The sequence below is a fragment of the Prunus avium genome, chromosome 6 (genome assembly GCF_965620075.1).
Source record: "Prunus avium chromosome 6, drPruAviu1.hap1.1, whole genome shotgun sequence".
Lineage (NCBI taxonomy): Eukaryota > Viridiplantae > Streptophyta > Magnoliopsida > Rosales > Rosaceae > Prunus > Prunus avium.
Window position 1 is genome coordinate 30,872,607 of NC_142289.1, and position 68,704 is coordinate 30,941,310.

Sequence of the window (68,704 nt, forward strand, 5' to 3'; positions counted from 1 at the left end):
GATTGTTGAGTGCATGAAAATTGACACCATTCTACCAGTTTTTTATGATGTAGATCCCTCTGATGTACGAAAGCAAATGGGAACTTTTGCCGAAGCCTTCAACAAACATGAAAAGAACTTTAAAAAAGAAAAGGTTCAACGATGGAGAGATGCTCTTACAAAAGTTGGTAATATCGCTGGGTGGACTTCAAAAGATAGGTATGCATGCACAAATGCACATTTATTATTCGTTTTTTCAAATTATGCTTCATATATGTAATCTCACCGGACGGTTTTTTGTTGGTTGTAGAGATGAGAGCGACCTTATCAAAGAAATTGTGGAAGAAGTGTGTAACAAAGTGCATCCTACAATATTCACATTGCCAGGTTCCACAACAGAGTTTGTGGGAATTGATTTTAGACTGAAGAAAATAGAATTGCTATTAGATCGTGAGGCAAAAGATGTTCGCTTTATAGGGATATGGGGGGATGGTGGCACAGGTAAGACAACTACTGCAAGACTTGTTTATGATAGAATTTCCCATCACTTTGATGTTAGCTGCTTTCTTGCTAGTGTGAGAGAGGTTTGTGCAACACATGGGCTTGTTCATTTACAAAAACAACTTCTTTCCCCAATCTTGAAGCAAAAGGTGAATGATGTTTGGAATGTTCATAGTGGATCCGATATGATCAAGTATTGTTTGAGTGATAAAAAGGTGCTTCTGGTTATTGATGATGTGGATCAATTAAACCAGCTGCAAATATTGGCTGGGAAGAAAGACTGGTTTGGTTTGGGGAGCAGAATCATTATTACAACCAGAAAGGAACCTCTGTTGATCCAACACCACATAGAGGAACGATATGAGCTCTTGGGATTACAAGACAATGAAGATTTTCATCTCCGCAGAAGAGATGAGTCTGAAGGAGATGTTAACTTGCGATGTGGTGTTTGTGAAATTTTAATCCCATCAAATTCAGATGGTACTGTTGTGTCTAAGGTACATCCTATCTCGCTACAAGTATCCTGTCCCTCTCATGAGGACGACGGAACTCCTAGGTGTTGTAGCTGTGGAGGAATAAAGCCAAGGAACACCAAATATCATTTACTTAATGATGGTCTGCATCAATGTCCGGAGTGCCGGGATTCGGCGATTACGGAAGCTGACGAATGCGAAGCCCTTTTCCTTGAAATACAAAAAGTGTTTGATTGGAAATTTCAAGAGAAAAATATTCTAATACACTTCGTCGAGGAAACAGAATTCTTAAAAGTGAGTAAGGCCGCTGTGGGAGAAAAGTATCTAGCATCCAGTTTTACTACCAACACCAAGAGGTCTATTTTTTTCAGCTTGAAGCGCCCTGAAGTAACAGCAATTACGATACTGAGTGGTCTTCCTAGGCCAACGACAGGGGTCATTATGGCTCGGACTATGATGCGAGCATGGCTAGAGGTTAAATGTTATCGAATTCGAAATATGAACCCACAGGTTAAAATTGATATGGGCCACGTGTTGGCCCATATGTGGCTGGAATTTGTGATGAATTCTGGGTCAGACTTTGATATTAACAAATCCTATTAATGTCAATCAACATTTATGCAGAACTAAAGTTGTTTGTATCTTGAAATGCATGTTATTGATGAGACGCCCATTTCCAAAAGGTTTGAACTAATATATTTTTCTTTAGGGTAATGTCTTGGGGTGGTACCATAGCAGACAATTTCAATGTACCCCAGTGTAATCTGTACGAGTCCTGTAGTGGGTTTGTGTATGGGTTATGTTTGTAGGGCCTTTGGGCTCTTGTATTCTATTCTATCAATGAATTTCCATCTTTTGACCCCAAAAAAAGAGAGTATATATATCTATATATATAAAGCAAAAGGTAGAGAATGGTGAAACATTCAAAATACCAGAAAATGTGCCCTTGGTTAATGCAAACATTAAGAATTGAAATTATTAATTAAATGAGGATAATATGGTAAATTCACACTTTTCATATTTAAAAAAATTAAAATTAAAAGAAAAATCGGATAATGGATCCTATTTTTATGGAAAACAACTACTCATTATCTTTTTTAATTCTAAAAGAAATTTTAAATTTTAAAAAAAAAAAAAAAGCCTGAGGCTAGTATATATATATATATATATATTTTTTTTAATACAAGCGATATTAGAGGCTTCGAATACATACAAGACCTCAGGTGCATGGATAACTACTCTTAACCACTTAAGCTACAAATACCTTGCAACTAACATGTATTTCTAACACACATATATTTGCTCCTAATTTGAAACACATGGCCAAAAAAAAACAAACACATGCTTAAACAATCAAACATGGTTTTCAAAATTAGACACGTGAAGCTTTTATTCTCATGAAACACCAATATACTATGTGCACCATGTGAATTGTAAGCACATAAATTTAGTCCTCCTTATGCTTCTAAATTAGGCATCTAGATTCTTTACTTTGATTTTCTCTACTAGGATCTATCTGACTTTTTCCATTCGCACTCCACCTCATTTAAATTTAATCTAACGGATTTAAAGTTGACACACCAACCTAAAATAAAAACTCAATTTCAAAAGAATTAAAAAAGATAAAAAAAATATTCCTTAATTAAACAAATGCCAAATTTAACTCTGAAGCTCTTCTTTTCATATTCATCAAGCTATGTATTTCCCAATCAAAAAGTATTTCTTCTCTTACCATATGATTAACAGTTTTTGACAATCCCTAATGTTCAATCCCGCAAGTATGGACTGACAATATAGAACAACCATAGACACCTAGGTTATTCCCACACGTACCTATTATTGTAACAAGTTATTTTAATTTTGCATCATTCACTCCTATAATCAAACTCAAATTAAACGAACCCAACCCTTACAAAAAAATCTACAGTTAAATCAACTCCTCTGTATGAATGAATGAGAAAGAGGGAATTTTTGGACTGAAGAGACGAGAAGAATTTGGGAGAACAAGGGAGACACGCGCTTGTAGAGAAAAAGAAAGAAGAACAAGAGGAAGAAAGGCATTAGATTTGAGGTTTCTTTAGGAAATATATATTTTTATTTTTAATTTACATCTAATGGTGTTGATCCGCAAAACGGCATCACGAATTGGCGTCCTGTTGTGTTGGGCCAAAAGTGTGATGTGTCGTGATCGTGTTGTGGGAAGGCACACTTTTTAGTGATAAAATATAAATTGCTCACAGAAAATTGATGAACCACACACCTAGTTCTCTCAGTCTTACAGAAAAAAAAAACAAAAAAAATTCCCTGGCCTCCAATAGTTTTTCCATCGATTAGTCCAAGTATCTATTTATCCCTTTTTTTTTAGTTCTCTCTCTCTCTCTCACTCTCATTTCCGTTCCTTGAATTTAACCGGCCTCTCTTAAGGTACGACTTCCATTTTCAGTATGGTATTGTACATGTTTCACATCCAATGCCAAGATCTTTTTTTTTTTTTTTTTTTTTTTTACAGGGGTAGAGTCAGAATTTGACGCAGTACAAGCAAAAAGGTTACAAGCGTAACTTAGAAAAGAACATAAGCTTCGAATCCACTAGAAAGTTAGAGAGAAAATTTTCACTATTTGTATTATTTGATAAAAGATGAGTTGAGTCCAACCATACACGATGACTGTCAAAATACACCATTCTCGCCCAATGGACTGCCCTGGGGAGTTATTGAAAGTTTAACAGAAAAGAAACGAAAAGTATGTAAATTGATTACAATCTTTAAATGCCCTCGTGCTATCGTTTCCTTTTAGGAAAGGTATTATGCGACCCAATCAGAGCTCAGACACCAAATCTATAAATTCATGTTGTGTCCTTTTTTCCTTCTTCTCTCCAATTCTTCTTCAAACCATTTAGCCATTTGTTCTACATCAGGATTTTAGTTCACAATGACAATGGGCACCCTCAAGTCGTTCATATAATACAAATTTCAAGCTTGCATACCATATTCTTTTTGTTTATATTTAAATTAAAGGGCAGAGAATTTTTTTTGAAGAAAATGTTCATTCATAATATCAAGAACGTACATATAACGACACGAAAAAGTGGCCAAAGGCCAAAAACTTTATTAATCAATAGAATACAAAGAACACAAATCATCCTAAAGAAAGCAAATTTGACTAATTGATGAGCCATAAAATATTAGTTATTGTTAATATATTAGTTTTTTTTTTTTTTTTTTCCAAATTATGCTTCATATATATAATCTCACCAGATGTTTTTTTCTTGGTTGTAGAGATGAGAGCGACTTTATCAAAGAAATTGTTGAAGAAGTGTGTAATCAAGTTTATTCTACAATATTCACATTGCCAGGTTCCACAACAAAGTTGGTCGGAATTGATTTTAGACCGAAGAAAATAGAATTGCTATTAGATCGTGATGCAAAAGATGTTCGCTATATAGGGATATAGGGGGCTGGTGGCACAGGGAAGACAATTACCGCAATACTTGTTTATGATAGAATTTCCCATCACTTCGATGTTAGCTACTTTCTTCCTAATGTCAGAGAAGTTTATGCAACCCATGGTCTTATTCATTTACAAAAACGACTTCTTTCCCCATTCTTGAAGGAAAAAGTTAATGAAGTTTGGGATGTTGATAGGGGAACCAATCTGACCGAGCACTGTTATGGAATAAAAAAGTGCTTCTCGTTATTGATGATGTGGATCGAACATTATTACAACCAGAAGGAACCTCTGTTGATCGAACACAACATAAAGGAACGATATCAGCTCCTGGGATTACAAGACAAAGATGATTTTCATCATTTCTTCCCACATTTCCTGCAACATGGAGCATCGTCGTTCACAATGTGCTGTTTGTTGAAATTTAATCCGATCATATTCAGATGGTGGTTTTAATAATAAGTTTCTGGTACATCCTTTCTTGCCACAAAGTTCCTGTCCTTCTCATGAGGACGACGGAACTCCCAAGTGTTGCAGCTGTGAAAGATTACAGCAAAGGAACACCATATATTATTTTCTTACTGATGGCCGGTCACTATGTCTGGAGTGCCGTGATTAAGCGATTACAGAAGCTCACGAATGCGAAGCCCTTTTCCTTCAAGTAAAAGATATTTTTTATTTGAAAATTCAGGAGAAAAATATTCGAATATGAAGAGCATCCTACCCATCAGCCAATGAATATGCAAGGCACTCCCCACAAGTCACGGCAGTCTGTAGCCATTCAAGTGTGATTGCTTCATTATCTCAATCAATCCCTATAATCTTGGAACTGCCTATTTTATGTTTTACCGTTTGTATAATTTACTCTGTTTATACTCATGTACAAAGTCAACTGTATAGCATATAAAAGAAATCCAATACAACCAGAATACTCATCGTGGGGTGTTCTTTCTATTCTACTTCTTATTCTTCTCTAAACCCTAGTTATTTCTCTACATGGTATCAGAGCCTCGCAGAGGCTAGCAACCCCTTTTCGATCCTAATGACAAACTCTTCCTCTCCTATAAACTCTTCTTCTGTCTCTCAGACTACTTTTCAAAATACCATGACCACCACACCATCTTCTATTCCAACTTCTTTCAATATCGCTCACTTATTTACAACACCAATGGATCGTAATAATTTTCTCTGTTGGAAATCTCAGTTTGAAGATGTACTAGAATTACATGATCTGGAAGATGTGATTAAGACAGAAACCCATCCTCAGAAGAAACTTCCCGATGGTTCTCTCAATCCAGCCTATTCAAAAGACAAACTAGTCTTAAGTTGGATCAAGGCCACGGCTTCATCTTCTATTAAGACCCTTCTGATTCCATGTTCTACAGCATATGAGGCATGGACGCTGCTTGAGAAACGACTGTCACCCCTGTCCAAAACTTATATTCGTACCCTGCGAGATCAGATACGCACCCTCAAAAAGGATCCAGAAAAGTCAGTTGCTGATTATTTGATCCACGCCAAGTCTCTCTTTGATTCTGTCACTGCGGCTGGCACCTTAATTTCTGATGGCGAACTTATTGATTATATACTCGATGGCCTAGGCCATGAATACAAAGAATTTACTACCTCCCTTCATCTTCGACCCTCTCTAACCTTTGATGAATTTTATGATTTGTTAATACAGGAAGAACAGTTGCTGAAGAGGATGTCTTCCCTCTCCTTATCACAAAGTGTAGCACTCACCTCTGATCGCAGTACCAATGATCAGGCCACTCAGAACCGAGCCCAAGGCACCACTCACCACACCCATTCTCAAACCCGGTCTCAAAACTTTGGAAGAGGACGAGGTCGAGGTCGCGGTTGGCATAATGGAAGAAATTCAGGTCGTTCTCCTAACTGGAATTCCAACTACCATAATGGCGGGACCTTCACTCGCGACAACGGCTGGCAAAATAGTCGTGATCACCGTCGTCCTCAATTTCTAACAGATACTAGATCATCAATGCCTTCACATGATGGACGTCCACCACTGCTCCCAACACCACCATATCAACCTCCTTTTCAGTTTCAAGAAACCTGTCCGATGTGCAACCGGCAAGGCCACACTTCACGTGTATGTCCTGATCGTGGTAATTACGCCTACATGGCAGAGTCCAACACCTCCAATATCCCTTCACCATCTGTTCCTACTAACACAAGTTGGTGTGTTGACTCCGGGGCAACCCATCATATGGTGTCCAGTCCTTCTCAACTCCCCTTTGTGAAGCCATATACAGGTAATGATTCCATTATTGTAGGTAATGGCACTCGTCTCTCAATAAGTCATATTGGTCAAACTAATATTGGTCCTTTGAAACTTACTAATGTTCTATGTGTTCCCGCTATCCGAAAGAATCTATTGTCTATACACCGTTTTTCTAAGGATAATAATTGCTATTTTGAGATGCATGCTAATGGTTTTCATGTAAAGGACAATATGACGGGGAGGACATTACTCACTGGCAGTAGCTCTGGCGACTTGTACCATATTCAAGCAGATCCTACAATCTCAGGGAAGCTAGTCTTTTATGGTGAAAGGACTACCCAAGATATTTGGCATACAAGACTTGGCCATCCGTCTCATGATGTTTTTCGTATTTTACTTAATAAATTTCACTTGCCTGTTAGTGGTAAGGTTGATTCTCATAAGGCTTGTCATATTTGCCCTTTGGGAAAATCATGTAGACTTCCCTTTTCCAATCGTACTTTTTATGCTCATGAACCCCTTGCAGTACTTCATCTAGATTTATGGGGACCAGCCCCAGTCTCCTCAAATTTTGGTTATCGTTATTATTTATCTATTGTTGATGAATACACTCGATTTGTGTGGTTTTATCCTTTAGCAAAGAAATCCGATGTGCTTACAACGTTTGTCTTCTTTAAAAGATTGGTGGAAAAACAACACAACCATTCTATTAAAACCATACAAATTGATGGTGGTGGGGAATTCACTAATCGTTTATTCCTTAATTTTCTTCATGAACACGGCATCACACATCACATTTCATGCCCTTACACACCAGAACAAAATGGAATTGTTGAGCGTAAGCATAGACATATTGTTGAAATGGGACTTTGCCTGTTGTCCCAATCACACTTACCTTCGAGTTTTTGGCTCGAAGCTTTTTCCACTGCTGTCTTTCTTATCAACAGGTTACCAACTACACAACTTGGTCAAGTTTCACCCTATGAGAAGTTGTTCCAACGCCCACCTGACTACCGGTTTCTCAAGTCTTTTGGTTGTACATGTTTTCCACACTTAGTGCCATACAACAAGCATAAACTTTCCTCCAAGTCTATTAAGTGTATTTTTCTCGGGTATGACAATCACTACAAGGGGTACAAGTGCTTTGAACCAATCTCTAGGCGAGTGTATATTTCAAGGAATGTTACTTTTGATGAATCTGATTTTTCTTACACTAATATTCTATCCAAGTCCTCTCATGATTCCAGGTCAATACCTCTTGCACCCACGTTATTGGAGCCTCCTCATGTTCCTTTATCTCCAGCTCCCCCAACTACTCCACCTCCTTCTAACCTTGCTACGGACAACCAGCTCTCACCACCAGCAACACCTCTTCCGCTCTCTACTCTGTCTTCATCTCCATCCGACCATCCTCTTCATCAATCTGCAAGCACTTCCCCTCCTTCAATAGAAATCGAGTCATCTCCGACAACTCCAGCCACTACACCACCACCACGTGGGTTCCGCAGCCTTCATAATCTTGTCTACAACTCCACACGCCATCCTCTTCCCCATGCCTTAACTGCAACTCTTACGAATCCTCTCTCAATTGAGCCTACAAGTTATACTCAAGCCTCTAAATTCCCTCACTGGCAGGCAGCGATGCACGAAGAATATACAGCCATTATGAAGAACCAAACTTGGTCCCTCGTTCCTCCTACACCAACCATGAACGTCGTGGGCTGTAAATGGGTTTTCAAAGTCAAGCGAAAAGCCGATGGCACTATTGAAAGACACAAGGCACGCTTAGTTGCCAAGGGCTTTAATCAAATGGAGGGCCTTGACTATGATGAAACATTTAGTCTTGTTGTCAAGCCAGCTACTATTCGCACTATCTTAACTATTGCTCTTTCCAGGAATTGGCCCTTGCAACAACTTGATGTTCGTAATGCCTTTCTGAATGGCATCTTACAGGAGGAGGTTTATATGAAGCAGCCCCCAGGTTTTGATGACCCTCTTCGCTCCAAATATGTCTGCAAACTCCACAAGGCACTCTATGGCCTTAAACAGGCCCCCCGTGCATGGTTTCATCGACTTCATTCTTTTTTAATTCATCAAGGATTCTTCCATAGTCAATCTGATGCTTCACTTTTTATTCGTCATACAACCTCTCATACTCTTTATGTCCTTGTGTATGTTGATGACTTAATTGTAACAGGTAGTACTCTTCCTGCAGTTAACAAATTCATTGATGATTTATGTTCAACCTTTGATAGTCGCAGGCTGGGCGAGCTCAATTTTTTTCTTGGCATGGAAGTTTGTCGCACCAATGGCTCTCTATCAATCTCTCAAGCTCGCTATGCATCTGACCTTCTCACCAAATTTAATATGGCAGCATGTAAACCAAGTCCCACACCACTGCTCTCCTCCACCAGACTCTCTGCAAATGATGGTGATCCGATCTCTGACCCCACACTGTATCGTAGCATGGTTGGGGGCCTCCAGTACCTCACTCTATCTCGTCCCGATATCGCTTTTGCCGTGAATCAAGTGTGCCAATTCATGCATCATCCATGTTCCACTCACCTCCAAGCTGTTAAAAGGATCTATCGCTACATTAAGGGCACTCTTGAGCATGGCCTTCTCTTTCGTGCTTCTGCTGACCTCACTTTGCGAGCCTTCTCCGACTCTGATTGGGCCGGCTCCATTGATGACCGCCGCTCTACTACAGGGGCATGTGTTTTCCTTGGTCCTAATCTCCTCACTTGGACCGCTAAGAAACAATCTACCGTATCCCGCTCAAGCTCTGAAGCCGAGTATCGCGCACTTGCTACCACTGCAGCTGAGCTTCGTTGGTTTGGCTACTTGTTTCATGAGTTGGGTATTCCTCTACGTTCGCCTCCATGTATCTTCGTCGACAACATATCTGCTCTCCACATGGCAGCGAATCCTGTCTTCCATGCTCGTACCCGCCATATTGAAATCGACTATCATTTTGTTCGCGAGTTAATTTCCCAAGGTGTTCTTCAGACGCACTATGTTCCCTCTGCTTCTCAACTTGCCGATCTCTTCACCAAAAGCTTGTCTCGCGAACGTTTTACTCAACTTGCTACCAAGCTCAACCTCCACTTTGTTCCCTTTCGCTTGAGGGAGCGTGAAGAGCATCCTACCCATCAGCCAATGAATATGCAAGGCACTCCCCACAAGTCACGGCAGTCTGTAGCCATTCAAGTGTGATTGCTTCATTATCTCAATCAATCCCTATAATCTTGGAACTGCCTATTTTATGTTTTACCGTTTGTATAATTTACTCTGTTTATACTCATGTACAAAGTCAACTGTATAGCATATAAAAGAAATCCAATACAACCAGAATACTCATCGTGGGGTGTTCTTTCTATTCTACTTCTTATTCTTCTCTAAACCCTAGTTATTTCTCTACAGAATATACTTGGTGGACAAAGAAGAACTCTTCAAAACCGTGAATAAGGGAGAAAAGAATGGCCGCGTGAGTCGTCATTTCCTAGCAGGTGGGGCTACCAAGGGCTGTATCGTATGGAAGAAAAAAAAAAGGAAGTTGAAGCCTTTCCTTGAAGTATCATCAATTCGGATACTAACTGGTCTTCCTAGGCTGTTGGCAGGGTCGATTATGGCTCGCAGTATAATGGACGCATGGCTACAGCTTAGCTTTTTTGGAAAAGTACATGAGAGCTCACCGATTATAGAGGCTATGAGCCAAGTGTTAGCCCATATGTGGCTGGACTTAAAGATGAAATCTGGGTCTGACTTTGAGAAGAAGCTTGGTGAATTTTTTCAACACCAAATTGAGGAGTCATGTTATGGACTAGAGGACGGAACTGAGAATCCGGTGCTCAAGGTCTACGACGTTCAGAAGCTACATTATGAAGGACGGTTCAAGTTAAGTAGAAATGCAGTTCTCAAACATGGTCTAAGAAAGACTCTTGACCATATTCGAACGACAGGAAACTTTCCACCTGTAGACTGAAACAAAACAAATCTTACTTGATAAATCCACTTGCAGAATGATATTAATGAGGCTGTTAATTTTGTTTTTCCTATCTTAACTAGTAATGGCCTTACTTTTTAACAGATTTTTGTCTGAATCTGTAGATTGAGGTCGAGTTTGTGTTTGTGTATTTTTGTTTTTAATTATTACTTAAATCATCTTACACACTTTTGAAAAATATAGAAATACAAACTGAGGTTGACAGAAGCGGCTTGAGTAGTGAAACTGCAGAGCTATGTAGCTTGAGTGAAATTGCAGAGCTGTGTAGTGATCTTGTGCTTAAAAACTCAAATTCGCACGGCATGATATGAAGAAAGGAGAGCAGACTGTGAGATGAGAGAGAGAGACTGCAGTGCAAACAAGAAACATACACTCTCATCTTCCTTTCATTAAAGAAACATACATGGGGTGACTGTTGGGTTCAATTTTACACATGATTTATCATGTTATTCACCCATTATTTTGAGTTAGTTCTTGATATTTTCTAGCTTTTTACTTCTTTTTTGTGTTTTCATAGATTTTACATTGATTAAAATGAAAATGAACTAAAAGTGCATTATTGGTTATAGATTCTGTTTTTGTTCATTTTCGTAGGTCAACTTCTTGGTCTTAGATTAGCATGCTCCGGTGCTCGAATGAGGTGAAGATCTTCATGAAACTTGTTCCAATGGATGTTGACTACAACATATCCAAATTTGAGCTCCATTGGACAAGTATAGCCTATCCAACTGATCCAGCATGTTACCACAGCTCTGAAAATCTGCTTTGGGCCAGTTTTACCTCCACTCATCTTATTTCTACTTGTTACCATGCCATTAGGTAACAATACATTACTTTAGTTAAGTGGGATTTTCTGAGACAAAGAGCATATTTGTGAAAACAAAAACACATCATGGCAAGGGGACAAGGAAGAGACAAAGGTTAAAGTGTCATGGTGGAAAGGAAGAGAGAGAGGGATGAAGAATGATGAGAGGCATCTTGCATCAGCCTTGGAACGTGGGAATTGAATTGGCAGAGCACTTGCAGAGTAAGAGAGCAGGTTTTTGGAGCTAGAAGAGGAAGAAGGGAGGAGACTTCCACCATTGAAGACTTCAAGCTTTCATCACTTCCAAAATCTGTAAACTCTTTCTAGTTTTGTTTTGAATTTGTAGTTGAATTAAGTATGAGCAACTAAACTCCATAGCTAGAGCTTAGGTTGAAGCCCTAAACATGATTACTCTATTGTTTTGATGCTTGAGTGTATGAATCTCTAGATTTTGTTGATGAATTCCATTTCACTTTTATAATCTATATCCTTGATGTATGTTATTCTTTGATTGATCACCTTTGAAAGCATGCTTCTTGAGGTTGTTGGGATTGTGTGAATTCTTCATATTTTCCTAAGTAACAAATGGATGAAGTAAGAACCATCCATGTGAATTGGTTTCTTGAATGCCTAATGTAAACACCATGCTATTAGGATTCTTGTGATGTTCATATTCTCTTTGAACTTAATGGGTTTTCCTTGTAATTGAATCGAAGTACTAAGCACACCTAGGTTCGGTTATGGGGAGGGCACGAGTATTGTAGCACTAACCCTGTACTCTACTTATTTTAGAGAGAATCATGCATCTTGAGCCACTAAACCCGGTCTTGATTGCGAACATCTTCATCAACACGTTTAGAGTTCATCACTTAAGTATTCACAAACTTGAGTATGATTGTTTAGGGTGGATTCCGAAACCCTAGTGTTTGTTACTTTGTACTTTCACACTTTGATAACTCATCTTTGCCATTCTCATTTAAATTTAAAGTTCATTTACTTTCATGCATTAGAAATAGGTCACTCAAATCAACTCAAAACCCCCCCAATTTGTGTGTGTTTGTGTTGTTGGAAATGTTGTGTGTTTTCTTCATTGAATTCTGTTTATTTCTGTAACTGTTTTTGAAAAGTTATAGGTCAAAAACTGGATAGAGGTCGAAACTGAAAAACAGAGAAAACGAATCTGTCCAAATGGTGATAAACAGGTGATAAATAGGTTATAAACAGGTGATACAGTAGTGATAAGAGGGTGATAGAAATTGCTGTTTGTGTTTTTCTTTGGCTTCTTGTTTTGTTTCTTTTCATTTACCTTTCCTTACTCATTTTTAGTTTCCAATTTGTTTTTTGCATGTGTGGTGTGTTAAATAAGTGTTCTTTACGTACTCAAATTAGAACTTGTAGGAAGCGGACAGTTCTTCATGGGATCGACCCCGTACTTACATAATTTATACCTCAATAAATTCGTGCACTTGCGGGTATTTTTAATTGGTTGTTTGCATATTAATTTATGTCAGTTACTAATACAACAGTGACATTTCTTTCACATCCAATGCAGAGATCAATTTTTGTAGGGGATTCTTTAACTCCAGTGCAATATTAGTATCTAGCATAATCTCAACACTCAATAAATAATAGATTATACTCTTCCCTGAATAGAAAAATGTTGGCAGCATCACATTAAGTTTGTTCAAAGTATGTAAAATTTGGAAGTTACTCACAGCATCACATTAAGTTTTCCATTTTTTTTTTCGCAAAATTGGGTGCTATATCGATCGTTTGGCCACAGAACCATAGAAAATAGAAGAAAAACTCCTCTTCATCAATTTTATTAAAATGCCATATAGAAAGTCAGACAACATCTCTACGTCTCTTCTTTGGTTTCACCAACACACAAGGTATATGCCCGTTTTGTGTTGTAACTTCTGGTTATAAACTGATAAAAACAAAATTTATGATTATACATACATATAATACGTTCTACAATTATATATATGTATAGGGCTTGGTGCCCTTTTTGCTTTATGGATTACACTAGTTGTTTGGCCTTGCTGAATATTCCAGGACCTTATTAATTAAAGCCTTTGCTTTGTCTTTTGTAATTTAGAACCACCAAAAGAAAATGATCTTGCATTTAACTCATCATTAACAGAAACATATTTTCTATCAAATTCATAACATAAAAGAACATGGAATGATTCCTTTCACATCCAATGCAAATATCAATTTTGGGTAGGGGGGTTTTAGGTCATCTATCAGTAATCTCACCTTGAAAAGTAATTAGGGCAACAGCATTATGAGAAGTTTTTTTTTTCTTTGCAAAGCTAGGCTCTAACTAGTGTCGGAGCCAAGATTTCATGTGTGAGGGCCTCTCTCTCACAAAGTATGAACAATAAAAAATTCGAACTCGCAGTATATACCAAAACATCATATATATCACATACATAAAAGATCATATTGCCTATTCATTACAGTTATAATTGTCCTTAAAGAGTTTTCATATTTTGAAATCGTTGTATAATAGCCTCGTCATCTATACTATTTCTCAATAAATACAGCAAAACAATCATTCATCCACTAACTCAAGCTTTGATTTTCTTTTGAAGAATCTTTACATAACTGAAAAACATATATATGGACTAAATTTAAATTGAAACAAGTACACGAACATCTTCTCAAACTTATAACCAATAGAGAATCATATATATATATATACCAAAAATGGGTATTAGAGTTTATGGCGCGTGTATCTAGCATGCCATTACTAACAAAAAAACATAGCGTGCACTCAAAGCTTGCCGTAAAAAAACAAAGGAACAAAGTCATTTAGGGTGAGCACAATACGCATGTCGTAAATGGCGCGCCGTAAATACTTGGTTTTCTTATGTAGTGTAATGAAATGAAATAAAAAATTCACCAACAGAAGTTCACAATTGCAACAAAATGATAGACAAATACATACTAAGCAAGAAAAATTGCAAGGATAGTGACGCAGTGTGACAAAATAATGAGGCAATCAAATGATTATCTAAGAGAACCAAGCTTGGAATCCACTAGAGATGAGAATACCTCAATTTTAACTACGGGCTAAAGTTGGTTTAAATACTCCTAAAAACCCTAGGAAACAATAAGGAATTAAAAAGGAAAATTAACAAAAGTTTCTAAAAATTTGCAAGGTATTACAAGGCCCGTTTGGGCTGCTAAATGAGAGCTCATACATCATAGCAAAGCAATGAGTTTTACTCGTGGCGCCGTTCCCTTCGAAACGGCAGGTCATGGGCACAAAATCGGAGCTTGGGCCCAAACTTGTAACTTACCGGTCTTGGCTTTGCACGCGCAACGCTCCAACTCCTCTTCTATCGCTTCAACCATTTGTTCTACATTAGAGAGACAAATAAATGCTATGTTGTCATAGAATATATTAAAATGCATAACATCATAGTACTTTTTTATATAAATAAAAACTGAGTGGATAGACAAATTAATACATACTATGTTCCACTCCCTCACGAAGTCAAACAACATCTATCTCTTCCCATGTCTCTTCTTTGGTTTCACCAAACACACCCCTAGGCCTGCCCTCTAATAATTAAATATTTCTCTCTGTTCTTCGACTGTTTCACCTTTCACACTGGGGCGTACTCTCTTTCTCTCTCTGATTTCCGTTCCTTGAAACAATCCCTCTCTGGTATGATTTTAAGTTTCATTTTCGTCAACTTTGTAATATTTTGTACCGAAAGTTATTCTATCTTTTGTGTTTCTAGCAGATTACTTGGAATCCACTGCCGAATGGCTTTCAGCAGGCAAAGAGCCTCCACGTCTGCTCCTTCAGCTTCTACATGGAAACACCACGTGTTCTTGAGCTTTAGGGGCATAGACACTCGCAAGGGTTTTACCGATCATCTATATGACAGATTGTGGTGGCGGTCAATTACAACTTTCAGGGACAACAATGAACTTGAAAGAGGTAGAACTATTTCTCCAAATCTACTGAGAGCAATCGAAGAATCATGGTTTGTCATCGTTATCCTCTCACCAAACTATGCTTCTTCCACCTGGTGCTTAGATGAGGTTTCAAATATTGTTGACTGCAAGGAGGTCGACAAAATTCTACCAATTTTTTATGATGTAGATCCTTCTGATGTCCGAAAACAAATGGGAGCTTTTGCAGAAGCCTTCAACAAGCACAAAAAAAACTTTAAACAAGACAAAGCAAAGGTACTACGCTGGAGAGCTGCTCTTACAAAAGTTGGTAATATCTCCGGCTGGATTTCGAAAGATAGGTATGCATGTGTCACACCCCAATATTTTTTTTCCTTCTTATGGAAGTGTGAGGTAAAAGAAAAACTAAAACTTAAAATTTAAATAACAAGAAACATGAAAACTGAACATAAACTTTGTTTTAAATGAAAGTAATTTATATTGTGATTTTACAAGCAAAATAACAAGAAAGAAACACTCTCTTATTTATTTTTATTTTTTTTACAAACAAAACGTCCAAAACTATCTACAACTCGTTCTTCTTGTTACCAGGTCACAAACTAAACCTCAAATTCAAAACTTGCAACAAATTTAATAAGGGGTGAGCATTACAAGCTCGGTAGGGGTCCTATGTCTTATGTGATTAGTGAGATTTATAAAATTATGCAATGCATGAATGAACTTCAATTCTACCCAACCCATTAATCTATATAATAGGGAAAGCAAATCTGCATGTCCTATACCATGCATTTTACCACTGTGATTTCGAATGCCCTATTACATAAATTAACACCCGTGACATTCCCAATTTCATATTCCCCTTTTGCTAGTCGTCTTGTCTAAACAATTGATCTCCAAACTCAAATCACCCAATCGACAATTATACCGCTGATATCCTATTCTATTGTGCACACGGGCTCGCCTGAACTTGATCCCTACAATGATTGAACTCAACTATACAAAAGCTATTTTCCTTTCTCATACCCCAAGTGTAATGAACTCTTTTACTCCAACAACCAATGATAAGCAAGTCATGATAATGGAAAGCATTATGTAATAGCAATATTCATAACCCAATTTCATAAATAAAAACAAATGTAAAAGAATTAACAAAGCTTCAACAATAAGAATATAGACAAGAATATTCAATTTAAATATAATTCTATGTAACTAATCCCCAAAATTCCCCTACCTTACTTCCAAGCTAGCTAACTCTTTCCTTAAGCTTTGTCGGGCTCTAACAAAGTCCTTCAGTCTAAGCGTAAAAACATAAAACACAAAAGAAAATATTTAGAATATTGAAATAAAAGATGACTGGTCGCTATATATTTTATATAAAAACTGGTTTTTAAAATGGTTTAAACGGACCACTTTGAACAGCATTATGGCTTATCAAGTCTCAACGAAAATTTACAAATAAATAGTCATTTTAAAGTTTGAAGAATCGAGCTCCGAAATGAAAGATATTGCGAATTAAAATAACATATACGAGCAGGGAAAATCTAACTTTAACAAACCAAGTTCATACATAACTTTAACCCATCAAATCTCCATGAAAATTTTCGTATAAATACTTTATTTAAAGCTTATGAAACTTTCTTCAATGTTACGGAATTCGTTTTCCAAAAGAAACTTTGTAATGAAAGAAAATTATTGAGTCAGAAGAGAGGTTAAAATTCTGAAATCTGTACTAAGATTCTACAATATTTTGTAACTGGAATTTTGTTGATATGAAAACAGAGATTCAAATGAAATCATGAAAAAACAAAAATGATAAGAGAAGGTTTTATTTCCATATTAAAACATGATAAAAGCATAATTCTTCCAATTGAAAACTAAAGAATTTACTAAACACACCCAAAACTATAAAAATTCTTACCCTTAAGCCTTCCTTTTCCAAAGCTCAAAACTTCATTCTTCTTTTTCTCTTTCAGAATTCTTCCTCTCCCTCTCTTTCTTTCTACTAGTAAAATGAGCTAAAAACTCATATGAAAAATCCTTCTCTAACTTCAACTATTTATTGGTGAAAAAGTCATGATTAAAACCTATTACTAGCTCTTCCACCTCCTATTTATAGCTGGGATTACTCAGCACTCTAGCTGGGATTAGTTAGCCATATAGATTGCTTACTAAGCAATCTAAGTTCATCACCAACAGCCACCTCCTCCTATAGACTCTCCACCTCTTACCTAGCCCTTCTACCTCCTCCTTAAATCTTGCCACCACGAGAGCCTTCACTAATAAGCACCCTAGAGTGCTTACAAGGCATGAAGATATTTTTTGAAAGAAACAAAATAAGAGAGAATGAAGAAGACAAGAGGAAGAATGAAATATTTGGCTGCATGATTTTTTTTTGAGAAAAAGGATATATTGCATTGTAAAATAAATGTAATTTTAATAAGTACACCTTGCACACCATATATTCAACCATAATCAAACGTAAGCGAAAAACCCTATTTCCAAAAACCTTAGTATTAACTCCAACAATTTGTTTCATCGTTAGTTAGTAATTCATTAATGCAAACAAGTTTCATATGTATGCTTCAGACATGTTGAGCGAGTTATCAAAAGATATATTAACTTTGATTTTTTTGGTTTAGGTTGAAAAAAACTTACCGATATAGATCACATCATTACATTTATTCTCCACATCAATTCTAGCATCGCTGGATAATTGAAAAAATACTCTCTTGACCATCTAAAAAATACAACTAAATTACTATTGCTGTAAATCTGGACAGATCTTATTTTGCACATCAAAACAATATCCCAAAAAGCTTTCCTAGCTGAAGTCTAAAAAATTTCATGATGGATTTTATAAATATTAGCTTTTGTGTGCCAAACTTCACGAACAATGAAAATGAAATTATCTCAACCCGCTCTTCAAATATGGATCTATAACGTGCGAAGAGGAGGGATGTGTGAATCAGCGATGCAGCGTTAGGGTGTACCAGGAGTATTTTTTGTATTTAAATAGAGTGTACTTAGTTAATTTTACATTTTGATTTAAATATTAGGGTGTACTTAAATCATATGGTATACTCAGTTAATTTTAGGGTTCGTTTAGCAACGTGTCTTTACAGCATGCACAAATGAACAAGTATTATTATTTTATTTACACTTCATATATATAATTTCACCGAATGGTTATTTATTTTTCTTTTCCATGATCTCTAGATATGAGGCAGAGCTTATCAAAGAAATTGTTGAAGAAGTGTGTAACAAAGTGTATCCTGCAATAGTCACATTGCTAGGTTCCACAACAAAGTTAGTCGGAATTGATTTTAGACTGAAGAAAATAGAATTGCTGTTAGACCGTGATGCAAAAGATGTTCGCTTTATAGGGATATGGGGGGCTCGTGGCACAGGCAAGACAACTATTGCTAGACTTGTTTATGAGAGAATTTTCCATCGCTTTGATGTTAGCTATTTTCTTGCTAATGTCAGAGAGGTTTGTGCAACCCATGGGATTGTTCATTTACAAAAACAGCTTCTTTCCCCAATCTTGAAGCAAAAAGTGAATGAAGTTTGGGATGTTCATAGCGGAGCCACTATGACCAAGTATTGTTTATGTAATAAAAAAGTGCTTCTCGTTATTGATGATGCGGATCAGTTAAACCAACTGGAAGTATTGGCCGGAAACAAAGACTGGTTTGGTTTGGGGAGCAGAATTATTATTACAACCAGAAAGGAACATCTGTTGATCGAACATCATATAGAGGAACGATATGAGCTCTTGGGATTACAAGACATGCCTGAAGATTTTCATCCCCACAGAAGAAATGAGCCTGAAGGAGATCTTAACTTGGAACTTCCGAATGATGAGTCTCAACAAAAAGATGATGAACCCATTAAAGTTCAGTCGAAGAGCCACAATGAACAAGTTGGAAAAGTTCCCAAGGCTGTTGAAGAAGGTGGTGTGGACATGGATTCTCCTCCTCAATTCAAGGTGTGTGTTGGCTGCAAGAGGAATATTGAGCATGGACAATATAGAAATTGGAAGGGTAAACTTCAGTGGCATCCACATTGTTTTTGCTGTCATGCTTGTGATCTTCCCATTACTGATTCCAAATTTAAGAAGCATGAGAATCATCCTTACCACCCATCCTGCTACATGGAGCGTCGTCATTCACGATGTGTTGTTTGTGAAAATTTTATCCCACCAAATACAGATGGTCGAATTGAGTATAGCGTAAATCGTTTCTGGCGACAAGAATCTTGTCCCTCTCATCAGGACGATGGAACTCCTAGATGTTATAGCTGTGGAAGATTACAGCCAGGAAGGTACACCAGATATCATTTACTTAATGATGGCCGGTCACTATGTCTGGAGTGCCAGGATTCAGCGATTACAGAAGCTGACGAATGCGAAGCCCTTTTCCTTAAAGTACAAGAAGTGTTTGATTTGAAAATTCAAGAGAAAAATATTCGAAAATACTTCATGGATAAAGGAGAACTCTTAAAAGCCAGTAAGGCCATTGTGGAAAAGAATGGTGGCGTGAGTGATCAATTGCTAGCAGGTGAGACTACCGACTGCTTTATTATATGGACGTCGGAGCCTTTCCCTCAAGTAAAAGCAATGGGGATACTGAGTGGTCTTCCTAGGCTGTTGACAGGGTCAACTATGGCTTCCAGTATAATGCAAGCATGGCTAAAGGTTAAATGTTATAAAATTCGAAATATCAGCCCACAGGTTACAAAGGGTTTCAGCCAAGTGTTAGCCCATATGTGGCTGGACTTTGAGATGAATTCTGGGTCTGACTTTGAGAAGAAGCTTGGTAAATATTTACAGCACCGAATTGAAAAATCATCAGATTATGGAGAAGGGTTCAGCTTAGGTAGCAAAGCAGTGCTCAAGCATGGTCTAAGACAGACCCTTAACCATATTCGAAAGACAGGAAGCCTTCCACCTGTAGAGTGATTGAGAGAAGCAGGCTTGAGTGAAACTGCAGAGCTGTGTAGCTTGAGTGATACTTGTGCTTAAAAAAGGAAATTTGTAGGGGAATGATACGAATAAAGGAGCGAGTGCGAGAGAGATATGGTTGAGAAATAAGAGATTTATGGGGGTAGGAACGGATAGAATGAAATGATAAAAATTTCCACATAGAGTTATTAATCCACTAATCTTATATCACTTGTATTTATTTATGGGTTCATTTTAGTTTGGTATTCTGAAGTTGCAATCCTTAAAGCACATGTTTGTCTCTGCATTTTTTATTTTAACAATGTAATATTTCACAGTTATATTGTCGCTTGGTTTTTTTTTTTTTTTTTTTTTTTTCTGGTTTCTGTTTTGTGCGACCAAGCCTTTAGGGTGGCTCTAATTTTCCGATATGCTTCTGCCAACATTTTTGGTGGTTTCCTAGTGAATACACTTTGGATGAGCAGTTGTGACGGTTGAGCAGTTTGTAAAGTAGTTACCGGCGGTTTGGCACAATCTACAAAACCATCTCAATTTGTGTTGTTGGTTCGCTAAGGTGGCCTTTCGAGTATTTTTGGGTTCATCCAATGATGGGCTTTGCTATTGGCTTAGCCCACGTGTCTCTCTGTATTTTTACTTATTTCTTTTAGTTTTTCTATTTGCATGTCTTTATTTTGATAATTTTCCTTCTTTTATTTTTGTGTAGGGTGATTGTCGATATTCCTTGTGAGCATGCTTGAAAAGGTGTCCAGGTTTTTTTTTCTTTCTTTCTTTTGTTACCATGTGTTTAGTTCAAGTCGCCAACCTTTTACATTTGGGTTTCAGATGGTTTCTTTGTTATCTTTTGTACTCTTTTAAGGTGCTTCTATTTTATAGACCATTTGCTCCAACAACAAAAAATTAACAATGTAGTACTCCGATTTTGAAAATTTGTTGCAATGTGACTCTGCCGTTAGCCTAACCGTCAAAGAATCTATTAAGTGATTATGTGTCATGTATGGGCCCACCTTTTTTGCTTAGGTGAACTAAAACATTAATAATATTTTTTTTAATTCAATTAAAACAAAAAAATAAACTTTATAAAAAAAAACAGCAGTTTTTCTTATTTAATTTTTTTAATAAGGTGGTAATAAAGTTGTAAAAAAGAATCAATACATTTAATAAGGATAAGACTTGGAAAACAAAAATTAGCTTGTGGAATGCATTAATGACATTGTTTTTAGTGTAAGGAAAGTGACATATGTATTGAAGAAAAGGGAAAAAGTCCAAAGGAGAATGTTAGAGAGAATGTTGCTAGCATTCCTCATTGCCAAGAGGGGGGCGCGAAAAAAATAATGAGGGAGGGGTCTGTGGGGAATTGGGGGAGAAGAAATCTGGGGGGGGGGGAGGGGATAGGTTTGGGTATGAGGAATTCTTTTCTATTTTCATCATTTTTTTTCTAATTTTGTGTTAATTTTAATCTTATTTTTATATTTAAACTATGAAAAGTCATATTTACCTTAAATTTTAGTTAAATCTAACATAAAATAGACGGTGGGACAAATTTGCCAAATAATAAAGAATTGATGGACCATTTGAGTGAATAATTTAGGTGAGGGACTAAAATGAAACTCAGTTATAAGTTTGAGGACCATTTGAGTGAATAACCCTTTAATTACAAACAAAACATGGTGTATAAACTCGCTTCTTTCTTTGGGTTTTCAGAAATTCCCTTTTGGGCCGTAATGTTTTTAATTACTTTCTGCAAATTGGGCTTGGAAGCTAAACCCAAACCAAATTTTCTTTTCTTTCTTTTTTGTTTTTTGGAATAATTTTAAATTTGTCATCGTCCTCCCTGGTAAAAAAGCGCAGGCAAGCAACGCAGAGTTGGTTCCTCATCAAAGACCTCAACTTTTCAAAAAATAAAAAAAAAAATAAAACAAAAAAAAAATAAAAAGATGGAGAAGATGATGAATATGATAAAGCCAAAACCAAACCCACAGCAGCAATTGAGAGATTGGCAGCGTAAACTTCGCCAAGAGTGCCGCAACATCGAACGCCAAATTCGAGGTAATATTTTCTTTATAATCCTCCTCCTCTTATTTAAGTTACCCAACTCAAATTTTCGTCATAATTTTCATTTTTGTTTGAAAATTTGCATTCTGGAGTAAATTTTGTGATGGTTTAGATTCATGGATCATACAATTGGAAAGGGTTTGTTTAATTTTGGGTTTTCTGTAATGAGTTTGCTTCAGATATACAAAGGGAAGAGAAAAGTGTGCAAAAAGCAATTAAAGATGCTGCCAAGAGAAACGACATGGGTTCTGCAAAGGTACTCTTTTTGTTCAATAAAAACTTGGTCCTGAGCGAAAGTTTCTACTTCCAGTTTTCCCAATTTATGCAATTTTTTTAGCTGTATTGGTTTCAGTGACTTTGTTGTTTATAAACTTTCACTTGCTTCACACCAAATTCTAATGATTGCAACAAATACATGTTGTGGTTATATTGAACAGAAATGAAATAGAATATTAAAATGCTCACTTATCATGATATTGCTGGTTTTTTTTTTCCAGGAGAAAGAAACTAACCCAGCATTTACGTGAATTATTATTAGCGTTTATTTTTTAAGTTACGAAGGTTTGATACCTCTTCTACCTAGAAGGAACTTTAATCAGGAAATGTGTCATCAATAAACGATGTGATCTGGAAACTGAGATTTTATAGGAAACTGAGGGGCCACCTGTTTGATTTTGATCACTTCCATTTGGTTCTGTTTTGTACCATAATCTATATGTTTGACAGAACATAATTCTGATTAGTGTATCTATTTAATTTCTGACTGTTATCTTATTTGCTGCAGTCGTGCTTCTTCGCTTCTTTATATTCAATTTCTCTTTTGTGTTAATTATTTCAGTCACTTGCTAAAGAAATTGTGAGATCTAGAAGGACTGTGAACCGTCTTCATGAAAATAAGGCACAACTGAATTCGATATCGATGCACCTTGGGGAGAGTGTTGGTATGATGTTTCTAATACCTAAGCTTGTGGCTCACTTTGACTGTATTCCATCACCAGCAGAAGCTCTCAATAACTAATTGATGCTCGTCTCAGATTCCTGTTATTGCTTGTTTATGCATTTAAGTAGAAGAGTTCTTGTATATTTCGAATCTAGAATTGAACTTAAGTAGCTATTTGTTTTTGTTAAAGACTAGGGTCATTGTCTGTCTTAAAATGAGAAATTTTTGTAGGCTGTTACTTGTAAATATACAGTAACATTGATGATGAAGGAAACTTTCTATTAGGTTGAATGACAACTTAGGCCTCCTTTTAGAAGATGATTCTTAGATTAGCCACCTTGCAACACAATGGGAAGTTAACTTAGAACAACTGCCCAGTTTTTTTTTAGTGCAACAAATAGAAAATTTCATATGTTCTACTAGGATGTTGGAGCTCGTGTAAATAGTTAGTTAAGAATAAGGTTTAGATTCAGGGGATGGCAAGGGAGAACTTTGTTTGTTGGGTTATGTAATTATGATTCTTCTTTTTTTGTTATGGCTGCCCATTCTTTATAGCCCAATTAGATAGAGAACTTATATCTTCTAGGATGTTGATTTGGACAAATTGGTAAGTTAAAAATAAGGTTTAGGTTGAGTGGGTGGCCAGGAAAAGCTAAGTTTGATGTGGGAACTCTGGTTTGTTTAACGTCAGTATTGTGTGTTGGTTTAATATCTTTCATGCTCGTGTTTGATTTTTCCAGCTATTGCCCGTACCGTGGGGCATTTATCCAAGAGTTCTGAGGTTATGAAGCTTGTCAATAACCTTATGAAGGCTCCAGAAGTGGCTGTTACAATGCAAGAATTTAGCAAGGAGATGACCAAGGTACTCTTGTTATCACTCCTTCACTTACAAAGAAGCTAAACATGACAGTCTTTCATTTCGGTCATTTCTGAGATATCATATTCATGGAATATGATTTTTGCAGCAATATTTATCTATACCAATGTGTAGATAAAATTGCATTCGAAGAGCCATTATTTACCCAAAAATCTTCCTCTTCCCGTTTTTCTTTTCAGATGAAGGATTTTTGGAAAACAGGGAATTATTTATCCTACATTATGGCCTTTTTAATCTATTAGTTTGCCATCTGTAAATAGATGTTTCCTCCCAGAATAATCAGATGTTATTTTCACTTATGTTTGTTGCTTTAACTAGCTTTTCATTTAGGTGTTCCCGTAGCTTATCAAACTTAATCAGGTCCTCTGGTGAATAAACAATGGTCATATTCGTGATTTGTAGGCAGGGGTAATTGAAGAGATGGTGAATGATAGTCTTGACACAGCACTAGATTCGGAGGATATAGAAGACGAGATAGAAGAAGAGGTTGATAAGGTTTTGACTTCTATAGCTGGTGAGACTGCTGCACAGCTTCCTGAAGCAGTCAGGAAGGAGAGGTTGAAGCAACCTGCTACTGCACAAGCTGCACAGGAGGTATGTGTGACATGGTCATGTAATAAAGTCCAATTTCAGCTATAATTTTCTGCCTTTCAAAGAAGCATGAGAATTGATACATTAGTTTACTTCTGCAGGAAGAAGCAATAGCTGAGGGTGCTGATGATGAGGAAGAGTTGGAAGAAATAAGGGCCCGACTTGCAAAAGTTAGATCATAAGACGAGTTTAAGCCTTTCAGCCTCTCTCCTTTCTCTTCCCCGGCATTATAGCTTGAGGTGGTGAACGTGTGCGACTTGGATGTAGCATCTGACTGGATTGAGATTGCAGCAGTGAGGCCCCCATTTACCGCTGACAGAGAACACCAGAGATGTATTGTCTTCTGTATATTATTTAAAAGCAGCTTCTTAAAGAGTTTACCAGTAATCTGTTGTTGTGCAATATTCAAGTGCCAATATATGTTGATGTGTAAATCTCAAACTTATAATTCCTGCATGGAGATCCGTGTTGCATTTATGGTCTTGTAGCTGGCATTTGCTCCATATTATATCCAGAATATGTTTGCTCACCACCCTTAAATGGTGGTGAGCATTACCACTGCACTAATTAACGTTGGACAAGTCTTATTTAATCTGCCTGCTACACGAGTCTCAAAAATTCAACTCATCCAACGGCATAAAAGTGAAACAACTCATTTCATGAAACTGCCATAAAATTAGTATCACGATATCTTGAGTTTGCTTTTCTGTTGTATCACTCATACATAATGGCATCATCTCTCTGGTATGCAATTGTTTTAAGAGATAGATGACCCTGTAATTCCAAAGTTAAACAGGTATGGCGTGCATCAGATTTAACCTGCTCATAGTCACATTCTCTCTTTTCTGAGACTGCTTTAGAGCCAGTTTAGGATTGCGGCAGATGGTCTTAAAAGCACTTAAGTTACAAATTTTGGTGGGAAAAGTGTTTGATAAATTAGATTAGAACTGCTTATTCTAAAAGTTGTGGGCCAACAAGGTCTAAACCAGTGGAAAGGGCATTGACTTGTAGACAAGAGGTTTTAGGTTCGAACCCGCATGACATTTTGGTTGTGTGTGAGAAACCTCATCTTCGCAAATAGTCTGCTCTACAAGAAGCATCCAGTTCTTAGTCAAACCAAGTAAAATAAAAATGAAAGCCTTCATCTTCTTCACATACGTTTTGACTTTTGACTGACATAGCTGGAAATGAACCTTCATAATCAAAGCATCATGTTAGGCAATCATGCATCAAGGCAAAGTCATTGCCTTTTGTACCAACTTAACCTATAATAAAATTCTTGTTTAAATTTGGGTTGGTGGGTGATCTGATTCTGATCTCCATTATTTTATATTCTCCTTGCTTTAAGCTAGGAGATAGCTAGGAGATAAGCAAACCAAGGATGAGGAAAAAAAATGTTGTCTTAAAACTTTCTCCTTCTATTTTGGGCTCTCCGAGAATTTCCTTATCTTCATTTTTTTTCACATGATTTGCGTGTGTGCTTTATCAGAAGGCAATGATGCCTTGCACGCAACAATTTTCATGCTTTTGCTTATTCACTTGAAAAAAAAATTAAAAAATTTCTCCAACAGAAAAAAAGCTAATAACTTGTCCCTTAAATCCGCACTCAAAAGCTATTTGGAAAACAAACAAAAAAAATACATATTTGAAAATTTAAATAAACCGCGTATAATGTATTTTAATTATCCAAAGAACATTATTTCATAACTTTTTTCTTTTGTTTTTCTTTTTCCTTTTTCCTTTCTTTTTTCCCCTCATATCCCTGTTTTTTATTTCTTTTGGGTTGGGGGTTGAAGATTTCTCAAATCTCATCTATTAAAATCCTATTTAAGGAGAGACGGGGTAAATATTTTTCAAACGAAAATGTTAAGGAGACCATATTTATGTACCTCTCTAATAGCATTACTTTTTTCCAAATCTCGTTTAAATCATAATAAAAAGGATTTTTTAAAAAGAGTCCAAACCATGATTATAATGTTGTTCTTTGTTTTAATTGAGAGGATTACTTTTCTTTTTCTTTTTGACTAATGAGAGGATTAGAATTTCTTTCCTTTTAAGCAATACTAGCCTCTTCGCCGGTGGAGGTGGTCATGCTGGTGTCAATAGGGATATATATATATATATTTTTTCTTATCTTCTATAGAAATTTTTGTTGAACATGAATTTTTATTTCTTTTTTATTTTTTAATTATTTTCACTTTAAGGGTCTTTTGATTGAATAGGTTTTTCTTTTTAATTAATTTTTAACCCTCTGTTACTTTATCTATATGGTTTTATTCTTCATATTCTAGTAAAATAAAATAAAAATAAATCCTGGACTATAAATGAAATTAAATGGCTAAGATTGTGTTAGGAGAAAATATGGACTTCAAAAAAAACGCGGAATTCGAGAAAAAACAAAAGAAGAAGGAAAGTTTGCCGCAAAAATAAAAATGAAAAGAAAAGAAATTTGAAAAATAACAAAAACAACGACCGTTACTTCAATCTCGCTCCCACCTCACACGGTTAGACATTTCATACTCCAATTCTTTTAGCCTTATTAGCCAAGACTAGTTTGTTCGCATTGGAACACTATATATTCCCTCCAAACCCACCACTCTTTTTTCCACACACAAAAACAACAAAACAACAATGGCATCTACTTTTTCTCACATTTCCCTTTCTCTTCTTTCCCTCCTCCTCCTGCCATTTTTCTCTGCAGCATTTCCCCACAATGGCCCCCTTCACTTATCTTCAACCCCGAAACTACAAGCCGAAAAATTCATAAGAGACCTTAACTTGTTCCCCAATGATGAGATCAACACTATCCCCCACAAGACTTCATTGGATGAGGCTTTTGCTGGTCCTATGCTTGTTGAAAAGCAGTTTAAAATGCCTTTTCTTGGTGCTGCTTCCGGGCCTTCTGTTCAAGAGCTTGGCCACCATGCCGGCTACTATCGCCTTCCCAATTCTAAAGCTGCAAGGTAAGGGTAAAGGGTTGATCTTCAATTGCCTTTGGAGCACTACTACTTCAATGGCTTCAAAATTTGATTTGGGAAAGTGAAAAGTTTTGTACCAGTTTATGTCATGTAGTACAAAACCCTCGTACCATATCCAAATTTTGATTCTTCATCACATGAAGACACAATTGCAGACAACTATCAATCTTTGCATCTTCAATTTTTCAATGAACATGTATTCCTCTGTTTTAACTTTCAAGTTTCAATATCAGATATAAACCTGTACAAGAAAAAACCAAAAAGAAAAAACCAAATGCTAACATAAGCGTCTGGAATTTAGTCGCGTTGTTACATTGAATACAGACACAAAACGACATTCTGAACAGGGATGATGGTTACATGCCTCTTGTCCGCATCTTTTGCTTTGTATCTTTGTCTGAACTTGTCCTCACATGATCAATAGTAAGATGATGTGGCTTATTTTAATCTATTTTCTAGAAAATTCTTGTGCTGATTTTGATTTCAATCTATTTTGTTTTCGCAGGATGTTCTACTTGTTCTTTGAATCCAGGACTAACAAGAATGACCCTGTTGTGATATGGTTGACTGGAGGGCCAGGGTGTAGCAGCGAACTAGCTGTGTTTTATGAAAACGGACCTTTTCAAATTGCAAACAACTTGTCTCTTGCCTGGAATGACTATGGCTGGGACAAGGTGTGTTCTTATTTTGCAATTCTTTACCGACCAGTCCACATTAAAGTTTCCCTTTGGATTCTGACCAAGGTTTAGTTTGTTTTGTTTGGCAGGCATCCAACCTTCTTTTCGTGGATCAACCCGTTGGAACCGGTTTCAGCTATACTTCAGATGAGGGTGACATCCGCCACGACGAAGAAGGAGTCAGCAACGACTTGTACGACTTTCTGCAGGTCCTAGCAACTCCTTTATGTTATATCGAGATTTGCTTTCAACAAATTATAACCCCTCACACACACATGGACAACTATCCTTAATGTTTCTCTTCACGATCACAGGCATTTTTTGCTCAGCATCCTCAATTTGCTAAAAATGACTTTTACATTACGGGAGAATCATATGCTGGGCACTACATTCCTGCATTTGCTTCTCGGGTTCACAAAGGAAACAAAGCAAAGGAAGGAATGCACATAAACTTCAAGGTATCTTAATACTTACACTGGATTGACTGCATTTGCCTGCTTCATCATGGTCATACTGATCCAATAGTTGTATCTGCTATCGTTGAACAGGGATTTGCCATAGGTAATGGACTAACCAATCCTGAAATTCAGTACAAGGCCTACCCTGATTTTGCACTGCAGATGGGGTTGATTAAAAAAGCTGACTATGATAGGATTTCTAAGACGATTCCAGACTGTGAACAGGCAATTAAGACTTGCGGTATTTCCTCTTCATTTCCTTTGTTCTTCACATACCTGTTAGTTACAATCTCATACGAGATTTGATGGTTGTCTTACAACATTATCTAACTCATGAATTTTCTGATATCTGAAACTGTCAGGCTCTGAGGGTGGAGAAGCTTGTGCATCTTCATATGAAGTTTGCAATAGCATATTCAACAAGATCATGAATATAATTGGTGGTACAAACGTAAGCAAGTGCAAAAATATTTTTATCATCATCAGAGAAATAAGTTCTAAACTAACCCACATACAAATTCAAGTATGCTGAGAGTTTACTTTATATGCAGTACTATGATATTAGAAAGCAATGTGAAGGGGACTTGTGCTATGACTTCTCAAATATGGAGACATTCTTGAACAAGAAACAGGTTAGGGATGCCCTAGGAGTTGGGGACATAGACTTTGTTTCATGCAGCTCTACGGTATATGACGCTATGCTTATGGACTGGATGAGAAATCTGGAAGTGGGAATTCCTGCCCTTCTTGAAGATGGAATTAAGGTGCTTGTGTATGCTGGGGAGTATGATCTCATCTGCAATTGGCTTGGTGAGCCTCTTTGTTCTAGCAAAAAAGCTCATGTTTCATGTATTAGAGAGGATATAGTACTTTTGGAACTCTTATATTATGATGCCTATTTATTTTGCAGGGAATTCAAATTGGGTTCATGCCATGGAATGGTCTGGTCAGAAAGCATTCGGAGCATCATCAACTGTTCCATTCAAGGTTGGTGGTACAGAAGCAGGACTGCTAAAAAGCCATGGAGCTCTGACTTTCCTCAAGGTCTCTATCTTTCTCTATCTCTCTCATCTCTCTGTCTCTGATTTCACATTGTAACTTCAGCAAATTTGATTGCATGTAACCAAAAACAGGTCCATAATGCCGGTCACATGGTTCCAATGGATCAACCAGAAGCCGCATTACAGATGCTGACAAGTTGGATGCAAGGAAAACTGGCCATAGCTGAGTCAGTCGAAAGAATTGCTCCCAAATGATAGCCTCAGATCCTGGCCTGCCAACATGTGGTTTTCAAAGTGGAGTCTGTTCCATAACGGTAGTTACCATGCCTGCTTTGACAGACCTAAAAGTTTCTAATCTAGAGTCCAGGTTTCTGCCAAAATGGCTCGCTATACAATTTCACATTTTTCAATGGCGTTTCTTGTCTTTTGTAAGTTCCACTGATTTGGTATTTGCAAACTTGCATATTCTTTTAAAAATTGGCAACCATATAGAGCACAATTGGATGGATGATTCTTTGAAGAACTATGAAAAAGCCATGAGTTTCAGCATCATTTTAGACAAAAACAGCTAAACTGTTACCAACGGCTTAAATTTTCCAAGTATAAATGCAGGCAACCAAAATACCATCACGGAAATGTGGGCATAAAGGCGCAGTATACTTGGAAGTGTTAAAAAAGCCTAGTGCTTTGAGAAACCAGTGCGATTCAATAATGAAGAAATTAACAAAAGCAGATCAATAGCATTTGCAAGTCCATAGCATGCAGTAGATGAAAACAACTGCAGTCAAGTGCTTCTTACTCCATACAATTCCCTCAACGTCACAATTGCTGGCTGAAAACCAGACCTCAATGGAATAACTTGAACCGCTCGCAGATGTTGTGCATTCCCATTCTTTGGTTTGGATAACGTCATTTTAAACTTCTCTCCCTCCAGAATTCTACTCACATTAACAGCTGCATAAAACACCCCAAAACAAGGCATCACATATTGCATTCATCAGGAAAGCATCAGAAAATAAGTCAGAAATGAGAAGAGTAAGATTGTGTAGTTACAGTAACACAAACAAAAATCACATTTTTAATGCAATTGGGTTGGAGGTTTACCAGCAAAAGGGTGAAACTTGGCAAAGTCAAAAAACTCATCAGCAGAACAACCAAACAGAACCTTGGCAGCCCTATCAAAGCATATCACAGTGAACACCTTTGTATCTGAGGCTATTGACATCTGCAAAACAACCCAAAAAAACAACCAAAAAGAATTTACTAAAAAGTACCTCAAAAGGCAAGTCTTGAAAAACCCAATTGGAAAGCAGGCAGCTTTTTTGGTAAAGCAAACAGCTTTTCAAAAATAGGGTAAAGGGAAATGAGAAAAATTGAAGAAGAAGAAGAAGAAAGAGAAGTTACAAGAAGGCGGAAGAGTCGTTTTGAGCGAGGAAAACGGGGGTTGAAGGCATTGACGCTGCAGAATTTGCAAAGAGAAGTTGGATTGTCAGGGAGAGTCCTCTCGCAGACGGAGCACACTCTGTAAGAGAAGTCGGTGTGGTCTATTGCTAGCACTGTGCACAGCATCGTTGTTGGCTTATCGGCTTCCATGACTCCCTCTGTCACGGCAACGAATTTTTTGAAAACTAAGCAAACTTTATACCCTTCTTCAATAAGTCAATATTAGCTTTTTTTAGTATTTGTTTTCCATAAAAAAATCATTTAACTTTCTTTTTAGCAGAATTATTTTTCTCTAATCTTACAAAAAATTACAACCATTATTCCCAAAAAAATTACCATTGTTAAGTATAAAGTTACACGCAGAATAAACTAAATAAAAAAAATCAAGCACTACACAAGAAAAAGTTAGAGCATTAGGAAAAAATTTCAAGCGCCACACAATTGTGCATTATCAAATGTATCATATATTTAAGACTTTTTAAAAGAAAAAAAACCAATCTTCAATTGTGCATTATCAAAGGGTTTGAAACTGAAGTAGTTAAGAGCAATGATGAATGGAGCTAAGGCCCATGGTGGACATGTGCGCCCTCAATTTTTTTTTGAGGCACTGGTCTTACTAATACAATCATACTTTTTTAATCAAATTTTAAGGTGGCCCTTCCTTTCTTTATATTTTTCTTCTTTTCCTTTCTCATTATCATTGATATCCCTTTCAAATCTCTCATTGTCATACTTTGACTCTAGCTTTTGTAGTGATAAATTACCGTTTGAATATGTATCTTTAATAAAGCACATTGCATTTGATTTTTTGCTATTATTGATGATGAGTAAATAGTTAATGTAACATATGAAATAATGGGGTATAGAAATTAAAATTAGGGATTTTGTATCAAGTAAAAAATTAATTGATTGTTACCCTAAAGAAAAATATATTGCAATATATAAGGTGCCCCCTATGTGAAAAATTTCTGGCTTTGCCACTAATTAAGAGCAATTACATTTGCACTCAGGGCATGTTTACGTATCAGTAATGGGTATGGGAAGAAAGGGATTCAATATATTTGCACTCAGGGCATGTTTGCCACTAATTAAGAGCAATTACATTTGCACTCAGTAACATTATCGATAATAATATCTTCCCATTCCGATTCAATAGTTCCCCGATTCCTAAATTCTCTGATTCCTTACTTTCTCCATTACTGATACGTAAACATGCCGTCAATGTTATAAATTCGATTCCCCCTCATTATCGCTTGTATAAATAAAAATTTAAAAAAACAAACTACAACAAAAAACCGCTCCAAGGCCATCATGGGCCTGAAAAATGTCACCCCAAATTTGTCACACTTGGGCCTTTTGCCCAGTACACCTCTCTAGTAAGCTAGTCGTCTTGTCACTCCCATAACTCTGTCTTGGCGATATCAATTCGGTGCATTTCTTTTCTACAGAGTTTCGAAGACAACAGTGCACACTGCAAACGGTAAAGCTCGCCCATTTAAGTTTCAGGTAAGCTACCTTCTCCGTCAATCTTTCTTTTTCTTCACTTCGACTTTGAGTTTGATCTTCTCTTTGTGACTCTTGAGGTGCAAAATAAAAAGATTTTATAGAAAATTCAAGTATGGCATTAATGAATTTTTGCTTATGTATATACATTTTGATTAAGATACATAACTCCCTAATTCTGACTAAAAGTGATTAACTTTTTTGTTTCTAATTGAGCTAAAGTTTCTTGCTGCTTGGGCTCAGTTAATTACAGTTGAAGCTCAACATTTTTTTTGTTTTTCTTAAATATTTTGGTAAGGTGGCACTTCAGTTGGCTTATTGAGTTGGGTTTGCAGCAGTGGATCATCAATTTCTTGTGGAATATTATAGCAATCAAAATGGAGCCTGACAGGTATTATGGGCAATCTTTACTTTCTGACTCTTTTACTTGTAACATATTTATATAGAATTTTGAAAATGTAGGGTTTATTATTAGAAAAAAGATATGCTTATGCAATTTGAAGAATATATTACTTGGGAAGTCTCATATAATTTTTTTGTTCCTTTTTCCAATATTATGTATATATGTATGTTAAAATAAAACTGTTCAAATTTTCTGTTGCAGGTTAAACTCCCCCACTACATTTACCATGAACTTAGAAGTTTTGGGCCATGACTTACAGTTCGCTCAGGTTTTTTATTTTCTCCTCTTTTTGTTTTTGGGATTAATGTTATCGTGTTAAGAAAGATCTTCAGAATCAGAAAATATTAAGTTTAGTGCTTTTTGAAGAAGACATTCTCCTAATGCTTAGAAATCAACGAGAGCTAACCAATTTAGAGTATGGTAATAGGAAGGGGCATAATATACTTTCGTGCATATGAACTGTTTTTGCTCTTTACTTTTCTGTATGACCATTTTCACCAATCCTATGTCTGTTGCATGAGTTACCTGTTATCAACTTTAATAATGGCTTTGTGATCATATATATGTCCTAATAACTTCTTGCCTGACCATGGAATGGCTTTATCTTTTCCATAGGATCCAAATTCAAAGCATTTAGGAACTACGGTTTGGGATGCATCACTGGTGTTTGTGAAGTTTCTGGTAATGATTGTTATCCCCCCTAGAAACTCTTGTAAAGTTCCGGTCATTTTAGTTTCCACATGTTTCTAACTCTAAACTTGGAAATGATGCATGTAAGTGACCTTTTATGGTTGAGCTTAACTTTGTTAAAGTTTGGGCCCAGTTGAATGCAATATTTGGATATGGAAGGAACAGCAAGGCTATATTCATCCTTAAAATAGATGTAATGCATTGATGATTTTGAAGTTCATCAAAGGAACCGAAAATAAAGGGTGTTTAGAAATTGATCTTCCTATTAAACAATCTGCTATTATTTTTAAATAAAATTCTGTAAACCTGAAACGATACAGTGATAAAAAAGAACTGCAACAGATATACTATCAGTCAGTTGCCATTTAACTTGATTTTGGTTCATAGGAATAACAAAGGATATTCGATTCACTCATTCGGGGCCAAAGGGACTCTACAATTACATATTACACTTTTGAATTGGAAGGGGCTTAGATGCCGATCCTATTGCTTCATTTACTAAGAAGGGGGTCTGACCAAAAAAAATTACTAAGACGGGGGTGGGTGCAGCAGCTATATGGACCCCTTACTTTATGTTGTTGTCTGCGGTTTCCTGTGCCGAGCCAGAAAGTTTTTATCTTTTAAAGAGCAGGCAAAGCCCAAACTCTGCTACCTTTCCCACCGAGGGCAGTGACTCAGCCTGCAGCAAATTTTGTTAATCTTGAGAAAATAATTTTTCTGCTCTAGGTATAGATTTTCATGCTGTAGCTGGAGTTAGGCTTTCCTTTCAGTTCAGTAATGGTTATGTTTTGGTTCCAGAGCAGATCATATGTCAATATGTACTTTAGCTTCGTGGCCTAGTTTTTTGTTTATAAATCTACATCTGACTTTATTGGCTTTTCCAGGAAAAGAATTGCAGAAAGGGAAGGTTCTCCCCAGCTAAACTTAAAGGAAAACGTGTCATTGAACTTGGAGCAGGTTGCGGAGTAGCTGGGTTTGGTGAGTTTTCTTTTTCCTGTTAAATTCATGTTGAAGTTAATCTATATGGCTTTTTATTCTTTTCCTGCTTGAAATGGGTCAAGTTTACTTTGCTTTCTCAGGTGTTTTGCTCCTAGTCTTATCTCATTTTGCTCTTTCAGGCATGGCATTACTGGGTTGTGATGTGGTTACGACAGATCAAGTGGAGGTTTTGCCATTACTAATGAGAAATGTTGAACGGAATACTTCAAGGATCACACAAATGAATTCTGGTCTGGTTTGGTTTGAAAGTTTAGAACCATATTCAATACCATGTGCATGTATTAGTTCCCATATCCTCAATGGTAGAACCAATAATGTCTTGTCACTTTCAACTGTATATTTTATATATGGCCATTCGGTTTGTGTAGCCCGTATTTAAACCCGCCAACTGCAACAATTGTTTCTGTTCTTTGAATGTTTTGAACAATATTCAATACCATGTGCATGTATTGGTTCCCATATCCTCAATGGCATAACCAATAATGTCTTGTCACTTGCAACTGTATATTTTATATATGGCTACTCGGTTTGTGTAGCCCGTATTTAAACCCGCCAACTGCAAGAATTGTTTCTGTTCTTTGAGTTTAAGAAACTGAACTCAACAAGAACAAATTAACATTACAAAACAAAACTGGTCTTTTTGGTTGGTTTGGTCAATTTAATTGCCTTTTCTAGATTTTTGCTCACAACTCATGAAAGTTATGTTCTTTGTAGACACATTTGGTTCGATCGAGGCAGCGGAGTTGAGCTGGGGAGATAAGGATCATATAAGAGCTGTTGGTCCACCATTTGACTACATTATTGGCACTGATGTTGTAAGTTCACTGAGTTTCAGCTGAAAATTGATAACTTTAGTTTCTGCAGTTTTCTTGACCTACAATGACAAATGATTACAACTATGGTATAGGCCGTATGGCACAAACAAATATGTGAACTTAGGATTCCTTTCAATCAAATTTCTAAAGGTTTCTTACTTGTGTTGTGCTTATAATTTATTTCACCCTGATGTCCTAGTCTTTTTATTCGTTATAACTGATCAATTTTCAACTTACTTGGCTTTAAGGTGTATAAAGAAAATCTCTTGGAACCACTGCTGCAGACAATGTTTGCATTATCAGGGCCTAAAACTACAATTTTGGTATGCTACTTCCTAGGTTTTAGCTTTAATTATTTTTGCCTAAAAATTGTTATTGATGCACTGGTTGTTTCAATTGGGAAGATTGGGTATGAGATTCGGTCTACAAGTGTCCATGAGCAAATGCTTCAAATGTGGAGAAGAAACTTCGATGTGAAAACTGTTCCAAATTCTAAGGTACAGTTTAGTTTTTGTAATGCAAATCCAAATTCTTGTCTATGGGGTTTGCAAGTGAAATTCCTGGTTCCTGTGACGTGTAGATTGCATGTTAGTGCATGGATTGAATTGTTGATATTCTTGGGGGCTAATTTATTGCAGGGTCTTGCGTCATTCATAATGCACCACATATAAGATTAATGCTTTTCTGGCATCCACACTTTGCCTTGAGCTTTGGAGAATATTCACTCTTACCTTTGTTTAATTTTCTTAAATACAAGAAATTTTCTTTTTCCGAACTCCTGCAGATGGACAGTACCTACCAGCATCCGGATATTCAACTTTACATTATGACATTAAAGCCTCCAGAGGGGTATGCAGACAACGCAGTTGAGGTGATTGATGAGAAAGACGATGAACTGGAGACTGGAGAGGAAGAAGCGGCTAAGGTGATTGATCAGAAAGTTGATGAAGTTGAGACAAGTGCAGAAAACACAGTTAAGGTGATCGGTGAGAAAGATGATGAAGTCGAAAGCAGCAAGGAAAAAGGTGAAAACAGTTATCTTGATGAAGAGGTTGAGGAAGATTGTGAGCCAGTGACAAGACCTCAGAATGGTAAACTTACTGATTGGGAAGCTAGAAGATATGGCTCAATGGCTGCAAGGCTTCTGCACGATATCAAAATTACTTAGGTTATAGGTTTATATTTGATGTATCTTGTGCTGTCATGTTGCTTGCGTTGTTGGGTTTCAAATACTAATCTAGTTTCTTGCTTTAATGTTCGTTATTAAGATATCAAGACATAATGCTTGTTAGAAACACAATGGCTTTCCTTTCTTTATTTTTGGAATGCCATTCTCCGAAAAGAGTCTTTGATGTATAAATCGTGTTTTATATACAAGAGGCGATCACTATAATCTTGATGGTTTCCTTACAAAAATTTCAAAGGAGATGTTAGATTAAAGTTTGAAAAACCAAAGTGAAGAATTCATAATAGAAGTAATTCTTTAATTAATTTTATGGTCATCAAAATAATGCCTCTAGAATATTTCCATGCAATGGAAATATACAAAAAACACAATACGGCAGCAATTTGAGAATGGTTGGATTCAATATATACACACACAAAAAGAAAAGGTTATGACACAAGCCAATTAGAAAGGAGAAAAAAAATGAAGATGAAAGTATTTTTACATTCAATGGAAATATACAAACACTATATGGCAGAAATTTGAGAATGATTGGATTCAATATGGCCATGAAGAACGTGACTGCCATTGATGCCTGCTTGTGAGGTTGTATTAGATAAGTTGCTCAAAATGGAAAATTCATCCATATATATACCCAAGTAGGAAATAAGTGGGTCTGCCCGGGCCTTGTCGATAACAAACCTCAAGTACTGAGATTTTACAGTCGGAAATTGCAGAAGCCTTTGATATCCGATTGTGGTGCCATTAATTACTTCATTCCACTCCCCATCTTCATTCAGGACCTCAAGATGGAACTCAATAACCCGCTGTCCCATTTGAATTGGCTCTTGAACTTGCAGAATGTTGAATGATACTAATTCTTGAAGGTTCAAGTATAGAATCCAATTAGACTGATTTACCTCAGGGGCCCAATAGGACTGAATACCTTCTTTGATGACATTGTAGGGGTTGAACCAAGAATGGCTACTACCTCCTCGCGTACAGCTTGCGTTGATAAGGGCATTTATGGCCAGATTATGTGAGAATATTGACCTCCGGAGCTCACTGAATTCTTGAAGCACTTGGATATCTTCTGCTGATATGAGACCTGAAGAGTTTGGGGGTACATTGAGTAACAAGAGACAATTTCTGCCAGCTGATTTGTAGTATAGGTCAAGAAGAGTCCTTGCTGATTTTGGAAGTTCCGAAGAATGCCAAAACCAACCAGGCCTGATTGAGACATCACACTCAGCTGGTACCCAATCATGACCAAATGGGTCTCCTCCATTTGAATATCTGTTTTATATGCCCATCATATTAACTCATAGCTCTTGGAGAAGAAAAGATGGTGCATAAAAAGATAGGTGCTGATTGCAGCCTCACAGGTTCTCTCAATAGGATCTTTTAAGCATATAGAAACAGTGCAGATAAATAGATGTCTGTATCTGAATGCACGCATACGTATACAGACATACATATATCTCCAACTACTAGAGAAACACAGAAAAGCTAATGGAAGTTAGAAGAGTGAACTCACTGGTAATCAGTGTCGCCGATCTTTGCATCACTCCGATTGAAAAGAGACCAACAAGTAGACCCGGCAACGCCAGCTTCATCCCCAACCCACCTGGTGTCAGGACCAGCATCGGAAAAAATGACAGCCCCTGGCTGGAGTTGATGAATGAGACTAAACCAAGAATCAAAAAAATATTCCATGTCTTTCTCCCCCTTCCCCTTTGCACCATCCAACCACACCTCCTTGATCTCTCCATACCTGTTTATAATTAAAAAAAAACCACCACAAGTCATTGAACATCTGTCCAAGAAATTCATCAAAAATCAAAGAAGCAAAAGTTCAAACAAATTCTCCAATCAGCCAACTTGAAGCAACACAGATGAATTAAAACATAAACCTTGATAATCAGTTAAACCGAACATCACAAATATTGTGACAAAATACATATCAACTAAATTCAAGAGAGCACATAAAAGACTGAATTGTACAGAACATGAAATGCTAAAACAAAACCATCAAGCAGAGGTCTGAGAATTTGATTTACATAATTGCACATAACTCATAAAAGCACAGAACACTTCGAAATCCATAACATCGATTCCAAAAATGCAAAACACAATTCCAGTTCCACACAATAAGAAAAGAGCTAACGTTCCTTGATAATAAAAAAACTCAACCAAATTAACAAAATTGCAGAGAATACAAATTGATCATACTTAAAGAAAACCGCTTAGAGAACTCATCAATAAAATCAAACAAACCCAATTCACAAAAACACTAGAACATCCAAAATTCAGCAGAAAAATGTACCTTGTCAGCAATTCTGTCATTTGCCCCATGTAGAACTCGTTATACTCCAAAGTCTTCCCATATATCGGTTCATGCCGATCCCACGGCGAAAGGTAAAGCCCCAATCCAATACCTGCGTCCCTAGCAGCCATAGCCAGCTCACCAACAACATCACCACCACCATTCCTCCAGGGGCTGGAGCTCACCGAGTAGTTGGTGTACTCAGTGGGCCACAAGCAGAACCCATCGTGATGCTTTGCGGTGAGAATTACGCGGGAAAAGCCCGAGTCTTTGGCCACTTTGACCCACTGAGTGGCATTGAGCTTGGTGGGGTTGAAGGCTGAAGGGTCAACGTGGCCTGTGCCCCATTCTGAGTCTGTGAAGGTGTTGGGTCCAAAATGGAGGAACATGGCCATGTGCCCAAGTTGCCATTGGAGCTGGGGAGCTGAGGGGAGGGGCAGAATGGGAAGAGGAGGTGGCTTTTTGGGTAGTGAGGATGAAGAAGAAGAAGAGAGAGATAAGGGTGGGAGTGAGAGTGAGAGAAAGATGAAAAGGGTGAGTTGTGAAATTGAATTTGTGAAAATTGGTGTTTGGGTTATTGGGTTGTGCAGGTGAGAGGTGGCCTTGTGGATGCTCTGCCTCTTCTTCTTCATGATGCTTGGGAGGCAGGCAGGGACTATGCACAGTTTTTGACTTCCAGTCTTAAAGAGTTGTTTTTCTTTTTCTTTTTCTTTTTTCTACTTTTATTTTTTTAATTGGATGAATGAAATAGAATTACTAGTAGATCTGGTGGTCTGATATAGGTTGATCGCAAAGCAAAGCAAAGGAGGTATGGTTGTTGACTTGTTACGTTGTTTGTTTATTTTTAAATGACAATGGATGAGGGACAATACTTCCCTCTTGTTTCCCTCCATGAGCAAGGAGGAACTCTTACTTACCTTCTATTGTAGCTTAATCACAAAATAACATGTGTTCTCTCTTTTTTAATTGTCAATACCGTTTTTTTTCTTTTCACTTTTATTAAACCCCTAACTTTTTACAAAACATTCACTTGGTAATATGATCTTGTATTGACAAACCTTCATGAAGAAACTATGTCTACAAATGTCGTTAGTGGCAACTTTGGTTGTAGAGGAATTATTAAAGTTAGAGTTCGAAAGGGCTACAAAGACTTAAAATTTTGAAGGAAAATTATTATTTTAAAAATGGTTGAGAAAAATCAAAATGAAAAACAATGGGAATTTATTTTTATTTTTTTTCCTATTTTGGTAAAAAGTTAAGGGTTTAATAAAAGTGAAAAAAGGAAAAGATGTTTGACAATTAAAAAAAAGAGGATATATGTCACTTTGTGATTGAGCCACAATAGAAGGTAAGGACGAGTTCCTCCTTATGGGTAACAAGGTAAGTATTGTCCTCCTTTGAGGAGGAGCATCTTCAAGAGGCTGAGGTTTTTTGTTGTTTGTTGGGGTGTGTTCCCAGTTTACCGAAAAAGCAAGCACGTTCAAGGGTGAGTAGGCAGAGGAAGTAGCTAAAATTCTACTCTAATAATTTAAAGTGACATGTTTTCTAGTCGTTTAAAAAGTTGATCAAAAACAGTAAATGAGGCCCTAGCCATTCCAAATCAAACTCCCAGTTGAAGGCATCAATCCGGAATTTGTTCTTTTGTTTCATGTTTTTGGGTTGAGTAGAAAGGCCCAAACTTTCAGGTTATATATGCTTTCGTGTGGTATTTAGGAGGCCCAGTTTTAAATCCAATCTGGGATTTGGAACTGCTCCATCAGATTCTGAATTGAGAGTGTTGAGAGAGTCATGTATTTAAAAAAGTTTGAAGGATGAATTATATTCTTTGCAGGTGGGCCTAAAGCAAACATGTTTACATAAATAAATCAAGTCATTCAAGATCAAGACTGATCAAAGATGTTGGATGCTGCCATGGACATTGACCTTTCGCCGGATGGAGTACAAACACCTCTGCTAAAGTGTCATTTCGTCACAAGGGTATGCATAACGCTCCTTTTTAATTAAGGCCAATTTCATTTTACCCTAAAGGTTAAGAATGGACCATAAGGTTTGAATTTTTCAACATTAAGGGTTTCAAGTCGCATCACTTTTGTTAAATTAGTGACGTGACAAGTGCAGTGTCAATCTTAATTTTATTATAAAGAAAAATAAAAAAATAAGAAAACAAACAAACCTTTATATCATTTGAACAAGTTATTTCCTCTCAATCAAGAAGACTAACAAATTTAATCTCACTCACGAGAAGTTTTTAGAAAAAATAATCTGATTGAAGACATGCTATGTTTTTTTTTTTTCCTGAAAAAACCATGTTATTGTTGATCAAATTAATAGGGAGACTGGGTACACATGCATTATACATAATTTTAAAAAATTCAATGAATAATCTATAACGATAGTAGAGGAGGATGATAAACTTATCAATCTAACGGCTACAATGCAGTTCACTTTAAGTATAAGTCCTCCTACCTCAATGTCAATTGTCAAACAACTCCATAACTATATGTATACCAACCTCAACCACCCAACTAAAAGGGGTATAGAAAAAGGTTAAACTAGTTTCAAACCTCATTAGCTCCCAAAACACATGAGAGATTGACTGATTGCTTTCCTTCCTCCCAAAACTGTCTGAAAATCTCAATCTGAAGCCAACAAACCCCAAATACTTCCCATATAATTCAACAACCAAATCCCACCACGTACGATGGCATGTCAAATATAGACCACAACGCAATGCCAGAAAATTCCAAGGGAACCCGAAACCCGAGAAGCTACAGGGACACGTTTCGTGCGGTGAGCCTAAGCGCGAATCTTGAAAACGATACTTCCCGCCCATGCCTACGCAATTTGTGACGTCGTCTCCTAACAAGACAGCGAGGCTATCTTCAGCTGGGATCCCCAGTTAGGAGAGAGAGAACTTTGCTTTGACTATTTTTTTTATTAGAATAACATATCACATCTTGCCTTAACTGGAAAATTACCTACTACCCATTTTGTATTGGGTTTATATATTAAGGACATGAGAATTATAGAGTTTAAAAGAGAAGAGAGTGGAAGACTTTGTTATGTTTGAATTATAGAGTTTAACGATAAATGAAAAAGGATATAAAAACAATAGTTTTAGTTTTGAATTATTATTTTTTATTTAGCCCTCCATTATTGCGTAAAGCAAACTCAAATGAAAACAAACAAAAAAAACTGATACAACCCACATCTGTGATCTCCTATCCCAGCCACAAAACCTATCAAATCTTTAGTCCATTGCTCCTTCTCTCAAAAAGCAGAAAAAATTCCTATATCTTTCATTTGAGATCTCCATTTGATTTTCATCGGGTTCTATCCGTTGGTAAAATTATTGGTATCTTTCATTTCATAGCCCCATTTGCTCACATCAGGCTGTACTATCTAGTGCATGGCTATATATTCTCCAGGGAACTATCTCATTGATTAGAAGTTTGAAGTCATCGTCTTTTACTTTTCAAGGTTCATATAACCGAAGTAAGGAATTTGTAAATTAAAAGCATTTATCCATGTACTCGAGGTCCTAGGTTCAATTTTCCTCCCTCCAACATCGCTTGTGTAAAAAAAAAAATCATATAAGCATATACGTTGTTTCTACCCTAACCTAAACCGTCTTTGGATGTTGAACAAAATCAAGGAGATTTTCCTATAGTTTCTATCATCAATTTGGTATTTTGTAGGAATTAACAAGGTATAGATCCTTTTTGTTTATGACTATTCTTACGCTTGGAATCAACAAGGATTAAAGGATTAAAACAAGCTGAATCGAAAATTGTAAGGGACTTGAAGCTCAGGTGCTTAAGAACATTTATTCCCACATTCGATGTTTTGTGTTCGATATATTCATGTGGCAATCCCATGTCAGCAAAGCTAACTCAACAGAATTAGTTGAGGAGACAAAAATTGTTAAGAGTAAGTTATGCTAAGTTGAGACAATTAAGCTAGTATAAAAGCTGAAATGTATTGTGCAATCATTTAACAATTCTACAATACAAAGCTCATTTCTCTAAATGAGGGCCAGCAGCATGTTGCATTATCAGAGGTATATATGTAAAACTCCGCTTTACAAGTTTGAAGGCGAGGATTTAGATTATTGTTCCTGGGGGGAATCACGTACGTCTGCAATGACACAATATCAGACTCGTTCAAGAATCTTATAAACCATGCATGCATCGGACACCCAATGATGTTTAGATGATGCAGAAGGTAATTAATTAATTAATTATATGTCGACAATGATAAAGATTTAGATTGTTCAAACGTATTAACATATATTATCTTATAATCTAGAAGATACAAGCTTACGTTTTACAGGCACTGCTGCCTTTAGAGTGTCAACTCCTGAAGTTGTATAATGTAATTAACCAAAAGGATCATCAGTTGCCATGCATATCCTTCTTGTGAGTACAAGTCATGGATTGAGTTTCTTTCTTTCTTTCTTTTTTTCCTCTTGTAAATCATACAAGTCATGGATATATATATACACATAAAGCTTCATCGGTTGATGAATCCTCAAATTTGAGGGACACCCTTGTAGGCCTATTCCACATTGCATTTCAAATCCGAACTGTCTATGTTTAGGATATTCATTCAAAGATCATTTCTACGAAAAATCACTTGAATCCGAAATCATTTGACCACTCAATTAATAGTTGTCATCTTAATGTTCCTTATATGAGTATCTAAAACTTGATGGTTTTGCCAATGGTTCCTAGCCTAGTGATAAAGGGCCTTAACTTGCAGACCAGTGGTCTTCGAACTTTCGTGGCACTTTGGAAATGTGTGTGAGAAAAAACCCCCCTCCCCTAATATTGCTTGTATAAAAAATTTATATAACTTTTTTTAAAGTTTTAATTATATGTTTTAAGATGAGTCACAATAATGAGATTATTATTTTTCTTAAAATGAGGACATCCTTCATGCTACTCGTTCGAAGTAGGGATGGCAGAAATCCCCGCGGGAGCGGGTCCCCTTCGGGTCCTCGATTCTAAAGAAGGGAGATTTCGGAGCAAAACGGGTATCGGGTATGGGGAGGGGATGGTATTGGCGTCCCTGTCCTCGAACCTGACCCAAAAATATATATGTTTATATTCAAATAAATAAATGTATAATTATAATATTTATGTTTAACCTTAAGTTAACCTCCCTCTCCTAATTCTTCCTAATATATGCTTATAATTATAATATTTGTGCTTACTTTTTATTAAGTTGTAGACTTATTTATTTTTGTGAGATTCCAAAATTTGTAAGATGATCATGATGAAGATTTGGATTATATATATATGTTTTGTCAAATTGAATTGATGTGATTTTGAATAGTTGAGTTGAATTTTATAGTTAATTTGGATGTGTTGAATGAAAATTTAATATGAAACTTAATGTTAAAATGTATGATAAATATTTTTTTTTGCAAAAAAAATCTGGGATTCGGGGCGGGTATGGGTATAGTCCCCCGGCGGGGATGAGTACGGGGATTCTCCGAAACCTATTAAACGGGGATAGGTTCGGGTACGGGGGCGGGGATAGAGAGTGGGAACAGGAATGGTATTGTCGTAGCCGGCCCCTACCCGACCGGTTGCCATCCCTAGTCCGAAGCCTCCACTAAGTCATGCCGTCAAAATTGACTGAAATGTAGTAAACATTGTTTTACTGTGAATTATGATGGTTATTAAGCTAAAATTCTGAATGTCCCAATCAAAACATTTTTGGCACCTTGTATGTAGCATCTTTTGACGCAGGGGGTTTTAACCCCATAGCCTGCACCGCACGGTTGCACCACAAAGTTTCTTGCATGTTTTTACTGTGGAAACAATATTGATGATATCATCCATGTGAATGAAGGTTCGTGAAAATACCCCTTTGATGGTCTTTGGGTTTTATACATCTGTACGTGGTAAAGGTCAGTTTAACCGTGTGGCACACAGTTTTTACTTTATTGGACGAGATCTTGAATTGGGAACGAGGATATTATTGAATGAAAAAATAAATTAAAACTGAACATGTTTTTTACCTAAACTAAGAAGAAAGCAATCTGACACAAGGCCATTTCACAGGGGGAAATTCTCTCTTGTTTAGGTCACAAGCCCAAGTGCTTGTAAATGAGATATTAAGTCTACACTAGAAAAACATATATTTTATCACTCGTACGTACGTATATATAATTTGTCTGAATGACGTTCTTGTCACCTCTCTAATAGATGGAATCCACCAATATAATGATTCTCTCTCACCTCTATTGGAGATGTGGTACACAATATGATCTATAAATGTGATATCTATAGCATTTCCCTTTTGAATCGTATTTTTGTACTTCAAGAAATCAAGTTATGATCACGAGTAAATTGTTTAATAATACATTTATTTTCCATCATGAAAGAAGTTCCAAATTCGAATGCCTTCTTCCTTAGAAATAAAAAAAAAGCTTGTGGCCCTAGCAAATATGAATCCTGTAGCTAGCAGCATTGATTTCATGGCCTGCAAAATCATGTAGCTATATAGGGCCCCTCCAAGAATCCAAGTGATCCTAAATATATAGGCCTCTATTTCCTATTGGTTACTCAGAAACCTAAATAGTGAATTTAAATCTACCAAAAGTATGTGATGTCTCCCAGTGAGGAAATGCTATGATGTACCTCAACCATCTCTGAAGATATTGTTTGCCTATTTTAACAAGTTGTGACAATAGCTTATGATGCATCATCATCCAGGAAGTGTGGCATCGATTAGTCTACGGTCCCAGTAGCACCTGATCAGATGAATTTAAGGGCAAAGAATTTGATTGATGGGTCCAAACTACATGATCACTCTCATCATCACTCACTCTGTGCATCGATCTCATGGACGGTCAGGATTTCTGTGTGATGATTATTGATTAGGATACAATTAATAATGATGTCCAATGAACTAATTCAATAAGAATTGCCAAAAACATTAAATTAGAGGCATAGATGTGCATGTGGAGAGTGATATTAAGGGTGGCAATTTCCGACACAACCCGATGAATAGTTTCAAATCTTAAAAGGAGAAGCTAAATGTGCATTAAGTTAGGACAAACATATCATCTCTGTTTGTTATTTTTTTTGTCCGAAGTTATGAGATAGATATGGGCGATGATGCATCTCATCCTTTCTTACCTAGTCGCTTCAAAAAATTTATAGCAATATAATTAAGCTACTCCATATAGATGTATCTCATAATTCTGTATTGATCATGATTTTTTAATAAATATTGGTGAATATTTTTTATTGAAAAATTTGACGAGTTAATGCAAAAAGAAATATCTTTAAATTTTTGAGGTTAAAGGGCACGTAATGAGTTAGAATTAGAATAAATTTAGAGAGTTCATACCCCTTCATGTTACGTAACCAGAAATAGAAATTTGGAAAAACATACTTATTGTTTTTCACATACGAAAAACGCGGCTTGTTCATAATGCCCTTTAGAAAAGATAATAATATACATATATATATATATATATTGATCAATTTTGAAGTTCAAACCAAGTTATATTTATGTAGCTATTACTTGGGGAGGGGCTCTGGCCATCACTTCAATTGCCTCCTGTTTTGTATCTACTTATTAGCGAAAAGACTTTGGATGCTTTTAAGAGAGAAGAGACGTATGAGTGAGGTTAATGATGAAATGGGGGTGCCAACCTATATGAGATAGAAAGTTAGAAAGTTCGATTTTTTTCTAATCAGCTAGCTAATTGACATTTATAGGAGTTAGAAAAACTGATGGTTGAACGTTGTCTCTCATTTTGACTAAAAATCATCACTCAATAAAATAATCTTTTTTCCAGTGTACTACGCTGTCCAAACCCTCAACACCATTATTAAGGCATAAGCACCTCCCAAACCAATGTCCATTTTAAAAGGTGAGACCTTTGGTTCCTCAAAAGAGCTTTAGGGATATCCAAGAGATCAAAGGCCAGACGTCTCTTTCTGTGTGTTTGAGAGAGAGAGAGAGAGAGAGAGAGAGAGAGAGAGATGGGTAGGGCTCCTTGTTGTGACAAGGCAAATGTGAAGAAGGGGCCATGGTCACCAGAAGAAGACTCAAAGCTGAAGGAGTACATAGAGAAGCAAGGGACTGGTGGGAATTGGATTGCTCTTCCACAGAAAGCTGGTAAGGTTACTTAATTCAAGCTCAAAATTATCTAATAATGGAAATATGTGTTTCCATCTCTCTCTCTCTCTCTCTCTCTCTCTCTCTCTCCTGTTTATATGTATCTGCTTGTTTGTTTATGTTTGGGTTGATTTGAGTGTGGATCAGGTCTGAAGAGATGTGGGAAAAGCTGCAGATTGAGGTGGCTTAACTACCTGAGGCCAAACATCAAACATGGAGAATTCTCTGATGAGGAAGACAGAATAATATGCAGCCTCTTTGCTAGCATTGGAAGCAGGTACTACTCTAGCTCTACGCAATTATATTTCTTTTTCTTCTTTATTACCTAATTTCCATAGGTATAATAGAGTCTACCTCTTTTTCCTTATTTATCATCTCCTATCATGAAAATTGCTGATGAAATCTATCCAAAAATGAGTAACAAAGAACAGAAAAGAGGAAAGAGAAAAGACAAACATGAACTCATGTTTTTTTGTTTTCCTTATTTTATGTTGTAAAAAAACCCTTCATTTATCAAGAATCTGCTATATTTGGATAATTTCCCTGCATGCATGCCAAGTTTTGGATCTAACATCCACACCCACTTACAGCTGTTAAGGGAAAGCCAGAACAGGTTTCTGCTTCTTCTGGAACTTAATCATAATTTATGTGTAATTAACAATTAATTATATGCAGGTGGTCAATTATAGCTGCTCAGCTGCCAGGCAGGACTGACAATGATATCAAGAACTATTGGAACACCAAGCTCAAGAAGAAGCTCATGGGGATGCACATGGCTCCTCCATCTCATCATCATCACCATCATCAGAGAAATTCATTAAAACCTCCCCCATTTCCTTCTTCCTCTCATCACAATTACCAAAACCAACCACTAATCCCATCTCAACCTCTCTCATCACTGTTCAAAGACCTTAGCAGTACTTATAATAGATCTTTCTCATCAGGCTTTGAAATTCCACATCTTTCCATGACATCCAATAATTTTTCAAACACTACCACCAACTCCTCTCTTTTCCCAACCCAAGAGTGCCTGGTGGGTTCCATGCAGTATAATAATTACCCTGTGAAGAAAAATAGTAATCAAAATAACCTCCTCATGTTTGGAAGTGAAGGAAGTTGCAGCACTTCATCTGATGGGAGCTGTAATCAGATCAGCTATGACAGAGAGAGCAACATCAAACAAGAAGAAATGGTTTTCCAGAGTTTTGATCAAGATCAGAATAATCAGCGGTTCATGATGCTCAACTATGGTAACAACAACAGTGGTTGTAGTACTGGATCAGCAGGTCATGATCATCACCATGTGATCAACCAATGGTGTGAGAGGCCAGATGGGTTTGATCATCTTGGAGCAGAAAACACATTAGGGTACTGTGATCTAGAAGATGTTAAACAGTTGATAAGTGGTGGGAATAATCTTAATATTAGTGTTAATGGGTCTAAGTCTAACAGCCTCTTTTCCAATGTCGATGAAAACAAGACAGAAGAGAAGGTCATGTATTTCTACTAAGAACTGAAATGCTAGTAATTGAGTACTGACTGACTGCTGTTAAGTAAAATGATCAGAAAGATTTGATGGGGTATGGGGTGGTGGGGGAGATTTCAGGAAAGAAAAAAAAGAAAAAAAGAAAGAAAGAAAGATTGACTCAGTTTCTTCCCTAGGGGTCTATATGTGTTCTGAACTTTGAAAAAGTACCACTTCTGATGATATCTGAAATGAAACATTTCTTTTTTTGACAGTACATGGTAAAAGCTTCTTTTAATTTTGTGCATTTCTTTTTGGGAGGTGATTGATGATGATGATGATGATGGTGGTGATGATGTTATGTTGTTGTTGTACGGTCCTTCACTGCAACTTCATTTCTGAAATTGTTTATTTTATTTTTAAAGTGTTATGAAAACTAGAGAGAACTTGTTCTCGCCAAGATAAGAACAAGAATCTTTATGTAAAAATAAACCAAGCATGCAACGTTTGCTTTGTTAATATTTTATTAGTTTCCATTTTTATAATTTGTTAGCGGTACCCTAAAGCCAATAGGTCTAGTACGCCTACTTTAAATGACAAAACTACCCTACTTGCCACTAGTTTTTCACATGCTTACCATCCTTGAAACTACTATAGTCAAATCATTCGTCTTCGAAAGTCAAGATGACCCACTTTACCTCATTGACTAACATTTTGCATCTCACTTACCCTCTCTAGTCTTTCATCAAGTCGACATTGGATACCTGTTCTTGACGTGGCCCTCTAATTTTACGCCATATAAGTTTATAAGAGGCTCGACAGTAGGTGAAAATTAAGTCGCCAAACATCAGTCAAGATGAGTTATATATTATAAGTTCGAGAGCGTAATGTGGGATTCAAATGCAATAAGGGGTAATTTTGGTATTTGGAGTATGTGCATTACTGTTGCTTGGTAGTAAGGTTAATCAGTCGGAATCTTTTATATACAAATGAAGCAGGTCAGACTCAAGATGGGAACTTGCTTACCAGAAAATGAAAGACAAAAACATGATGCTGGAAATTTTGGAGTTTTGCAAAGGCTTCAACTTTAAAATATGGCTTTTCATTTTTAATACATGATCTCAGTACACTCTCGATAAACGACATGTCTCACATTAAATTTAGCAAGATGGTTAAAAACCCAAAGGCCATGGAAGTATTTATATATATAAATTAATATGTGTTGATCAATGCACAACTGATTGTCTGTATACAAAATTTAATTAAATCGGTGAGGCGGGCAAGGGCATGCTATAATGATAACAAGGGGGTGCCTGCAGGAACAGTAGAATTATTTGATTAGACTACTCATTTGGGGAGGCAATATTTGTTCATGGAGGTTCATTGAAATAAAATTGTTTTTTTCTTTCTTTCTTTCCATTGAAATAATTAAATAATTAAATCTTTAATCCTGAAATCTTAACTCTAAACTCGAAAATAATCAATCGTGAGCATCCTGTTTTAACGAAAACTTGTTTCATATTAATAATTACGAAGTTTTATCTAGTTGCGGATCCACATAGGGGCAAGGGGGTTCAATTGACCCCTGCAAACCCAAAATCCACCATAGGAGTTCAAGAACTTGACCCCTGCAAATTGCCCATAAGGTGTTTGATGAAATGCCCCAAAGAGGAAGCAGCCACAGCCCACAGCCAAAGGAGAGAGCCTTGTTGCGTGTGCACGCAGCGCTCAACGCCCTGTGCTCATTTTTTTTTTCCTGATGTCAAGACAACGTCGTTCCACTTAAGTTTATTTTTTATTTTTTATTTTTATAAACCTGGCCAAAACAACGTTGTTTTGGCTCAGGTGTTTTTTTTATAAAAAAAAATCTCTTCTGCTGCTCGATAAAACAGAGGGGGAATGAGATTTTAACAAAAACTTGTTTCATATTAATAATTACGAAGTTTTACCACTCTATTTTACGTTATTTTTCTTTTAGAAACCCATACTATTTTTTTTTATCGCTTAAGAGAAGTGGGAATTGAATTTAAGACTTCAGTTACATAAGTAAATGCTCTAAACCCATTCCCTTGCATTATTGTTAATTCTCTTTCATAATCCATTATTATGCTTATGCTCAAAGGCAACACATTTCAAGGACGTCCACTCTTCCATCAAACTTTAAGCTCACTACAGACCATATATATAAGTTGAGGTCAATTTCTTGTAAGATAATGGAATTGAAATTAGAGGTGACAATTCATGTTGATGAGTCGCATTTGAATTATGTTGACAGATTGGCCGCGAATATGCATATGAATATGATATGAATCTACAAGCAAGTATGCATTTATGGCATGTTTATCCAACGGTAGCAAACGACGAAAACATAAGCAAGTCACGTTACTTAGCCAATGTAATGAAGTAGTTGCCTTGATAATGTGACACCACCAATTGTGAATTCAACCCCCTTAACCCTTAGAAACAACGTACAGAACGTCTAATTCAAATGATTAAGAGCAGTTATCTATACATCTCAACTTCTATATTCAAAACGCAGAAACTCATGGTTGAAAATCAAAATCTTTTTTATGATAATGAAAATGGTAGTGATTGTATGGTGGAGAAACAAAATTGTAGCCAGCAGCACAGTTGAATGTAGACAATGTATTTTATTGAAGTGACAGGGAATCCCTATCGGGAAGCAGTCCTAAAGCACTCCAAAATTACATGATATGCTGCACAATATCTCTGTCAGTGCATACGCCCAGATTTTTATTAGAGTGGGGGCAGTTGCCGGGAGGCCAATTTGTCTCTGCATCCTTGAAATTTTGTTTCATTTTAATTATATATTCAACCATTTTGTCAATTTTTTTTCAGTAAAATATGAACAATCCAATAAAATCTCACCACTTATAGAAACTAAATTATTTGGAAATCTGCATCTACTTCAGTTTTAAATTAAATAATTGCGGTTCCACTTGCCAGTTTAGAGTTTTTTTATTTAAAAAAAATTATAATAATTTTCCAACTTGATTTTATTTTAAAAATAATGAGGGAAAAGGTTTTCTAGGAATGTCTTTTCTAGTGAAGTGTAAGGGTCAAAAGGTGTGGAACCTACTGACAGTCTGACACCCAAATATTTTAAGTTCAAACGTTTTTTTTAAAATAAAAAAATTTGTGTTTAATTATTTAGAAAGAGCCCAACACAATACAGATATTTTCTTGTTATTTATAATGTAATTGTCCAGTGAGTGGAATTTGCTTGACCATTGTCCGTGACCTTGTTGATTTTAGGTAGTCTTCGACTTTAGCTATTTGTGTCACACTTTTTTCCAAAGAAGCTGTAAAAGTTGATCTTTGAGTACCAACATACCTACTCTAAGGATAAAACCCTTGAATATCATCATAGCCGTTGGGATAAAGATTAATTCATACTTATTCGGAAACAGTTGACTTTAACCACAAAGGATAAACCCTTAAATACCATCATATCCGTTGTGCCCCAATAAACTCTTCAATTCAATTAATGCAATATTTGTTACTTTAGCATTTTCTATCAATGCGTTTGGATGATGGAATTTAAAATGACGGAAATTAATGTTCTAGAATTTGTAAAGTTTCTTGTTTGGGTGACGGATTTAAAACACGGAATTTAATCTTTATTTGTAAAGTTATCTTTTTTTAAAACACAATCTCTCTTGGGATTTTAGAAATAATGACTTTTAGATAGAATTTAAAGTTGAGATTTATGATCTCCAAATTCCATGTTTTTTCCCACGCGGAATTTCTAAATTTCTATGTTTTTTTTATCCAAACCGGGAATTGGTTCATGTCAATTTAGAAATTCTGAGTTTTGTTAAAATCCCAAGTTTATTTCCCTCATCCAAACGCACCATTTCTCTAAAAACAAGTGAATAGGATTTAGCATTTTCAATGTAGGTTTTTTCTTCTAAAATAAAATAAATAGTTTCAAGAGCTACGATCAACTTGTCATTTCTGAAGAGAGAAATAAGTTGCAGCTTTGGGTGACTGAGTTTGACAAGTCTGTTGGAGAGAGCTTGGCTGATGAGACTCACCTATTTTAACATTCCAAAACTATTGAAGAGGTTGTTAGAGATGCTTTTATCACTTTCGTCCTATTGTTTCTATATAATACATCCATTATTGTTTTTACTTGTTTTGCATCACGCAAATCCAATATATTACTATTGTAAGAAAACGGTACCTTGACTTTTGATGGAGTTGCAATGATTCAAGGCCCCGAGAACGCTTCATGAAGTTTTTCTTTAATGTCACATTTAGTGCTTATTATTGAATTGGATAACTCGCTAAAGTTCAACAACAATTGTAGGATAATTTCCTTCTTGAAAGTTAAGGAACTAGGGTATATATTATATAATTCACATTTCCAACCGGCAGTATGATAATTTCCTTCGTGAAAGTTATTTGACATTTTTTTTATTATATCCGCAAGGCCCCTCCATATGTAACATTTTAGGAATACACAGAGAGATATTTCACAATAAACTACCTCAAAATCAAGAGTGACAACTGAGTCGTTTGGGGTCCGCAATGCCTCTCTACTTGAATGCTTCACTTTTCGTTGAGATAAACATCAGAAACCTAAACACTTCACTTTATATAGAAAAAAATAGTTAACGGTTATGGTAAAAAAAATAATAAATTATCGGGGAGCCTGCCCAAACGTCATCAGTTTCTATCCCGGTACGGCGCCGGGGCGATCCCCTTAGGTGAAAACTAAGTAAACAAGCAATATGAATTATAGCGTATAGAGATTATTATACGCAATACAGAGTGTGCCCCTACGGTGGCTACATCTAAATAACTGCTGGGTCACTTTTCAACCGAAGCTACTGAAATTCTGGCTGCAAGCTTCACCAAAAGCTAGCAATTTTATAATTACTGGGAAATGTTGTTATGATGAGAGTGCGTTTCATTTAGACTGGGAGCTCATTCCCTATGTTTAGTTAGAATTGGTACCCATAAAAACAAATGTTTCGGTCAAAAAATTATAAATTTGATTGCTTTAGAGCATCCGCAATCATGCTCTCTATTTCTTAGCTAAGGATTTAGCTAAAAACACCAAAAAGCTATTTTAGGAGCTCATCTCTTTCTACGATGGGATATTATCTTGCCGATGGTATATATCCACCATGGTCAACATTTGTTAAAACAATTCCATCACCACAAGGAAATAAGAAAAATCTATTTGCTACAAGTCAAGAGGCTGCAAGGAAGGATGTAGAGCGAGCTTTTGGTGTTCTCCAAGCACGTTTTGCGATTGTGCGTGGACCGGCACGAATTTGGGATCAAGATATGCTTAATGATATTATGACTGCATGCATAATAATGCATAACATGATAATTGAGGATGAGCGAAATTCTGAAGATTTTGACTATAACTATGATAGAGTGGATGAGATTCCGCTTATATCAGTGTCACATGATCGTACACCTGAGTTGCTTGACTTCATTCAAGCCCATTATCGTATTAGAGATAGAGAGATTCATTCCCAACTGCAATTAGATTTTATTGAACACTTGTGGCAGCTGCATGCGGGAGACTAAGAAACTAGTAATTTTAATTTATATTATTACTATGTAATTTGAAAGGAATTAATTAGATCTTACTATGATTGTTGTGTTTTGCAAAGCACCTACAGCTACGGCAAAGAATAGAAAAGATGGTGCATGTAGAAAGGTGATTAAAAATATAAAATGCAGAAAAAAGATGATAAAATTAAAGACATCATTAAATAAATGTTTAAAATAATAATAAAATATGGTAGTATTTAATTATAGGGAGTCATTAGGAGCCATTTCTCTCTCCTCAGATTTAGGAACTCCTAGAGGTCTCCCTATTTTAGGAGCTGAATAGGGAGCATGGTTGGAGGTGGGTTTTTTCAATTCCTCCCTAAATTTTAGCTAAGGAGGTGATTTAGGGAGCCCATTGCGGATGCTCTTAGTAATGATTAGTATGGATGGCTTTGGAGATCTAAGACTTGCAAAAGTAAGAAAGTTTGAACAACGCATTGTGATAAGAAAGACCAAGTTTGTACTGAACAGCAGTCGAGTCGACAACAGACAAAAGTAACTCGTACCAAGTACCAAGTACCAACTTACAGAATACAAAACTACACAAACACTAGAGGTAAGTGAAAAATAAAACACGTAAGAAAATCGCCAAACAAGTCCATTTACGAGACTCGTATCTGAACTATGGACATATAGGAAAACCAGAAATGATGTCCGACTGTAAGTTGCCACCATGGTTCACCTGCACGATATCTAATCCATTCAAATTCTGATTACAACTATGGAAGTCTCTAACCTTCAGCATCAATACAAGAAATGCAAGGGGCTAATATGAATGAAAAAAGACCAAAATCAAAATAAACAAAAAGCAGCACCCAGAGAGTAATTACAAATGTAACTGATTGATGACTGGAAAACACAAGCTAGAGCAACTAATTAATAACTGATTAAGCTTGCGATACACATGATGTGGGATGTGGAAGGCAATCAAACCAAGTGTTAGATAACAGCATTGTCACAATCAATTGACAGCAAGCATAAGAAAACTGAGAACTAACCTGAAGAAAGGGTGCCATGACCTCACGAAGCACCACCTGTAATGCTTCCTATCGTTTTAAGGTCAAAGATTTCAACCCAATAACCATCAGGATCCTTAATGAATGCTATCCCTTTCATCTTTCCTGCAATCAACATCACAAAATTAAGGAACCGAGAATCGGTAATTACTGAAACCAAACTAAAACTAACTTTTCACAATTATTTTTTCTTTAAATACAAGGAGGTAAAATTGCGAATTACAGGAGAACGAACTCCCACTGTGAGAATAAAAAATACTGGTCTTGGTCATCCAAGATCCTCCCCAAGAAAGAAAACACACATGAATTTGCTCATTCCTTATCTTCACGACAGTTTGGGAGAGCAAGATTGAACTAAAAGATACCGCTGGTGCATATATGAGCACAACTAAATAGACACATACATGTATACGACCATAGTGTTCCATATAAGCATATATGAGCACACACCTAAATAATCACATACATGCATACAACCATAGTGTTCCATATGAGCATATATGAGCACATGCCTAAATATACACATACAAGCATAAAACCATATTGTTCACTAGTAATGGAAACCTCAACAACAGCAAAAATCCAGCTTATTCTTTGGAAGCCAGAACAGAGAGCGAAAGATTATAATTATAGAGACCAAGGTGCTGTTATTAAGCTTGCTAAATGGGCACAAGGAGCTGGAATGAAAATCCATCAAACTACAAAAACCAAGAACGAGGCTATCAATTGCGCATGACAGTGACTTCGGTATCAGGAAAAAATATTAATTTGTTGAAGGATGTATTTGCAATGTTCAAGTTGGCATTAGAGACACAGAATAATGTCAAAAACAGTTCAAAATGTCAATCATCAATAGTAATTTTTCACAATCTGAGTATAGGCCATCAGACCACATTCACACACCAGCAGACCTCATTAACTGCTTAGATATCCCGATTGGACAGGGTACTTTTGGTTAACTAATGAAGATAGCATATTGATTAAAGGGAATGGCGCTGCCAATTCAGGGAAATTCACCATCTATTGTTTAATTGAAACCATCTTCCATCACTTATAAATAACCTATTTATACAACAGGATCAATCCTACAGACTGATATTGAGATTTATCACTCTACTTATACAAAAACGAAGCAAATGTATCCCAATCAATCCCCATTATAAATGCCAATGTTCAATGATGAGACATCTCGTAAATCACAATAGGTTCAACAATATGGATGTTCTTACCGTCATCTGGCTTTTTCACAAACTCCACCCCGAGACGTTCAAATCTCTCACATGCCTTGTAAGTATCATCAACGGTGACACCAATGTGTCCTGAGTAACAAAATTAGACGGTTAGGCCAGCCAGTGTGCCAGATTCTGAGAATCGCTAGGTATAAACTAAGATATGTACATGCTTAATCATTACAGATGCATTAGACATCAGGCAAAGCTACAGGGACAAATGTAAATGATTGGTAATATTCAAATTATTGACATTTGCAGAAATACATGATTTTTCTTAAGTACTTAAATCATTTCCAACCCCCCTCCCCCCCCAATGCACAAGAATACCATCCCATACAATTTGCATTGGTTGGCTATGCTGTCTTGTTATTTTAAAATGGTATTGAAAGTACAGATTCCTGTAAGTGAATCAACCATACCTAATAGTTCGGTCAGTTAAGGAGTGGAAGCCCCCATATCTTTGGTATAATAATATCATACAAATCTTTTACCCAAATAGGCTAAAGTGTACAAACACTATACATATAATGATACACACTAAATGCAATACAATGAATACACTCTTCCCTAAAATTTTGTTTATGCTTGAAAGAAATGTAGCCTTTTTTTTCTTATCGAAGTAAGCATTTGGAGTGTTTCAAAATTTATCGTTCAGGACAAGTCAAAACAAATTATTCAATCAATAATACTGACTTTCTTGGAACCATCCATACTTGCCACATAAGAAGACAAGACATCATGTGTGGCATATGGCATCAAATGGTCTAGTAAATCAAACTCTAAGTAAAGGAAGAAACAAATGCATCAAAAAACGCCGTATGTTTTGACATATTTATAGGACAACTTAAATACCAAAGCCTCGAGGCTCCGAATTCCCATTGTGATATCCTTTGAATTCTGGATCACTTTCAGTACCCCAATTACTGTAAAAGGTAAGCGATTGTCAGATATCACATTGGACAGAACATGTGCCAAAAAAGAAAAAGAGAAGAGCATGTAGGTGAATTAAAAGAAACTCACTGTGTTAACTCAATTGTAGCCTTCTGGCCAAAGGTCCAAACTGTTCTATCAGTCGGGTTAGTTGGAGCTGATGCAGGATCCTATTCCAGTAAAAGATAAAAGAATTAAATGTCTCTGTTAACGGGGAAATTTTTAGAAACATAATCCCAACCATGACTGTAAAATCAAACAATGAATTTGGTAAAAATTTTGTTATTGTAGAAAGGATATTATGAATTTTACCTCATAGCCCAAAAAGTACAGACTAAACTTCATTTCTGGAAAGTCCAGCCTCTTAAGCAGCCTGAAAAATAGAAGAAATCACCATCAACTTCACTCAAACAGTCATTTTTGGACAAGATCTCTACTCACAGAATCTCTTAGCCATTGTAAAGTGCATGCATGCATGTGCAAGTGCACACTAATACGCAAAACAATCTAACTGCATGCAATATTTACTGCAGACGCATATATCTCATGATAACACAAGACGATCCAATTGAATCATAAATTGGTCCAAAATTTGACTTAGTATGCATGCATAGTCCTAATATTGTGTGCCAATAAATTCAAAGAGACCGTGCAACAAGTCAACATCAAGAGTTACATGTAATCTTTTAAAACATTAATGAAAGATGTTATAAGGCAAAACAGGCATGAAAAACACGTATGGTGTTACAGAGACTCAAAGGTACACACACTTCTTGGCCAAAATTGAAATAAGAACTAACACCCTAAATGTCAAGTGACGCATCTACAAGACTATTATATGCTCAAACAGATTTACAAATTACTTCTATGCTCATATAGGACCTCCTTTGTTGCACAGGGATCGTTTAGCACCTATGTGCTCCGAGCTGGTCGTATAACTTAAGAAAAGCACAATCTACTGACTCATTAAAGTCCATCACTTAAAAAATATAACAAAAACTAAACACGTGACTATTTTCTCCTGCCATTCGAAATTGAGCCTATGAACATCCGACATATTACTAACCATAAGTCTATTGGTAAATCCCAAGAAAGCACGTAGGGATTTAACATGCCCACCTGTTCTTCCCTTTATCCTTTTTTTCTAAGTTCTAGTAATAATAGAGACAGCCAATGCACCCAAATTATAAACCACCAGATATTAATCAATGTCGCCAATCATACAAAAAACGCAAAATCTTAATGAACCAAAACCTTCAACTTTTTGAGGAAAGAAAGATTTGCTCGATTTAAATAAAGGAAATGTTCATATCAATTAATACAAACCGAGCACCTATACTATTTTCCACCCAAACAGCACACGAAATATAACAACAAAGAAAATTAGAGAAGAATTTTCGAAACCCATTAAAAAAAAACTTACGACATGCCCAACACACGTGAATAAAAGTCAAGACTGGATTTAGGGTCCTTAATCCGAAACATCTGCAACCAAATTACAGAAATAAATTATCGCTAAAGTAAAATCAAAATGCAGAGCAAATCTCATAGCAGAAAATAAAATACATATTTGTGACAAAGGTGAATGCTTACAGTTTGTTGCATGAAGTAACTCTTAGTGGCTTCATCTGGGGTGGCGTGGAGGCCCGGATTGTTGGCGGGTAATTCATTCGGCTCGGACGCCATTGACAACAAGCGGAACCCGTATTTCGGAGCCTGTAAGAGACATACAAGTAAGTATAAGATCAAATGAGAAATTTGGGAGATTATCGAAGAGAAAAATCGCGAAGGTTATATCGTGTATGGTTGAATTGGACCTTTGGTTTAGTGAGAAAAAATGGGGTTGTATGTGGAAACGACGGAGAGGGTTTTAGGGAGAATCGGATTAGGGAAAAGCGAGATAGGGCGGTTGTGATTGAAGCAGAAGAAGCCATGGAGGTTTTCTGTGAGCGAGAGAGAGTATTTACCTTGTGGGAGAAATGAAAGCAGAGGAGGGCAGTTGCCGTCTGTTTGCCTTCTGATTTGGAAGTTTTCTTACATTCCGAGCGGCTATACTGCAGTCTTTTTTTATTTTTTATTTTTAAAAAATTAGTATAGCCGCGCGGCTATACTTATTAAATATAAAAAAAATTAGTATAGCCCCGCGGCAGTACTGCGGCAAACTTGTTTTTTAATAAATAGGATAGCCGATTGGCTATACTCTTTCTAAATATATATTGTGATCCTTTTTTTTAAAAAATGTTTTCCCCGATTTTGTTTTATTGATAAGAGTAGTTTAGAACATTATCTATTACTATTAGGCCATTACCCAAGTATCTATGGTCCCCTTTTGATTTTTTACTTTTCCAAAGTTATTACCCGTATAAACAATTTAGCATTTTCACGTTTAATTTTTGTATTATACACATACGTACGTATTTTTCAATAATACACTCCTTTTCTATACACATGTTAAAGACTCGATAAAATACATATTTTTTAAAAAGTAAACGTCCAATACTCATATTGTACACGTACACACGAATTTTTTTATGTTTAGTACATGTGTTTTTTACAAAATTTTCTATAATACACACAAAATTCACGCATTATACACATAATTTTCACATAATATTGAATAAAAATAATATATATTAAGTAATTTAAATAAATTATTTTAAAATATTATATAGTGGCCGAACTTTTCAGTTGTAATTTGCAAAATTTTGTCGAACAAAACACGTACGTATTTTGTTTGTATTTTTTCCATTTAGTACTTTACTAACTATGAAAGAATGTGAGAGGCTAAGATTACTTTGTACTTGTTGTAACAAAAATGCAAACAAAGATTTATGGGTATAGTAATAAGAGAGGTGGTAGTATTCTACATGTAAAGTGTTGTTTGAAAACTGAAGCAATTACCAAGAACACTCCATCTCAGCATGCAATTCTCTACGAAAAATAATGCGTGCAATAATAGAATTTAGTAGCACTCAAGAGAAGGAGTTAAATTACAGGCAAACATTCCCACAAAAAAGAAGAAGAAAAAATTGAACTCTCAGATTGATTTATTGTGAATTTTCTCTCTCTTGAATATTTACCAAAAGAACAAAAAACATAATCATGGAAAGAGGTGATGCAAGCACCCGAGCTAGAGCTCTACACATAATATTTCAAGAGATACAGACAAAATCCCATTTAGGATTAGCATCCACAAACAACGTGTGAGGCCAAATTTGAAAAGGAATAGATGGAATAGGATGATGGATGGAGGAGAGGGAGATAGGGGGGGAAGGAGGGTGAAACGGGGGAAGGAGAAACAAGGAAAGAAAAGGGAGGAAGAAACAAAGTTAGGGATTTTGAGTCCGTTTAGGGCAATACCAGCAGAAGTGATTCAGTGGTGATAAGGGGAACAAAAATAAAATAAAGCATCTTTCCCCATATTTGAGCAAATACCTCAAGTGCAAATCCGCCGAGTCTCAAAACGGTGATTTTTTATTGGAAAAGGCCAAAGGAATCCTTTACATTTGCATGTCTTTAGTTTGAAAGTTGAGGGGTTTTTCTATCTTTTTAGGAAAAATTTTGGCTTTTTCCAAAAGTGAAATTTTTTGGTGTGGCTAAAACCTAAATTTTCTTTTTTATTCTTCACTCCCATATTTCTCTGTGTGAGGAGAGAGAACAGCTAGTGCTGACGTGGGAAAAAAGGTTTGATGTTTGAAAAGTAGGTCAAATTAGGATTTGGGGATACTGAAGGGTTCTCGTCTCCTTGTTGGTTGGCATACACGTGCACTATATGGCGAAAACCCTATGGTTTCAAACATCATTACAACTCCAGAGTAATCCTAGACTTGTAAATAGATCCGATTTTGATCTAAATCCGGTGCGAATTTGATGTAATTAACAAGATATGAATTGTCACTTTTTTATTTTAATAAATATTTATGATCCGAATTCGATAATTTGTTTTGTTTCTTGGCTTTTCCTTGCTGATTTTTTTTTTTGGGTAGTAGGACTATAAGTAGCTTAGATATTCCTACATTCATTGAACAGTGAAAGAGATGTTATAGGAAGGGACGCAGGATTTTTTTTATATTTTGGGTTAACCACATAAAAACCCCCAAATTATTTTGCACTTTTTTGGTGCTCTAGTAGTTAACGGTTTTTTTTCCTCACAAAAAGGAGGTTGGTGATAATTTTCAAATTTGTATTTTTTTATTTTAAAACTGAATTTTAAATTTTAAATTATTATATATATATCTTTAGCTCACGTGGCGGCCATGTGTCTTCTGACTAAGGAAAAAAGTGGACCGTCAACGAGATTTACCCTAATGGAAAATGGCCTTGATCTGCAAATTAGTGGTCTCAAGATTCAAATCCTCATGACACCTTGGTAATGTGTGTGAGAAACCTCCGTCCTCTTGTAGTTTAGACTATAGCTTGTATTAAAATAAAATAAAAAAGGGTCCTGCATATGACATGTGTCGTCACCTAAGAGTCTTGATGACAATACCGTATTGTCACAATTTCGAAAACTACGTGTATAAGTGTTCAAATTAAAAATACGAATACTGCCAACAGAGATAGCCCAATAGAAAAGAGCCTTGAATTGTAGAACAAAGGTCTCAAGTTCGAACCCATGGCACATTGATAGTGTGTGTGAGAAATCTTATTTCCCTATAATTTAGACTATCGCTTGTACTAGTGAAGAAGTCAGAGTATTTAACTAACCCTTAAAAGTTATACCGAGTATCTATGTGTATTTTAAAGTCGTCAAGTACTATAGGTAATTAATTATGTTTGTTTTGGTCACAACTTACCTAGAAAGCTAATGCTAACTAAGTGGAAAATGACTTTAACTTGCAGATCCAATGATCACAACAAATTCGAACTTCTATAATACTTTGATAGTGTGTATGTGAACACCCCCTCCCTCTTTATAACTTTGACAAAAAAAAAACATTATTTTTTTCAAGGGAAGTTTACAAGAACCCTCTCCACATAGGGAGCACACGAAATTCAAACTTCCTTCATTGGCAGACCTTGACATTTACCAAGAAAGATGTTGACTTTTGGTGCTCCATTCCATTAATTTAGTGTTATCCGAACAAGTTATGACGCATTTCTCAGACAGATCATCTTCCAGCAATTAATATTGTAGTGATCATGCCCTTAGAATATTCAACATGGAGGGAGAGATAAGCTAAACTAATCCACTTGTTTATTTGCAAAACCAAAAACTGAATGAACACTAGCCTCTCTGCATACGCTTCCGCGTTTGTGAGAGGATTTTTTTTATAAAAAAATTTAAATTTATTTGAAAATTAAAAAAGATAATGGGTAGTTGTGTTTTATAAAAATAGGATCAATTATCTGATTTTTCTTTTAATTTTAATATTTTTAATATGAAAAAGTGTGAATTTACCATATTATCCTCATTTAATTAATAATTTCAATTCTTAATGTTTGCATTAACCAAGGGCATTTTTTGGTATTTTGAATGTTTTACTTTATATATAGATATATATAGAAGATGAAAGTCCAAATTCTAGAATTTCCCCAAAGAATTTTTTGTAGAAATGTCATCTGAACTTATACATCAGTTTCAATTTGTCATCTTAAAGAAAAATTTAAGCAAAATGTCACCTTAAGTTTTCAAAATCCATGATTTGTCACCTAACTTTAACATCATCCAATTTTTCATCCATTTTAAAGGTTTTTTTTTAATCTTTCCAATATGTAAACCCCATTTTTTATATAATTTAAATATAGAGCTATGTAAATGATCGGTTCATAATTGTATATCATTTTGTACCCTTCTAGCTTATGATTTGGTTATGTTTTTGAGTTAAATTTATGCTTTTAATCCTTTTTGTGTTTATCTTTCAGCTTTAGGTAACAATGATGGCTTTGGATATGAAATGATGTAATCCATGCATGTTAAAGCCTAATTTGGATGAATGGATGAAGAGCTTAAAGACAAACTCAATTTTGGCTACAGTCCCCTGCCAGCCCAGTTTCGTAGGTCATATTGCAAGCTTTGTTTCAACAACCTACATAGCTCGAATGAGGCCACATTCTTCATGAAAGTTGTTCCAATGGGTGTATACTATAACATATCCGAAATTCAGCCCCATTGGATAATTGTGGAGTCTGTTACCTAGCAAACACAGAGCCATGCTCAGGATGGATTTTATCAGCGCGCAAAATGAGTTAGCAATTTGTTTTGGCCTTAACTTCCTCCTCCGACCTTGGATTGGCCCAAATGATATATGGATGGAAAGAAGACATTCTGAACTTCAAGTTTGAGTGCTTAAAGTCTTAATTTGCTTAAGGGAAGCCCAATTCATAAGCCCTTGAAGTTGCTGGTCATGCTGACCTCAGGATGAGCTATTATTTCTGGTTGGAAGCTTGGTCATGGTGACATGAAGATGAGCTAGGGCTGCTGGTGGGATTTATTAGTGAAGTGCATCAACCATTTCAGATTTTATAATGCAAGTGTTGTATGCATTAGTGAAGTGCATCAACCATTTCAGATTTTATAAAACAAGTGTTGTATGCATTAGCCATACTTAATTCAGATTTTCAGCTTCCTTAGGCCTATATATAGTGAGGTTTCCCAAGCTTGTAAACACACCCCAAGGGGGGGAGCTCTCAAACACTTCTCTAGAGCTCCCTTCCCTTCTCTCCCTCAAATTCTCTTAGTTTCTCTTTCTAGTTTTCAATTGTTATAATGAGATCTTTGTGCTGAAATTCTCCTTAAGTTTTTCCAAGTTCTACTTAATTTTCATTGTTATGTAAATTCTTTTCTTAAGTTTTCAAGTTGAATTAGTTTCCAAGTTTCAATTATGGTTTTTGTTCTTATTCATTATGCTTATAAGTTAATAGGCTAGTTTGAATGATTGATCACCATTTAGGCTTGCATGTTAGCTATCTTGGTTTGAATTAAGAGTATACACCATGCTTTAATTCGAATTGAACTATGAATAGGAAGAGTATGTATGGACATTCGACAACAGGGATTAGATACATACTTGGTTGTTTAAAATGTTCTTCTATGCTTAATGGGTTCCTAATGCTTAATTTTAGGTTAGACAACAAATGATCAAATTAGGGAATTAGGAACACAAGGTTATGACCACACACCATGGCTTAATCATACTTTAGCTAGAATCAATCCATTAATCTAATTGAACTTGGGAACTTATCTGCTTGAGTTAGTTATTTCTTTATTCCTTGTTTTATTTATTTCCTTTCTTTTTCATTTCTGTTTTGTGTAGGAAAAATGAATTGGATCATTCAATCACCAATCCTCGTGGGATCGACCTCGCACTTACATATGCTATACTACCAAACGGCTCGTGCACTTGCGAGTATCACAAGTTGAGGATGCAACTGAATCCATTTTGGTGCAGCTGTATCTACGCAACAAGTTTTTGGCGCCGTTGCCGGGGATTGGCAACATAGTTTGGTTCTATTTCTTTTCCCTACTTGTTTTATTTTTATTTTTCATTTTCATGTTTTTCTAGACAGTTTCATGTTTTAAATTTAATGGCGTTAATGGACAAGTTGTGTTTGTAGTCCAACGGACAAGGACAATTGCCTAACAAGCAAGAGAACTGGGTTTAAGTCCCAGCTTACACAACCCATTGGTGTTTGTTACTTTGATGCATGAAATTGGATGTGTGTTGATTTTCCTTCTCATTTTTTTTTTCCTCATCCTTTTAATTCTATTTCAAGTTTTCTGTGTTTGTTTTAGCAATTTATTATAGCTCAATAAAAATGGAGAGAGATGGCAACTTCAATCATAAAGATAGGAAGTGTGGAGCAGTAGGAGAAGTCGCGACCTCCAAGTGCATCACGCTCGACCTAATCGCTTCAAGGGGGAGCATTTCAATCCTTTCTCTTCTTTGAATTCTGTTTATTTCCGTAGTTGTTTTTGCCTTTTGGTCCGCGTTGAGTTCTTTGTTTTTCTATGCTGAATCCAACCATATAAAGAACGTAAAATTTGGACTTACGGTTGGAAAGTTATAGCCTAAAAACTGAACAGAGGTCGAAGCTGAAAAACATAGAAACGAATCTGTCCAAATGGTGATAAATAGGTGATAGAAAGTGCTGTTTGTTTTTTTTTCTTTGGTTTCTTGGTTTGTTTCTTTTAGTACAATAATTTATATCGTTTGTTTGAGTTTGTTTAGAGTACTTAGTTCATTTTCGTTTATGGTTTGTTGTTTCATGTTATCTTAATTTGTTTTTGTTTCTTTTTCTTACGAGAATATATTTTTAAAAAAAAAAAAAAATTTAAAAAAAAATATATATATTTTTCATATGAGCTGACATATGGTAACTCCAGTGAGCACCTTCGTCATTACAGTGTCTAGGAGTTCTTTAGGCGACACCTTCGGTGTCTAAGAAGTTTGGGTTTTAAGCGGGACCATTGTGACCCCTCCAACCTTCCCGGATCCCCTGGCTGTGTTTTCTGAGGCCCTTAACTGGTCATCCGTGAGTTGCTTGTATATTGTGTGTTTTTAAATTAAGTTTTTTTTATTTTCTTTGTTTTCTTTTCTGTTGAGTCTTTGTTTTTGTTTGGTTTCTGTTTTTGTGTTGTTATGTTAGTTTATTTATTTATTTACGTGGTATGGTTAGTTAGTTTATTTCTGAGTGTTAAAACACATTTTTATTTCAAACATTGCATAAAAACAAAAAAACAATAAAAAAACAATTATATAAAAAAAAAAAAAAAAAAAAAACATCATCATCATCATCTTCATCATCATCTTCTTCATCTTCTTCATCTCCATCATCATCATGGCTTGCCTCTATTTTCTCGCACTTGTAGAATCTGCAGCAGCTCCACATGGTCCTCATTTTTTCTCTGCAGTGCTTCCACGTGCTGATTGGCACAGTAGAGCCGCTTCTGCAAGTCCGCCACCATAGCCTTCAAGGAAGCTATTTCCTCGCTCATCGCGGCACACTCCCTTGTCCTCGCCAGTAATCGCATGCCCAAATTGGTAGCGGAGACCGCGTGGAGCACAGTTAAATTGTGGGACTCCTCTACCGCTGCCTTATCAGACCTCTGTGCCACATGCAGATGATCTGTCGGAGTGAGCTTGCTGCTAATCATGCCTCCTAGCAGCACTGCTCTGTTCGACAGTGCCTCAGAAAAGTTCGGTATTGCCTCAGCAAAGTTTGAGGCCGTGCCGTGATGATATGAAGAGTTTGGAAAGACAGTGTTTGGAGGAGCCCTTATCTGGGCATTCGGTGGTGCAAGTGAGAGCTCAAGGTTGAGATCATCAAGGTGAGTGCATGAGGATGCCATTTGTTTTGTTTCTGGATTTTTTGATGTTTTTCCTTGAGTTGCAGGAAGAAATGCTGGGTATCATCCGCTTGCAGAGGTGTGGTTTAAATAGACATATGCTGATGAGAGAGAGCCAACACCATTTCGGATTTCCCGGGCATGCTCGACCTAATCGCTTCAAGGGGGAGCACCTTTACTTTACTTTACTTTTTTTCCTCCGTGTTTTCTGGTGTTTAATATTTTTGCCCGTTACTTTCATTTTCTAGTGCTTTGTGTTTTTGCCTTTCCCTTTCGGCTATCATCTTTGTCTTATTTTAGTTAGGGAAATGTGTTTTCTTTTCCGTTTGTCGTCTTTGTTTTATTTTAGTTGGGAAGTGTGTTTTCTTTTTCTTTTTCTTTTTCTTTTTCTTTCTGCAACCTTACTCTTTTATTTCCGAAACAAAATAACGAAAATATAAAAACAACAAAATAAAATAAAAACAACAATAATGCAGTAGGAAATCATTTCTTCTCGGTGCTTGGTGTCTCGACCATTGGAGCTTTGAGTTTGGCCCTCTGGCTGTCCTCTTCCGGGGCTTCACGCACAGCTTCTTGGGGCTCATCACTTGAGCTCCCAAAGATCGCAATCTTAGCTTGAGCGTAACTACTCTCGCGATCTGCTTGTTTGCGTTTACCCGGGCTGTCTAGGTCTTCCAGCTGTTTTCGCATGTCGCGAGAGTACAACTCTACCATCTTTGATAGGTTTCTATTCTCGTCCCGCAATACTTCTAGCTGGTGTCGATTCACCTCCACTATCCTTGACCTCTCCCTTTTCAAGCTTTTTATAGCAGTCTGACACTCCTCAACCATACTTCGCTCCGCCGCCAACTGACCCTTTAGCACCTCTACCTCATGGGACTTCGCAAGTAGGCGATGACCCAAACTTGCGACTGTTGCCGTACTCTGCACGCTCAGTGCCAGGGCATCGCTCACGACCCGGTTGTCATCCCTTGTTCCCAGCACACGTATATCTTTAGGAGTCACTAAATTTCTAGCCACTCCAATGGCAACATCGTTGTCCAGGAGTATTGAGTCAGTTACTGTCACAGGCCCCCGTGCGGAAGCAAAGTAGGGCATCCATACTGGTGCCGCTGCTTGGCCTCGTGTCTGAGTCGGTGGAGCTAGGTTGAGATCCAACGAAAATGGGTAGTTAGAGGCCATTTGATTTCTCACTCTCTTTTCTTCTTTCTTTCTTTTCTCTTTTGTGTGTTTCTGAGTTTGTGTTTTTTTTTACCCTTTCTTTTTACCTTTTATAGACTTAGTCTGCTAAACCCTAAGCCGCTGCGGTTCTGAGTTCTGTGCGGCCCTTACCGCTTATCTCTATATGTCGCCGCACCCGTTTCCCAACCCCCCTTAATTGCATTTTCACCTTTCACCACATTCTAGTGAAAAAGTCGTCCCGCTTCACCCAAGAAGCCAATAATTCTGGCTTGGGGGATGTGACTGCTGCCTCTGCACGCCGACACGTCCCTCACCCCTTTCACCCGTGACTCCCCAGGAACCAAGGCATCAGGGACCACATTCTCTCTTTTCAGAAATCCCGCATTTGCGCTCCCAATTCACGTTTCAAATAAAATTTCAAAAAAAAAATTTCAAAAATTAAAAAATTAAAAAATTAAAAAATTAAAATTGAAACGTGTGGGCTTCAGATTTCATTTTGGGTCGGTTTTTCACCTTGTTTGGGTTTCAAGGTAGGTTAATTTAATTGTGGGCTTTGGGCTTCGAATATTTTTGTTTTT

At 36.5% G+C, this 68,704-nt stretch overlaps 10 protein-coding genes across 14 annotated transcripts in view; 7 read left to right on the forward strand and 3 right to left on the reverse strand.

The window, feature by feature from the left end:
• The window catches only part of LOC110755461 (disease resistance protein Roq1-like), a 2,244-nt gene extending 688 nt beyond the window's left edge, over positions 1-1,556 (forward strand). Inside the window, exons 1-2 of the mRNA XM_088254700.1 lie at positions 1-198; positions 290-1,556. The exon at positions 1-198 is cut by the window's left edge and continues 688 nt beyond it. Of these exons, the coding sequence (XP_088110826.1) occupies positions 1-198; positions 290-1,556 (1,465 nt within the window). The remainder of the gene's footprint in view (positions 199-289) is intronic.
• Positions 1,557-15,000: 13,444 nt separating this feature from the next.
• On the forward strand, positions 15,001-20,470 carry LOC148294034 (uncharacterized). Its single transcript, XM_088254701.1, has 2 exons — positions 15,001-15,732; positions 18,608-20,470. Exons 1-2 carry the CDS (start codon positions 15,140-15,142, stop codon positions 20,349-20,351), a joined length of 2,337 nt encoding a protein of 778 aa, XP_088110827.1. The 5' UTR covers positions 15,001-15,139; the 3' UTR covers positions 20,352-20,470.
• Positions 20,471-22,063: 1,593 nt separating this feature from the next.
• On the forward strand, positions 22,064-25,297 carry LOC110755423 (vacuolar protein sorting-associated protein 24 homolog 1-like). Its single transcript, XM_021956618.2, has 6 exons — positions 22,064-22,400; positions 22,586-22,662; positions 23,245-23,347; positions 24,087-24,208; positions 24,626-24,817; positions 24,916-25,297. Exons 1-6 carry the CDS (start codon positions 22,289-22,291, stop codon positions 24,994-24,996), a joined length of 687 nt encoding a protein of 228 aa, XP_021812310.1. The 5' UTR covers positions 22,064-22,288; the 3' UTR covers positions 24,997-25,297.
• Positions 25,298-27,408: 2,111 nt separating this feature from the next.
• SCPL48 (serine carboxypeptidase-like 48) lies at positions 27,409-30,338 on the forward strand. Its single transcript, XM_021956616.2, has 9 exons — positions 27,409-27,777; positions 28,298-28,466; positions 28,559-28,678; positions 28,784-28,927; positions 29,018-29,168; positions 29,290-29,378; positions 29,479-29,737; positions 29,838-29,971; positions 30,061-30,338. The coding sequence occupies exons 1-9, from the start codon at positions 27,446-27,448 to the stop codon at positions 30,181-30,183; spliced, it is 1,521 nt and encodes a 506-aa protein (XP_021812308.1). The 5' UTR covers positions 27,409-27,445; the 3' UTR covers positions 30,184-30,338.
• A 276-nt stretch (positions 30,339-30,614) lies between these two features.
• Positions 30,615-31,576, reverse strand: LOC110755422 (replication factor-A carboxy-terminal domain protein). Its single transcript, XM_021956617.2, has 3 exons — positions 31,333-31,576; positions 31,033-31,153; positions 30,615-30,882 (listed from the first exon to the last, which is right to left on the reverse strand). Exons 1-3 carry the CDS (start codon positions 31,519-31,521, stop codon positions 30,713-30,715), a joined length of 480 nt encoding a protein of 159 aa, XP_021812309.1. The 5' UTR covers positions 31,522-31,576; the 3' UTR covers positions 30,615-30,712.
• A 1,148-nt stretch (positions 31,577-32,724) lies between these two features.
• LOC110755471 (S-adenosyl-L-methionine-dependent methyltransferases superfamily protein) lies at positions 32,725-37,158 on the forward strand. Of its 3 annotated transcripts, none has more exons than XM_021956680.2 (10): positions 32,725-32,877; positions 33,173-33,265; positions 33,479-33,545; positions 33,893-33,958; positions 34,852-34,945; positions 35,086-35,196; positions 35,681-35,781; positions 36,030-36,104; positions 36,186-36,278; positions 36,566-37,158. In XM_021956680.2, the coding sequence occupies exons 2-10, from the start codon at positions 33,252-33,254 to the stop codon at positions 36,947-36,949; spliced, it is 1,005 nt and encodes a 334-aa protein (XP_021812372.2). In that variant the 5' UTR covers positions 32,725-32,877; positions 33,173-33,251; the 3' UTR covers positions 36,950-37,158. The 3 variants fall into 3 exon arrangements, with proteins under 3 accessions (XP_021812372.2, XP_021812374.2, XP_021812375.2); XM_021956682.2 differs by having other exon boundaries at positions 32,755-32,877; positions 33,185-33,265; XM_021956683.2 differs by having other exon boundaries at positions 32,787-32,877; positions 33,210-33,265.
• Positions 37,159-37,237: 79 nt separating this feature from the next.
• On the reverse strand, positions 37,238-40,002 carry FUC1 (alpha-L-fucosidase 1). The gene is made up of 3 exons (XM_021956676.2): positions 39,273-40,002; positions 38,484-38,720; positions 37,238-38,242 (listed from the first exon to the last, which is right to left on the reverse strand). The coding sequence occupies exons 1-3, from the start codon at positions 39,902-39,904 to the stop codon at positions 37,474-37,476; spliced, it is 1,638 nt and encodes a 545-aa protein (XP_021812368.2). The 5' UTR covers positions 39,905-40,002; the 3' UTR covers positions 37,238-37,473.
• Positions 40,003-47,046: 7,044 nt separating this feature from the next.
• LOC110755449 (uncharacterized) lies at positions 47,047-49,324 on the forward strand. The gene is made up of 3 exons (XM_021956650.2): positions 47,047-47,414; positions 47,562-47,691; positions 48,090-49,324. The coding sequence occupies exons 1-3, from the start codon at positions 47,279-47,281 to the stop codon at positions 48,922-48,924; spliced, it is 1,101 nt and encodes a 366-aa protein (XP_021812342.1). The 5' UTR covers positions 47,047-47,278; the 3' UTR covers positions 48,925-49,324.
• Positions 49,325-54,000: 4,676 nt separating this feature from the next.
• LOC148294035 (uncharacterized) lies at positions 54,001-54,450 on the forward strand. The gene has a single exon (XM_088254702.1). It carries the CDS (start codon positions 54,001-54,003, stop codon positions 54,448-54,450), a length of 450 nt encoding a protein of 149 aa, XP_088110828.1.
• Positions 54,451-54,914: 464 nt separating this feature from the next.
• On the reverse strand, positions 54,915-59,702 carry LOC110755460 (lactoylglutathione lyase family protein / glyoxalase I family protein). Of its 3 annotated transcripts, none has more exons than XM_021956659.2 (9): positions 59,623-59,702; positions 59,249-59,371; positions 59,079-59,140; positions 57,968-58,028; positions 57,746-57,825; positions 57,578-57,648; positions 56,723-56,812; positions 55,476-55,598; positions 54,915-55,159 (listed from the first exon to the last, which is right to left on the reverse strand). In XM_021956659.2, exons 2-8 carry the CDS (start codon positions 59,339-59,341, stop codon positions 55,498-55,500), a joined length of 558 nt encoding a protein of 185 aa, XP_021812351.1. In that variant the 5' UTR covers positions 59,342-59,371; positions 59,623-59,702; the 3' UTR covers positions 54,915-55,159; positions 55,476-55,497. The 3 variants fall into 3 exon arrangements, with proteins under 3 accessions (XP_021812351.1, XP_021812352.1, XP_021812350.1); XM_021956660.2 differs by lacking the exon at positions 59,623-59,702 and adding an exon at positions 59,473-59,616; XM_021956658.2 differs by lacking the exon at positions 59,623-59,702 and adding an exon at positions 59,473-59,616 and having other exon boundaries at positions 54,915-55,170.
• Between the last annotated feature and the right edge of the window lie 9,002 nt (positions 59,703-68,704).

What these genes read in the sequence shown, in the direction of transcription:
- LOC148294034 (XM_088254701.1), top strand. Translation starts at nt 15,140, where the DNA reads ATGATTTTAAGTTTCATTTTCGTCAACTTTGTAATATTTTGTACCGAA. An exon ending in GGCTGGATTTCGAAAGATAG is followed by an intron (nt 15,733 to 18,607) that starts GTATGCATGTGT and finishes CATGATCTCTAG; the next exon opens with ATATGAGGCAGAGCTTATCA.
- LOC110755423 (XM_021956618.2), top strand. Translation starts at nt 22,289, where the DNA reads ATGGAGAAGATGATGAATATGATAAAGCCAAAACCAAACCCACAGCAG. An exon ending in CATCGAACGCCAAATTCGAG is followed by an intron (nt 22,401 to 22,585) that starts GTAATATTTTCT and finishes AGTTTGCTTCAG; the next exon opens with ATATACAAAGGGAAGAGAAA. An exon ending in TTAGCAAGGAGATGACCAAG is followed by an intron (nt 24,209 to 24,625) that starts GTACTCTTGTTA and finishes CGTGATTTGTAG; the next exon opens with GCAGGGGTAATTGAAGAGAT.
- SCPL48 (XM_021956616.2), top strand. Translation starts at nt 27,446, where the DNA reads ATGGCATCTACTTTTTCTCACATTTCCCTTTCTCTTCTTTCCCTCCTC. An exon ending in ACTTGTACGACTTTCTGCAG is followed by an intron (nt 28,679 to 28,783) that starts GTCCTAGCAACT and finishes TCACGATCACAG; the next exon opens with GCATTTTTTGCTCAGCATCC. An exon ending in GAATGCACATAAACTTCAAG is followed by an intron (nt 28,928 to 29,017) that starts GTATCTTAATAC and finishes ATCGTTGAACAG; the next exon opens with GGATTTGCCATAGGTAATGG.
- LOC110755422 (XM_021956617.2), bottom strand. Translation starts at nt 31,521, where the DNA reads ATGGAAGCCGATAAGCCAACAACGATGCTGTGCACAGTGCTAGCAATA. An exon ending in AACGACTCTTCCGCCTTCTT is followed by an intron (nt 31,154 to 31,332) that starts GTAACTTCTCTT and finishes GTTGTTTTGCAG; the next exon opens with ATGTCAATAGCCTCAGATAC. An exon ending in CAAGTTTCACCCTTTTGCTG is followed by an intron (nt 30,883 to 31,032) that starts GTAAACCTCCAA and finishes TGTTTTATGCAG; the next exon opens with CTGTTAATGTGAGTAGAATT.
- LOC110755471 (XM_021956680.2), top strand. An exon ending in TTGCGGAGTAGCTGGGTTTG is followed by an intron (nt 34,946 to 35,085) that starts GTGAGTTTTCTT and finishes TTGCTCTTTCAG; the next exon opens with GCATGGCATTACTGGGTTGT. An exon ending in ACATTATTGGCACTGATGTT is followed by an intron (nt 35,782 to 36,029) that starts GTAAGTTCACTG and finishes CTTGGCTTTAAG; the next exon opens with GTGTATAAAGAAAATCTCTT.
- FUC1 (XM_021956676.2), bottom strand. Translation starts at nt 39,904, where the DNA reads ATGAAGAAGAAGAGGCAGAGCATCCACAAGGCCACCTCTCACCTGCAC. An exon ending in ATGACAGAATTGCTGACAAG is followed by an intron (nt 38,721 to 39,272) that starts GTACATTTTTCT and finishes AATTATAAACAG; the next exon opens with GTATGGAGAGATCAAGGAGG. An exon ending in ATCGGCGACACTGATTACCA is followed by an intron (nt 38,243 to 38,483) that starts GTGAGTTCACTC and finishes CATATAAAACAG; the next exon opens with ATATTCAAATGGAGGAGACC.
- LOC110755449 (XM_021956650.2), top strand. Translation starts at nt 47,279, where the DNA reads ATGGGTAGGGCTCCTTGTTGTGACAAGGCAAATGTGAAGAAGGGGCCA. An exon ending in TGCTCTTCCACAGAAAGCTG is followed by an intron (nt 47,415 to 47,561) that starts GTAAGGTTACTT and finishes AGTGTGGATCAG; the next exon opens with GTCTGAAGAGATGTGGGAAA. An exon ending in TTTGCTAGCATTGGAAGCAG is followed by an intron (nt 47,692 to 48,089) that starts GTACTACTCTAG and finishes AATTATATGCAG; the next exon opens with GTGGTCAATTATAGCTGCTC.
- LOC148294035 (XM_088254702.1), top strand. Translation starts at nt 54,001, where the DNA reads ATGGGATATTATCTTGCCGATGGTATATATCCACCATGGTCAACATTT.
- LOC110755460 (XM_021956660.2), bottom strand. Translation starts at nt 59,589, where the DNA reads ATGGCTTCTTCTGCTTCAATCACAACCGCCCTATCTCGCTTTTCCCTA. An exon ending in GCTACAATTGAGTTAACACA is followed by an intron (nt 57,649 to 57,745) that starts GTGAGTTTCTTT and finishes TACCTTTTACAG; the next exon opens with TAATTGGGGTACTGAAAGTG. An exon ending in TTCGGAGCCTCGAGGCTTTG is followed by an intron (nt 56,813 to 57,577) that starts GTATTTAAGTTG and finishes TTTGTTACTCAG; the next exon opens with GACACATTGGTGTCACCGTT.